The sequence below is a fragment of the Dermacentor andersoni genome, chromosome 6, assembly GCF_023375885.2.
Source record: "Dermacentor andersoni chromosome 6, qqDerAnde1_hic_scaffold, whole genome shotgun sequence".
Classification (NCBI taxonomy): Eukaryota; Metazoa; Arthropoda; class Arachnida; order Ixodida; family Ixodidae; genus Dermacentor; species Dermacentor andersoni.
This window is the reverse complement of record NC_092819.1, coordinates 83,075,276-83,147,364: the sequence shown is the minus strand read 5'-3', so window position 1 is coordinate 83,147,364 and position 72,089 is coordinate 83,075,276. Positions and strand designations below refer to the sequence as shown.

General features: G+C 45.3%; 2 protein-coding genes across 2 annotated transcripts; both read right to left on the bottom strand.

Annotated features, from left to right (window-relative positions):
• Positions 1-49,446: 49,446 nt before the first annotated feature.
• Positions 49,447-51,402, bottom strand: LOC140219072 (uncharacterized). The gene has a single exon (XM_072288945.1). The coding sequence runs from the start codon at positions 51,400-51,402 to the stop codon at positions 49,447-49,449; it is 1,956 nt and encodes a 651-aa protein (XP_072145046.1).
• Positions 51,403-51,890: 488 nt separating this feature from the next.
• Positions 51,891-53,525, bottom strand: LOC140219071 (uncharacterized). Its single transcript, XM_072288944.1, has one exon. It carries the CDS (start codon positions 53,523-53,525, stop codon positions 51,891-51,893), a length of 1,635 nt encoding a protein of 544 aa, XP_072145045.1.
• Positions 53,526-72,089: the final 18,564 nt, after the last annotated feature.

Genomic DNA, 72,089 nt, shown 5'->3' with positions numbered 1-72,089 from the left:
GGAGGCTGCGCTCTCGCTGTCGCTGATCAGCAAAAAACATTGAAATTAACCCATAAAGACCAGCGTGACCATATGGTCACGTTAGCCTTCACAGTGGATTTCAATTAATTAAGATTAACAAAGCGGCACCGAAATCGCCTTTGACGTGCCGTTTGACAGATTAGAGTTCCCTTTATGGATACCAAGTGGCAGCAGCTGTCAGTCGTTTTGTGGGAGGCCCTCGCAAAAGCGGGAATAAGTGTTGCTCTGCGAGTAGCGCTGCCATGCATCGCTCCAAGGAGTAAGTGTTTTTTTTTTCAATAATTGTCTAAGCAATAGTCAGATATCCTTACCTCCGTATTGCCCTTTGAATATGTGACCTTCGATGAGCATTTGTGAAAGAATAATGTTTGATTTATCCATGAACGAACGTGTTATCTTTCGCGTTGCCATATGGTCACGCTGGGCCTTTAGGCTACCGAATTTTTTATTTTTTTAACTGCATTCTCATCTCTTGCACGTCTGCTGCCGCGTTCTCGCAGTGGTTATTTTTTATTTTATTGTCTGAGTAGGTTGATGTCCGAAAAAATAGCGAAGAGAGTCGTAGAGGAAGATGACGTCGTGTCAGTGATTTATATCGAGCCGCCAGAGGCTAGCACCTATTCGGATGAAGACTCGGTCAATGAAGGCTCAGGTGGGCTCATTGACAATCTAAGCAGGTGGCAGCTATGAGCCGGCGCTGAAAGGCGGAAAGCCTATCCGCTTCGGGTATAAAGTATGGTGCCTAAATGCCAAGAACAGATGCCTTTCAAACTTCAAAGTCTATCAAGGCAAGCAGGGGAGATTCCGGAACATCTGAAAAATATGAAAAGGACTTCGGAAGAGCAGCGGCGCCACTTCTTCAAATGGTGGAAGAACTCGCAGCAGACACGCACGACCTTCCTTTCTTTTTCTATTTTGATAATTTCTTCACAAGCATGAAGCTACTCAGGCATCTCAAGGCACAGGGCTACGAAGGCACGGGCACAGTGAAGCAGAACCGTGTTCCCAAAGAGTGCCCTATCGCTTGACCAGAATTTATCAAGTGCCAACCTCGCGGGCACGAAGATCCCGTGCTCAGCGACAATGGGATAATTGCTGTCCGCTGGATGGACGATTCTGTAGTAACGATCGTAAGCACCATTCACGGCGTAGAGCCGATGTCATCTGCAGACAGGTACTCTCGTGTTGAGAAGAAGCGAATCAAGGTAACCCGTCCAAACACTGTTGCTCAGTACAAGTTTTATAGGAGGTACGGACCAGATGGATGCAAATGTAGGTGCCTATAGGATTGCAATCCGTGGCAAAAAGTGTTGGTGGCCGATTTTCACTTGACTTTGTAATGTATCTATCAGCAACGTTTGGCCGCTAATTCGTAGCACTGGGCTCAACGTCACGCAGGTGGAATTCCGCAGGCAAATTGTACAAAGCTACCTGATGCGATGGGACAATAAGCCTAGAAGACCTGGTCAACACAGAATCCCAAAGACTGGTGATGTCCTGAATGGTCACGGTATGACCAAGCGGCCCACTTTGTTGCAACAATACCTAATGGCAAGAGGTGGAGGTGTGCATGAGATAATTGCAACAGCGCGGTGCACACACAATGCACAAAATATGACGTCGGCATGTGTATTCCATGATTTAAACCATATCACACTAAATAAGTGCTCGACTATTCGCTATGTATGTTTTTTTGGGATGTTTCATGGCTTGAAATAAATGTATTTAACTTTGCGTATTTTGCTGTAGCGTAAGGGCCCAGTGTGACCATATGGTCACGGGCTATATTTCGAAAACTAATTAGGCATGAGTAATAAATTCTTGCATGTGATTTATTAGTATCAAGGTAAGCTAATATATTAGATTTATTTTGAGATAGCAAGAAAAAAAGGAAACAGGTCCCTAATGGGTTAACTTTCGCGTTATCTGAAATGGCCCGAAAGTCTAGTTACAAACACGTATCGCGTCCAGTTTTGTGAGTCGTTCGGCGATTCTGGCGTCCGTAGGCATGACAGGACGTGTTGGCATAGAAACGAAAGAATTATTGTTAGTGTATTTGTTTGGACGTGTTTAGATACAGGGGTTTAGCACGTGGTACCAGATCGCGCATTCTCTTTTGATTTTTCATTACTTTCAAAGTCCCCGTACTGTAAAACACAGTCTTCAACGGGCGCGCACCACAGTGTTCTGCAAAGGACTTGCGTTCAGCGCATGTACGTTAGGCGCTCAATGATATCCTAAAGCTGCCTGATATTATTTATAGCCTTCACCTACGCACCCGGTAATTATATATTGAGTTTCTCCAGCAACTGTTATCCTGGTGCCTATCGAGAGCACAAGGCATTTTTGGTTTTCTTTCTACTTTATTGAAATGTTTCCTTGGTCCCAGTTTCGGTAACGTGTGTAAAGAGCGTTCCTTTTCTCACTCTGGTTTATTTCATTGTTAACCATTTGTAACACCCATAAACCGTTTATTTCATTGTTAACCGTTTATGTAACACCCATAAACGTGACATCCTATACCATCCTTGAACGCTGATTAGTAAGCACCAAAAGGAAGATTTGGGAAGCAGTCAGTTAAAGCAACCGGTCTGTTTCAAACCTCAGCTCATTAACTCGTTGACAGATACGCATAAAAATATATGCCACAAATGTGAAACCGTTTCGGGCATGTAGGTTTAGGGTGTAGCTTTACAAGTTTAGTCTTTCATTTTTCTCGTGTTTGGTGACATGTGCGGTACGCCCACGAGCTTTTCTTGAAAAGAAATTAGTTTTGTTGCTATTCAGCGTCGCAAAAAGCCATCTCATGTATTGCAAACCAGCGAATAGGCACTCAGTTTATTTCCGAACCCCAAATAATAATGTGAAAAAATGTGTGCTACAGGCGATATATATAGGGGCTCTTGCTCGGGTTCACATTTTTGAAATCTCTCTCGTATCAGTTTTCCTTTCCGATTTTGAAGTGTCGAAGCATACTTCACGTCAAATAATATATATATAACTGATGTGTCAAGCCCCATCAAGACATAAAACGCCCTAAAGTAGAAGTAGATCGACGTGCGGGCCAACATAAAAAACGAAAGGTTTGACAAGATATATGCAAAGGGTTAGTGAAAGCTCAGAAAGCTATGTGAGACGTCGCTCTCCGAAAGCACACCCCAGAAGATGGTCGGGTCATTTTTCATCGCGCATTTTTGATAATGTATATATATATATATATATATATATATATATATATATATATATATATATATATATATATATATATTGCAGAGAGACAGAGAAAGCAATTTCACACACCTACGCCGTAGCTTCTCCATAGTAACACGTTTGGCAGCCGCATCTGAGCCGAATTTTCGAAAACTTTCGTTCGCCGGCACTCTTTGTTGCTGTCCATGTGCCTATGTTAACATTATACTCGTTGTCCAGGTTGACGTCACGTGTGGCGTAGACGCGGCCTCTTGAATACGTGACGTCGCTTTCTTGAGAAGGCATCCAGGCTTCCATACTGCTTTCTGTGCGTCGAAGCTAATCTTTTGTTAGTAGCATTTGTAGTAAGCAAGTGGATACGTCTTGCAAGCTCGCCGGCTACAATTCGTAATTTGCAATATGTGCCGTAAAGCAATAATGAAGAACGTAATTAGTGATTTCTTGTGAAATGTGAATTAGTTGAATATGTGTTTCGATATCTCGTGATATTAATGTCACCCTCTTCGAATAATCCAAATCAAGGACAAGAATTATCCCATCTGACAAATGTGATTCTTTTTTAATTTTATAAAAGTTGAAAGTGATCACCCTGTATGTTTGCATGGATAATAGGAATAAACATCTCAGCTTCGCCATAAAGGCGAATCGATGAATGCGATACCGACACGTTAGAATATCACACAATGTTTAAGACTCGTAGCTGTAGTGTAAGTGTGAATTGAAATAAACATAAGCTCAGTATAAACGACCTGCTTGCTAGGGGTCCTATGTTTGAATACTGCCATCGGACCATTTCATTTATATTGAGCGACTTCACGTCCACTTTTCCGTATCTGATATGCTTCATGCGTCTTTCCTGGGCTTATCCAGGAGGTGGTGAACAGCCACGCCAACGAAATTCCGTTATTTTCAGGTTTGAGCTCTGTTACTGTTTCAAACATTTATATTTAAGACTGAGAATATTTAAAACAAAAGGCATGCACTGTCAGTATTTTGTTTCATGTCATTTGTTTAAGGGCTGCCATTCTCAAAATTCTGAGGATTAATTTTGTGAAGAATTTAAGACCGTGTATCAGCAAGGTTAGTGATAGAATGGGGTGGTAATATAAACTGCGTATCGCGCATGTCGTATAGCATGGAGTGGCATATGGCATACATATATGTAAATATGTACGGAACCTCACGCGAACACCAAAAGCCATGACAACGCTAAAAATCTGGAGGACTCTTGTGCTTCGCCTTTAAGAGTGGAAAGCGATAGCATTCAAAGATCCCCGACTGCTTCTTACGTTTCCTGACAACTGGAGCGTATGCAACCGTAATGTTTACCGGGAAACGCTGGCCGCGAACGCTATGCACGAAGGTGGGCATTCTGGTAGAAACGCGGCCCCTTGCGTGGGGTGCGATGCGATGCGATGGAGTCGAGCGCCAGCTGGAGGTATGCAAGGAACCGGGTGCGCCGCTCCGTGTACCCCGAGACACCCACTCGCCGGCGCGCGCAAATGGCGGACGCCGCGGCTGGTTTGTGAATGGTAGAAACGCTGGAAAAGGAATTTATTTGAGTCTTCGCGTAACAGAATTATGTTTTCTCGTACAGTCAAATTACAATCCGAGAGATATCATGTCTATAGGTTGTGTGTAATGAAAGTTTACAATTTTTCCAGGTATATTAGCTTGAGAAATTCAATTATTTCAGTAATTTCCTGGCGTCACATGGAGGGCCTGGGTATGGGTGGTTCGAAAATATTTTCGCCGGTGCAATGTCCGACGCCGACACCAAATTTTCTGCGACACGGGCTTCTTAACGCTATCGCTTTAAAATTCGCTTGTCGATATAATTGCTATCGCGCAACGTACGGCAATAACACTTAGGCGGGAATGCAAAAGCGTAACATTGTCTTCGGTGAAATGTCTTTTTTTTTCGCACGTTCTTTGTCCGCGTAAACTCTCGCCTGCGTCGTAACTTCGCCTTGGCAAAGCCAAATCTTTCAATGCCCGCGTAATCGCTCGCTCCGCAATAGAAGCCGTTGGTGCGCCTCATTTCAGTAAGTTGCCGCGATGCGCCGTTGCACAGATGGTTCGACTGCTTGCCTCACGCGTGCGTCTGAGCGCGCACCGCTAGCGTTCCGGTGGAGAGACGGCAGACGCTCCGTTCCTGTATCTGTCAGGTTATCACGCGTCTGTCAGTCTTCGTCTGGCTCCCTTCATGAGGCGCCACCGAGATGCTACTCTCCCCCACGACCGTAAAGCAGGCGCGAACGCTAACCGGCGGGGTAAAGGACGAAATGATGGTAGGAGAGGGTGGTGACCGGTTGGACGCCACCACATTTGGCTGGCATTAAAAAAATGAGAGGCGGTGCTAAATCAAAGCGCACGAAGCGTCTCAACGTGTTCGCTTGCCCGCGAGCAGTTCATAACTCGAAGGACCGCTCATCACCGTTCAATTGGACTATAATGCTTTTAAGCATGAAATGCTTTTAGCTTCCAGATCAGTTATCAGGGCACTGAAGCGAGGGCATCCACCCAAGTTAGGAGAACAAAAATTGGAGGACGCTTAAGCTTCGCCTTCAAGAGTGGAACGCGATAGCGTTATCGCACTCCGTTCGCACAACCCACTCATTCGCTCGGCATGCTCTTGAGTCACACAAAGACACGCGGTGAGCGCCGAGCAACGCAGTGTTCGGCGCAGCAATGAAACGTGCACCTGAGCAAGCGGAACGAACCAAAGAACTCGGTGTCTCAGAGGGAGAAACGATCTACGCGAGCCAAACGTCGTGATCGGCAGGGACAGCCGGGCCGCGACGCGCCATGAAGGCGGAGGCCTCGATGGGATCATCCTCTATCTCGCTTGGGAGCACTACGCAGACGCATGACTCCTCGCCAGCAGCACGGTACACATCGCAGGGCACGTCTTCCCACCAGACGCGCTACCGTGCAGTGATCACGTCAGAGGCGTCCCGCATCGGATGCAGCACCTAGGAATCACGCTGAGCGGAAAGAGGAGCCGCGTCGCCTAAACACAAGGGTTTGAGTGACGCACGCTGGAAGTTGGAAGGGGAGAGAGCGAGAAAACTTATTAAACGCAAGGGTATTGGGGCATCCTCGCACCGGTCCCCGCACGGCCCCAACGCAGTCAAACGAGACGAAGGGGAGACGCGGGCGTGTGGCGCGCCATCTGTCGGGGCAGCGCCGTACATTTCGAGGAGGGAATCTTCCGTGTTTACCGCAAGATGGCTCTGCGTGTGCGCCACGCGCAGAAGAAATGTAGCCGAAACGAACTTCGCTACCCGTTTAACTGCGACTTCTGTAATTTACATGCTCATAATTACCGATATACACCGCAGTATAACATTCTACGGCACGTTTCTAAGGCAACACCGCATTCACTAGAGGCGCTTTTGTCCTGTTTGGACCATCGAACTCATGGCTGAGCGGTAGCGTCTCCATATCACACTCTGGATACCCTGGTTTGATTCCCACCCTGCCCAACTTGCAAGCTGTTTTTATTTGTGAATTGCCTTCCGCCATTTTCACTCACGGCCAACGCCACCTACGACACCGGCTTTTCTGCGACACGAGCTCCTTAACGCCGTCACGTTAAAATCAGATCATCTGGGAAACCAGACAAGACCGCATTACGTAAGCTAGTTACTTCTGTAACAAGTTACAAAAATATTGCTTTCGAGTTCTTCCTAATGTTTGTTCACAATATCACTCAAGCTGTAACTTCTAGTACGGTGAAGTTATATGTGTCATTTCCGATAGGGACGTTCAAAATGCAGATGCAGGGCACTGTGCACTTGATTGTCACCTTTTGGCGCTGAGTGCACTTTTCAACGCCAGTGGTCCGAGAGTTCCGCGGTGCGTCCAGCGCGCCGGCAGCGTCCGTCAGCATCCAAGCCGGCAGCGTCCGGCGAGCCGAGAATTGCTGTTTGAGACGAGACTTGCAATGAGGTTCTGTATGTAACAGGAAACCGTTGCGTCCACATGAACCAGTGCACAATGTGGCGTGGTGTGGTGTGGTGTGGTGTGGTGGGGTGTGCCGTTGCGAACATGCACTACAACCATTTTAAGATTGTGGCTAGTACCATCTCCAACCAATCGGCTAAAAGATGTAAGCATTTGACGCTTAAGTCTTCTCTCGATTACAGGAAAGTCAGGATTTTTTTTTACTTTACACACTCATTTTATACACTCAAGACGTGGCTGCTCCATCACTTGTGCAGTTACGCATGCACTAGGCACATCTTTATTCAAGAACTGTGAAGTCGGTCTGCCGTCACGTAAGCGTGCTTGTTTCGAGAACCACGGAGACTCGGGCTTAATTCCTACTCAGACAGAAAAATTACCAAATTTTCTCTTTAATGCCAATAATTTACTTCGTTTACATGAACCTCCCTGAGAAATTTTACGTCAATGCGAGTATATTGTGAGGCGATATTGCAATTTGCGCCATCGGCCATTTTTGGTACCATCTTTCGGTCACGCCGACTCCACCGACGGATTTTCGCGTAATGGTGCATATAATGCTTTCACATTAATAACACTAAAGTATTGAGATTAGCCCGCAGGCGAAGCATTGAAAACAATAGCAATGTTTGGTGTCGCGCCTAACGCGTCTCATAGCACTTTCGTGAGGAGGAGCATACAAGCTGCGCTGCACTAATTGCCCTTCGATCGGCGGGCGAGGTGAGATCTAAGGAGGGCCGTGGGCGCGTTTGTTAGCTTCCAAAGAAAGGATTACATCAATTATCGCGCGGCATTTTTCTGTCCGTTTCACTGCGACCGGTGTGTGGACCACCAATATGGATATGCCCGCTCAGCAGGAACACTCACGTGTGTGCGCGCCCAGCGCTCATGCCAGCAGCCGAAGCCAGAATGGTGCCTGCCATGGCTGCGGTAGTGCCGACTGAGTGGAGCGTGACATTGCGTCCGCTTGGCTTCGTCGCTTTAGCAGCCAAATGAATTTTGCGCGTCTCTGGAAGCCTTCCAAACATACACCCGTGGACAGAGCACACGTCATTCATAAGTGGGACAGCACGACAGCACTGTCGCCTGAAGCACAAGTGCACCTCAATCGTATGTATAATTGCAATCCTCACAAAAGAAATGATAATTTAATGTAGCAACAACATGAAATCATAATTGCACGTTTAAAAATTGCTTCAAAATGTTTCGGATTTTGCTAGCAATAATAGAAATGTTCTTCACGTCAATATTATGCACGTTTATATACTTACTGCGGAAATCCTTCCCTTTTGTACGTAACATATGCAAATGAATGGGACTGCATACATGACGATTTCATAATATTGCGGCGGCTTGCGCTGTTGATGCGAAAACCAAGACCCCATGCGTCCGATGCCGGCAAGTTACCGATCACCTAACGATTTTTTCTTTCGGGGCCTATTGCAAATCAAGGGCCAATGGCAAGGTGCAATCGATAGTCTGGCAAGATGGCAGTTGCTGAATGTTATAGGCCTAGCAATGATAGCTGCAGTAAACAGTCATATGTCTTCAAGATCACTAACCACAAGTTTAGTTATTTCGTCTCTTGTTATAGGTCCATGTGCGGTAAAGACATCGAGGAAACACCAGGGACATCCGGGTGCCGACCAATGGCCTTACTGTATTGACATCAGAGCAGGGTTGGCAGCTGCGTGGGTAGGCTTGCTAACGCTGCCCTTGTCATAGGTCAACATACCGTTTTTCTTATCTCTGTGCTAACTGTTTCAGTATGGCCTCCGGACTGCGCTAATATATTGCTGAAGTTATCAGTTTCGGTGTTATAACCACTCTAATTATGTGAACAGCGAAATTGCTATCATGATGAAAAACAAGAATGACTTAGGAGGAGCTAAAACTTGCATATTGTTGAATTTCACTAAAATACTGAGCAAGAAAACTTGGTAGAGCATTAAGAAAGCGAGAAAAGTTTAGCAGCAAATGTGCTCAAGGTTTACTGGAGTAACACATGATATAGGTCTAGAATTGAGGAAGGACGTAACATCTACAAAGTTGTCAAAGAGTTTGTAATCGTGCTTTCGAAGAAATGAAAAGAGTAACTTGAGTCGCTTGAATGAGAGCTCGCATCAGTTGAAACTCAATGTCGCGAATGCCAGAAATAGAATGAAGATGCCCAGCAATGAACTAAATGACGTCAAGAAAGAAGGTAACATTAAATGTGCGGGAGGCAAGACACTGTTGAATTGGAGGAGGAAGTAGCCAACACTGAATAAACCAACCACGGCACTTAGCTGAACGTACTATATCAGGAAATGGCAACACAGCACCAAATATTCACGCGAGGTTTGCAAAGAAGCCTCCCGCACCAGCTGCCCCCTCTAAAAAAGGCGGCCGAAAATTTTCATTTTTGAGCGAAGGGCGAAGCATTGAAAGCGACAGAGCAAGGTTCAGCTTGGCGGTGAAGCTTTTCGGATGGTGTTAAACCACACAAGGAAGTGACACCATGTCATGACGTAGCACGCGGCGTAGGGTTCCATAAAAGTGCTAGAGGAAACTGTGGCTCTAGTGCCTACCGGAGCTGCAAGCCGGGTGGTTCAGCCAGTACGGGAGTGATGTCTGAACTGCCTACACTCCCGTGCATGTATTTGCCTAAACTTCGTCCTTCTACCTATACACGGCTCTGTGACGTTGCAAACTGATTCTTTTTGATTTTGAAAAAGTACTGCGGCATAAATAGTTAAATAAATGTTCCTAAAATTGTCCAACGCCTGCATTAGAACATAAGACCTCTAGCACAGACACCCAATATTGGAACCAATATGCCACAGACGCATGGACAAGCGGTACCGCTCATTTAGCAGCGAATATGCATTTCTCCAGAGTGTTATTGCCTTCCACTTTTAAGACAGAAGTGCACATTCCTTTGAAATTCAGGACAATCAAGGCAGATAAAGCGTAGTGAACAAAGTCGCAAGAACCGCGGAAGCTACAAGCATGAACATAAAGCAGATTCATCTGCTAACCATCATTCCTACGGTGGCTGAACGATTGCAGTGCCAGCGTTGCCTCTAGCAACTATTGAAGAAAACCCTATGACAAGCGAGGCAACTGCTGCTTCGAATCAAAAAGAGTGAGACGAAAATGATAAACCAAAGTCAGGGAGGTTAACAAGGCTGAGCCCGAGCAGTCCTGGATTGAATGTTTTCGCACAAATCGTTCACAACGCACTGTCATCGATAACCTCAAGTCGTCAAGTAGTCCAGTCTTGTCAGGTGTACCACAGGGCTCTGTGCTCGGGACTCTTTTGTTTCTCATTTTTATAAATGGCGTCCCTAACAGCATTCTTTCATGAATCCGTTTATTCGCTGATGACTGCGTCCTGTATCGGCGCATATCCTCCCGTAATGACCAACTAATACTTCAGGAAGACCTAAGCAAAATAGCAAATTGGTGCTCTCGTTGGCTCTGGCTCATGTCCCTCAACGTTTCCAAGTGCAAGTACATGTGTGTAACTCGCAAGCGGGCAATCACTAACCATCAATACTCTCTTAATTCCACAGCCCTCACTCAAGTTGACTCTTACCGTTATCTAGGCGTTACTATCACTAATCAGCTTACGTGGCCTGCACACATTAGTCAACTTATAAACGACTGTTCTAAATCATTTGGCCTATTCAAAGGATCGATTTTTCTGTCTCCTGTTCCCGTACGCAAGCTCGCCTATGAAACGTTCATTCGGACAAAACTTGAGTATGCCTCAGCAATTTGGAACCCTCACCACACTTACCTTATTAACTCGCTCGAAGCAGTGCAGAATCACGCAGCATGTTTTATCGCTTCAAGCTATGAATGGCATGCAAGTATAAGCGGCATTAAATCATCCCTCAGCATCCCTAGTCTAACACTTCGTAGGACGATTTCACAACTTGCCCTTTTCCACAAACTCTATAATAATTTCCTACATATCAGGAGCACTCTTCTACCTCCACCCAACCGCTCTTCTAAGCGTCTTTTTAACAACCTGAGGCTGCAACGTCCTCATGCTTCCTCTAATGCATTCAACAAGTCTTTTTTACCTAGTGCTATTGAATTGTGGAACGTGCTATCCAACAGTATAGTAAATGAAAGTGATCCAGATAAGTTTAGGCACCTATTCTCCTGTTTTTAAACCCTTAACCTACCACTACTACCCTGTTACTCTAATGTCTAACCTTTTTAGTGCTGTTATACTGCCGGTTGTGTTGCCATTTCTACTCCCGGTTCGTACATTACTTTGTTTTATTTTTATTTGTTGTTGCCAATCGTCTACTAGCATCAAAATCAAATTATGGGGTTTTACGTGCCAAACCCACTTTCTGATTATGAGGCACGCCGTAGTGGAGGTCACCGGAAATTTCGACCACCTGGGGTTCTTTAACTTGCACCTAAATCTAAGTACACAGGTGTTTTCGCATTTCGCCCCCATCGAAATGCGGCCGCCGTGGCCGGGATTCGATCCCGCGACCTCGTGCGCAGCAGCCTAACACCATAGCCACTGAGCAACCACGGCGGGTAATCTACTAGCATGTATACTAAGTTTTGTTTCCCGTTGTACAAATAAGTTAACCATTGTATAATAATGGCCATAGTGTTTATTGATGCTTTTGCCCCCCCCCCCCCCCCTGATGTAATACCCTGAAAGGGGTCCTCAAGGGACAGTAAATGACGATGATACCCTGCATTGAGAGAGGAGGAAAGGAGGGAGAAAGATGAAGTGGCCCTGGCGGCTTCGAAGTGCCTCGCGTTGAGAAGTTGTCCACAATGTAGGGGGGTGGCTAATAATAATACGTATTTGCTACAAGCTATTCAGAAGTACAGAACTGTGTTACATGCCTTTGTGCGAACCAAGAACAAATATATCGCAAGTGAGCAGCACACCCTCAAGTTATTCGGCCGGACAAAAAAATGAAGCAGTGGCAGCCCTTTAGAACTTCACAAAGTCCGGAACATGACACGGCGCTACTTCAATGTGCTAGTCAAATAAAAAACAGAGAGCGAAACCCACAGATCCTGGTTTAATTGATAAGCGGGAAGTTTGGACATTTGGTATACATGTCTAGCCCTAGCTGCTTCAAGTACAAGCGCCGCATTCGCTGCTCAGGCTGTTTCGACAAAGTGTCACGGGCTCAGAAAGCGTTTACATTTCCTCTTAAGCTGTGGCTAAAAGCTTCTTGTCGTCCACATGTCGAGAGTTATTGTACAAAGTTGTTGAAAGCCGCACATTAAAAGAAAAGCACATCTGGCACGAAGTAAAGTTTTCGAAAGTGGTTAGGGTTGCTGCACGAGCGGTACAGAATGGCTATTATTGTTTACGGTGACTGCTTCCAGAAAATGTTGCAGCATTCAAAACGAGTAGCCTGTCGATATGTATACAATAGTTTTACCTCTTGAAATGTGCCTGCACCAGTTTCTGACGTTTTGTGGCGTACGCTGTGAAACTTTTCTTCCTGCAGTACCGTGAAGGTTGTGCATGCTATACTTGAAGTTGAAAAGCTGGTAACGTCCGTATAAGCGTTATATGGCAGCCTCAAATAAATATTTTTCTAAATGCACCATAACAGCAGAAGACGTTCTTCGCAGGCAAGAAAACAACAACAAAAAAAAGGAACCTGAGATATAGTTCGCCTATTTTCTCTTTGTTGTCTGCACCAGTACGACACAAAGCTATGAGGTATCTTGACACTTTATAGAACAGTCTGAAGGCTGAACTAAAGCGGTATTGAACAATATGAAGGCGGCACTAAAACGGCGAGGACTTGGCGACCCATTGCACCAAATGTTGCGCCCACCGCTGTTTTTAGTAATATCCTCTTTACTCTGCTCTTGCAAGTTCTGTGAAAAATTGACGGTGCCACGACGAAGACGAGTAGAAATCGGCGCCAGCGACGCCAAGTGATTACGATTATGAAGTTGGACCCGCCGTCTCAGAAAACGGACAATTGTAAAAGGGGTGAGCTGCCACAAAGAACAGAGATTGAAGGCGCCAGCCTTTCATCTTACTACGAGATTTTCTTGTCGATTTGCAAGATAATGGGAAATCGCCGCATGCTTCCCACGTTTTTGAAAGCTCCTCCTGTTTTGTGAATTGTGCTGGTTCACTATTCGGGCGATTGCTTGAAGGTACACAGCTGTTGGTGTCTTTGCAATTTCCCTGCGGGATGAATGCCTTGCTTCCAACCCTGAAATGCGTTTCCACGGCTGTTATATGGCATGGTGCCAGATAGGGGCGGCGAATGGCTGCCGATTGTTCTTTCGGCGATTAATCGTGTAGCCCCGCCGGAAGAAGCCACATCCACAGCCACGATCAATAGGCGAGGCATGTTCGGAAGCTTCTTAAAAAGGACGTTAGCTAACCACAGCTTATTATGGAAAGTTTGGCGGGGAGTTAAACACATGTTCTTAGGAACAAAATGCTGAGCAAGGAAGGGAAATAAACAGCTTTGCAATTGAGCATCCCTTGTGTAACAACGAAGCGCACCTTTAATCAAACTCGCCTATAACTAAATTCAGTTGATGCGAAGAACGAAGCTAATAGATCGTCATACTTTCTATAAAGGTACCATGATCAGTTTACTTTACACATGGGCTATCAGATATCGACGCATTTGTTGTTAAGGCTCTTCTTTCCGTTATTACTAACTTTAAAGCGGAAAAAAAATTATGGGGTTTTACGTGCCAAAATCACTTTCTGATTATCAGGCACGCCGTAGTGGTGACTCCGGAAATTTGGACCACCTGGGGTTCTCTAACGTGCGCCTAAGTTTAAGTACATGGGTGTTTTGGCATTTCGCCCCCATCGAAATGCGGTCGCCGTGGTCGGAATTTGATCCCGTGACGTCGTGCTTAGCAGCCCAACACCGTAGCCACTAAGCAACCACTGCGGGTTCTTTAAGCGAAGCTGTTAGCCTTTAGTTGGTCGGGATTTTTTGCGTCCTCAAGAAAAAAAGCTTCAGCGACTGCAGCGATAAGCGAAGGAGGAGGAAGAGAAAAGCAGAAGGTAGGGAGGTTAACCAGAGTAACGTCCGGTTGGCTACCCTACACAGGGGGAATGGGAAAGGGTAAAACAAGGATGACAGGAAGAGAGAGAGGAGAAAAGGAAAGAAGGAAATTATGGGTGAGTTCGCTGATGCGTGTGGTATAATAGAAATTGCACTAATAGTCACAGATGTTCGCACGAGCCCGTCGTCCTCAAGAAGCACAAAGGCGGCTTCACCATTTTATGGGCCGACGAGCTATGGGGGCGGTGTTCCAGCAGCACCTGCACAGAAAGCGGCTGATTGTCCAGTTTTTGGAGAGTGTTGTCAAGTTCTTGTCTTTCCGAGGCATATCCTGGACAGTGGCACAGCAGGTGGCCGATATTTTCTTCGGTGCCGCCAACCTCGCATGCTGCAGCGTTAAGTGCATGCATACCTTGCTATCACGCATACAACATACAACACAACATTTGTTTCATTATTGACTATACAACATACAGCACAACATTTGTTTCATTATTGAACGAGCAGAAAACAAGCATTCAAGCAACATTATTGATGATAATGTGCTCCCAATAACAATGCAAAGCAAGGTAGCGCTCCCCGCATACGTTTACAATGCCGCGCGAGCAGCCGCGTCGTCGGAAGCTCACGCTATGGGTAGGCAACGGTTTGGATAGGTAACGGATAGTTAGGACTTCCGAGGAGCAGCGTGAACACGAGGGGCGGCAGAGGCAAAAGAAACAGCAATACGACCTGCGATGGCCTAATGCCAAAGCTACTATTACTAACATTACTCAAAAGCAATAAAGCATTGCATTCTCCCATCAGCAGTTGCAGTGGTGGTTTGGAATAGCTTCGCTGGACATCCACTTTGGCAGGGCCGGGATGGCTAGCCCACTTTCTTAACTGCCGCGCGCATAGGGGCTTCACTAAACTCTCTGAAGTATACCGTTGTAAGTTTGCACTTTGTATGACAAGTGTTGTGTTCCATAAGTATCTTCTTGTCTATTTATTTTTCAGAGAAGCTGCGCGTGCATAGCGTGCATAACGACACAGTCTGTAGGTATCTGGCCCATGTCGCGGTCTTTCCCCCTCTTTATACTTTCAAAAAATACCTTGATTGGACGGTGGAATGTCCTTGCTTAGACAAGTTGTTTTTTTTCTCGAGAAGCCTTAGCCCTTAACCCTTTTTGATTCTTCAAAAGCCTTGAACTTTAACCGCATTTGGTTAGCACTAAGCGTTCGTACCGCAGCCATCACCAAACAGGAAACCCGTATGAGAGGTTAAAGTTAAGCGCTCTTAACGTTTTAATGTTTCACTTTGGTGTGCCCGGCTGCGCCGAGGTGAGTTCAACGAAGCGTCCCAGAAGAGTCGTGCAAATTAATTCCCACTCCTCGACTTGTGTTAACTGCGCACAAAAGCCTCAGAACACGTGTACTTGCATCTAAGCGCAGGAGATGTACCGGCAGCGCCTGCGAGCGAAACCTGGAGAGATTTGTTCATACGCTGCAGCTGCAGAGAAGCAAAGCAGTAAAATGATTGTTTTGCTGCCTCCTAGAAGGCCACCCATGTTTCTCCTCCTTCTTGCTTTTCTCGTGTCGTCCCGGTCGCTGTAATCTGCGAACCGATGGCTTCTGTCACGCGTCGTCCCCGTCCCGACGGCGTAAATCTCTTCCTGGTTCTTGGCATTTCCTTGGGGTGCCATAGCTGTTAGTGCTAGTTTTGTCTGCGACGCGAAAGTGCTGCGTCGCCGGGGCAAATTGCTTCCGCAAGAGCGTCTGCACTGAGCGGTGCACCGAAGCCTGTTACCAAACACAAAGCACTGTTTCTCTTTCTTGCTTCCTTTTTTCACGCACTGAGCAAATCTGCCTGCGCAAGCACACTGCGCTCAGCTTCTCTCCGGTACTAGACACGAAGAACGTCTTGCCCCAACTAAACGCCGTTCTATCTTCATAGTCCTCGCAGCAGGTGCTCATGCTCTCTCTCGGCCCAGATCCTCTTGGCCGGTCCTGTCGGGATCGCGTTCACTGAGTGGTGCTTCATATTGCTTCGTCCGGACCTCTGCAAACAAGTCCTAAACATGGGAACTAGAGTTACCACTTTAATTTGTTTGATCGTTCCGCTGAATGGAACGAATAAGAATTCTGGTTGTTTTCACGTTTATTGGCAATTTTCCCTGCTCTAGGGAGGTTTAGTAAGGGTTATTTATAAGGCAACATATAAAGGAAAGCAAGAAGGTGGACGTAAGAGAAAGCTACTGCTCCTCATTGCGTGAAATGAGGCGTTTGATATGTTTGAGACGTCGGGGATGCAGGAGTGAAATGGTGTCAGTTCCCAAAGGACCCGGATCATCAAGGAGTGATGCCAACTTGTTCTTTATATTGAGACAAAAAAAGAGATTTTTCTCCTGCAGCTAGGGAAGACTATATTATGATAAGGGTGTAAGGGCTAGGAAAAAGAAGAGAATTATCGGTGAAAAAAACTTTTCAGTCTTGTTTTGTTCCATGGGTAATAAAAGCGGGCAAGAAATAAAAGACCTAAATTTGCCCAGCAATTCAAGCGCACTGAGGTAAATTACGTAATATTTGTGTCAGTTTTTCTTTTTATGCAAAAAATCCACACCACACATTATATCATAGAGTTTTGTAAATTTCTTGGTGCCAGATGACACGGCGCATATGCATTGTTTTTCGGTCTGAGAGGCAGCCTACACTTACCTCACTTGCCGCCGAGGCCAGGATTCGGCAAATTGGGGCGGGATAACTTCATGGGCAAGAACCGCTCTGGCAATGATCTCACTCACTGTGACCGAGAATATCTGGCCTAAATATACATGGCAGGATCTTTTCGTAGCCACTTCATCGACATGTAGGTCAGCATACAGAACAAGCATTTTCCGTGTCTTCATCGAGAACGAAGATGCGCGTATGCTCGGAGATGTCTCAAACGTGAGCAGAGAGACTGCCAATTCTGTGCGGATTGCTTCGGTAGTTACGCTGCGCCCGATGCATCATAGCAAGCCCATAGCCTTGTAATTTCATCTCAGTTATTGCCGTGGCGACACAAAAATATGTGTACCCCTTCCCCCTCTCCCTATAATCTGTCTTACATTCAGAAATAACACCGGGCAGTACTAAGAAAAGCTTGATGGTCACTTAAGCATCCTTACGTGATTTGAACACGAAAGCACGAGTACCTCATGATCAGTGCTACTTGTGCACCCCTTGGAACGTAGACTGGGGGAACGACGACACGTGCTTATGCTCACGTGTCTGTCGCTCCCCAGTTTTCGTTCCAAGTGGCGCGCAAATAGCATTGATCAGGAATTGTAACCAACTAGCCCAAACCAGTATACTGCCATGAGGACTTGTCTAAGTTACCACCTTAAATTAAACCTATAGTAAACGGAAACTGAGACATCCACCGAATTGTAGCATTTGCTACAAAGGAAACCCATACGCATTCTTTGAAAGAAATGCCTCGTAGTTGAAGAAAAATTTGTCCTGATCAGGGAATCGAACCCGGGACCACCGCCTTTCCAAGGCAGTTGCTCTACCATTTGAACTAACCACGGGGTTAGCAGATGGTAGGGCGAAGTCGAACCTATCACCCACTAGAAGCAAACTCGAAGCAACTCGAGTTGTTGATAGGTATGACTTCGCCCTACGATCTGTTAGCCACCTCGTTAGCTCAGATGGTACAGCGGCTGCCCAGGAAGGGCAGGGGTCCCCGGTTAGTGTCCCGGAGCTGGACAAATTTTCCTTCAACTACGACGATTTTCTTTCGAGGAACCCGTATCTCTTTTCTTCGTGGCAATTGCTATGATTAGGCGGATGTCTCATTTGCTCTTTCCTAACTACTATTCTCCACCTTGCGAGTTTCGACAGAACTGTTATGTTAAATTAAGCCTCGACCTCAATTCACCTTGCATTTATTTGTGTCAACCTTAATCTACCTTAATCCAATTTAATTCACCTGAATCAAATTTTAGGAATGGGCCAGGTTAGTTTTTTGGGTGTGGGATACGGCGTAGATTCGACGCCATGGCAATTCACTGTGGTATTTCACAGTGCGAGCAGCCGCAGGTACCGCGCCCGGAACATGACGTCATCACTTGGTCACGTGGTCTTTCGTATCATTGGATGAAAAGGCCGGACGCCGAATATGTCGCCTTACGGGGAATATAACGCTTTCTTATTAAAAAACGAATTTGCTTCGTTTTCAGTCTATGGTATTAAGGAAAGTGCCCATAAAAGTTCCTAGGTACTGAGAAAGTTTCTCAATTTCTCTCGATCCGCGTAAACCTCTGTCAGTTGTCTAGAGAACCATCCACAGACTTCGAACAGCTCCTCAAGAGCGTCGTCCATTTAAATCGTTAGCCCTCCATCAAGGACGCCGAGAAGTCGACGTAGCCGAAGATTACTGCGCAAGGATCACGGGTCCGGCGTTCACCTATTCACCTTGCTCACCTATCCTATTATTGTGCCCCTTTGCTCCCGAGATCCTCGTATGGACGCTCCTTTCTCCATCGAAGAACGGGAGGCCGCACTTGCTGGGTGCAGACAATCTTCGTCACCAGGACCCGATGATATCACATACTCTCCGCTTGCAAACCTTGGTCAAGAGGACAGAGAAGCACTTTTTGGCCTATGCAACGCATCATGGCGTGACAGCCTCGTCTCTACCACGTGGAAATCCAGTCGCCTTGTTCCACTCCTCAAGCCTGGCAAGTCTCCACTGTACTTCTCATCCTACCGTCCGATAGCACTGGCAGCTTACACGGCTAGAATGGTACTTTGAATTTTACAACGTCTATCCTGAAGTAATGGCTGGCTTTCGACGCGGACGCTCGTCAACAGATAGCGTTATTGACCTTGTAACATATGTACACCACCAGAAACACCTGAAGCGAATCACTGCGGCTTTATTCCTTGATGTTAAAGGTGCGTACGACAATGTCCATCAGCATACGATTCTGGACGCCTTAGAAGCTGTAGGAATTGGTGGACACGCATTTTGTTGGATACGCAGCTATTTCAATGGAAGATATTTCTTTACTTTGAGCGATGGCGGACCAACGCCGTCTAACTATGCGATTCGTGGTGTACCGCAAGGTGGAGTACTCAGCCCGGCCCTATTGAACCAGGTGCTCGTTGGTCTCGTCGACTGTTTACTGCAAACCGTTCAGCTCTTCATATATGAAGACGACATTTGCATATGGGCTTCAGGAGTGACACGTGTACAAGTACGCGCACGACTTCAGAACGCTTCAGCGGCCGTGTCAACATACCTAAGAAGGCAAGGCCTGGAGCTTTCCATTCAGAAATGTGCACTTGTTGCTTTTACTCGCAAAGCCATGTCCCCGTATGCTTTGCGGATTAATGACCAAACTGTATGATACAGACGAACGCACCGCGTTCTTAGCGCCATCACTGATAGGGACTTGTCTTGGAGCCCTCACGTCTCGTGCATGACAAAGCGTTTGGCCGCCATTGTGGAACTTCTTGCATTTCTCGGCGGGAGTTCTGGGGTGCAACAGTACCCCAGAATGTTGCAACTGCAACACCTCAATGTTGCAACTGTATAAAGCACTGTTTTTGGGCTACCTGCGGTACAGCTTACTTGTACTAAGAAATACTTGCACTATAAATATCCGCAAACTCCAGAGTGTGCAAGCACAAGCGCTCAGAACTTGTCTCGGTTTCCCAAAAACTACATCATCGATTGCGACATTGGCCATTGCCAGAGACGCTCCTTTGACAGGCTACATCGATACAGATGTCCTGAGAGCACACATCCGACACCTGACTCGAATTCCCTTCCACCATCTTGATTGCCTGCCAGCAAAAAGGCCACATTCAACTTTTGCCAAAAATATTGTGAGACATCAGTCCTACTTGTCATCATAATTTACGCCTGCTACACGACTATCCAACCCGTTGTGGTGTCTGGACCGGCCGCAAGTGCAGTTGACAATTCCAGGCATCAGAAACAAAGCTGGAGCGCCGTTGTAAGCTTTGAAACAAGCAACTTTGGAAGACTTTCGCAAAGTACACAGATTCCGACAACATGTCTACACAGATGATACGGTGAAACTCAACAGCTCTGCTGCTGCAGTCTTCATCGCCGCCAAATCTGAAGAAATCAAAGTAAAAACTTCATGTGTGACCACATCGACGGGTGCAGAACTCGCGGCATTCCGTGTTGCATTTGATTTCACTAAGCAGGAACCACCGCAACAATGGACTGTCTTTAGTGGCTCCAAGGCAGCCCTTGAGTGCATACAAAGCCCTATGCGCCACGGACCCAATGAACAACTGGCCTCAGAAATTCGACACATATATCATCACAGCCACGGCAAGGGACAGACCATAATCTTTCAATGGCTTCCAGGTCATTGCAACATCAGTGGGAACGATCACGCCGATGAAGCCACCCGATCTGCTACTGAAAGTGGTCAGCCAGTAATCATTCCGCTTTCGCCAACAGACGCTGCGGCTGTGCTGCGATTGATATTGCGTGATTGTACTTTGCCCCTGTGGGACTCGAACTTTTTCACCATGTGTCGTTTGCGTTCGTTGTCTCCGGAGATACGGATGCACCTCTCGCCTGGATTACCACGACGTGAACAGACTATGGTGTACCGTCTGCGGCTAGACGTTGCCTTTACGAACTCGTATGCTTTCCTTATTGGAATGGCCAACAGCCCCACGTGCGACACATGCAACAGCGAAGAGACGCTCACACACATTATCTGTGTCTGCCCGCGATATAATGCCCAGAGACAAGTGATATGCAGAGTACTGCACCAGTTGGACAATCATCCACTATCAGAACTGAAAGCTTTAGGTGAGTGCGCTGAAAGAACATCCGCGTTAAAGGCCTTACTCACATTATTAAGGTTCCTGCCGTCTACGGGGCTTAACGATAAACTTCAATAACGCCGCCCCTTACCGCTCTATAGTGTACGCGCTTTGTTAGTGCTCATCTCGCTTTCTCTCTATCCCCTCCTTCCACTCTCTCTCTTCTTATCCCCCTTAACTCATCCTCCCGTGCAGGGTAGCCAACCGGAACTACCTCTGGTTAACCTCCCTGCCTTTCTCTGTACTCTCTCTCTCTTTCTCAATTTCTGCGCCAGCCTTTGTGTAGTGATCTAGTAGGCAGATGGCTGTTGCTTGCCAAATTAGGCTTCACGCACCCATGAAGCTAAATTGTATTGACGATGCTTCAAACCAATAATTTGTTTTATTAAAGATATGAAGGAGACTCTCAAGATGTATATTAGGCTGTAATAGTATATAATTTTTCAGTAACGACACAGCGGATATTTTTTTTATCAAAGGAGACTTGGTCAGGCAGGTAGAAAATAAATAAAGAAAGTTGGGTAAGAATCTGGCATTAAACTGCGAGGATCCAAACTCAGCACCCGCATATTGACAGTCGAAGGCTGTTTCAGTTTTTTATCGTTTGTGGTAAGTGTATCGATCGTAACACGGTAAGCGACTAAAGCACTAGCCAACAAATGACATATCGATGGTCTCAAATAACTACGTCTACAGCTTGCAACAAAGAAAACTACAAGCATTTTCGTACCTCATAGACTGGCAAAGCCAGGTCACTGGTCAAGAGCTGGGAACAGTCCAGTTGAAACTCTGTTAGGTCATACGTGTTCTTCAAATAAAAATCATTTGAATTAGGTAAAATTTTAAAGAAAAGATTGGTTCAGCATTGCAGTCCAACATTTTCGCCTTCCATAAACAAAGCAATCTAATTAGATAACATAAAATATCATGTACTCCTAATGTGATGCAATAAAATATCTAACGGTATTCTGCTTCAAAATCTTCTCTTTTCAGCATCCTTTGTAGCATGTCTCAAACGGCGTCATGATTTTACAACTAATAAAGCACCTCTAAGTTTCCTATTTTAGCCACGTATGATCACCCTCCCTCGTTTAGTCCCCAAACAAGACCTAGTAAACCAACTAGGCGTCTTATAACGCATGAATATAGGGAGAAAACTGTTAATCAATAGGTATTTCCCAAACACACACTTTCTACACCTATAAACTCCAAACTTTCAGTGCAGTTCGCTTATAAAATGGCCCCAACGCTCTCCAAGTATGACATTGGTGTCATCTTTGATTTATTCAAGGAAGCAGGGAAGCTTCGTAAGTGCTTCAAATGATGCTTCAGAACAGGCAGAAAGCACTGGTGTTGCAATATTCAATTAGCCACTGCATGACCCAAGCAATTTGAAGTTCCCCATAAAATTGCCAATATTATTATTGCGATATTATGTAAATGCAAGCTCTTTGAAAATTAGTTCTCACGGCACATCATCATAACACGTATATTTATTTTTCAGTCGCTTATATTTGCATTAGCAACTTCCTATTAAACTGTGTGATGTTTGGCAAGTCTTTGCAGAACTGTGGTTCCTAATACACTTCTTTATGCAATTTTCTCCCACTTACGGCGCGCGAAACATTGAATATGCCTCCATAAAGCTTGTATGAAGTTGAATATTGCCTTATATACATTAATCGTGACTTGCGTGATACTCATTTTCGTCAGGCAAGTTAAGCTTACGCATTAATGCAATAGCGTTAAGGGCCATTGTTAGAAAAAATCCGGTGTTGATGGTGGCATCGGCTGAGTTGTACGGAAGCTCAAAAGTTCCGTATATATATATGTATATGTATATGCCGCGCTTTGCTATATAACATGCAGTATATGCGGATTATATTGCCACATCATTCTCTCACTAAAGTTGCTTATACGTTGTCTTACATTCTTGACAAAGTTATTCCTTGCAAATTTAAGAATGACCGCCCAGAAACAAATGTCATGGAACGAAACGCTGACAACGCATGCTTTTTCATCTTAAATCGTCTCAGACTAGAATACTAAGGCGAAAGCCTTAGGAGGAGGAGGAAAGAGAAAAGTAGAACGCAGGGAGGTTAACCAGAATAACGTCCGGTTGGCTACTCTACACCGGGGGAATGGGAAAGGGAAAAACAAAGATCACAGGGAGAGAGAGGAGGGAAGGAAAGAAGGAAATTGCGGCGAGTTCGCTGACGTATGTGGTCTTACAAAAATTGCATTAAGTCACAGATGGTCGCACAAACCCGTCGTCCTTAAGAAACACAAAAGCGCCTTCACCGTTTTATGGGCCGACGGGCGATGGGGGCGGTGTTCCAGCAGCACTTGCACAGAAAGCGGCCGATTGTCCAGTTTTTGGAAAGCTTTGACAAGTTCTTGTCTCTCTGGGGCATATCTTGGACAGTGGCACAGCAGGTGGTCGATGTTTTCTTCGGTGCCATAGACCTCGCATGCTCCACTGTCACTCTCTCCAATTAATGTAGAGTATGCCTTTGTGAAGGCCACTCCTAACCAAAGGCGGCAGAGAAGCGCAGCTTCACGTCGAAGAAGTCCGAGTGGAGGTCGGAGTTGCAGGGAGGGGTTTAGTCGATGCAGTCGCGTAATTTGTAAGTTTGGCGAGTTCCACTCGGTTACTGTGAGACTGCGTGCCAGGTGTCGAAGCTACCTTGCAGCGTCAGTCCTCGAAAGCGGAATTGGAACGCTGTGCTCTTCTTGATGTGCTGTGCGGGCAGCGTTATCGGCAGAATCATTGCGACTGATGCCACAGTGACCAGGTACCCATTGAAAAACGACCTCGTGACCTTTTTGTTGGACATCATGGTAAAGTTTCACGACTTCGTATGTCAATCGGTCATGACATCCGTGTCGGAGAACTGACTGTGTGCACTGTAATGCCGGTTTTGAATCACAGAACACAGCCCATTTTGTGGGTCTTTCAGAATCAATGAATTCCAGTGCTCGACGCAGGGCCGTTAGTTCTGCCGCCGTTGAGGTCGTGACATGCGATGTCTTGAACCGCAGTGTAATTCCTCGCGTTGGTATAACCACGACACCAGAAGAACTGCACGACGTAGTCTTAAGTGGCTCATACCCCCAATAGCCTTGAAACAAGCGGGTTGTCTGGTCCTATGGTACAAAAACTACCACCATCAGCAATGGCTCATGCCCCTCTAAGCAAGCAAAAAATTTAATGGTTCATGCCTCTTGTAGTGTAGAGGCTTCAAGCTCTCAATAAAGGGAAACGTACAGTGCATATATTAATTGGAACCATGCATACAACGTACACAAACGCGGCGTCTAGACGAGTGGTACAAAACAACACGTGACTTTGTCAAAGGCTCGTACGCCCGTAAGCAATGGCTTATACCTCCGCAAGCCAGCAAACGATGCAATGGCTCATCCCCTACAAGTCTACAAGCACTCTGGAAAGTAAAGCGAGCAGTGCATACAATCATTGGAATCACCCATACAACACACAACGAACAGCATACGTTTCACTCCCCTGATCGGAGGATGCACCGTAAAGTCGAAGCGAAACGTCGTTGGCGTGAGTCTTACCCCGCTATACGAGCGCGCGAAACCGCAGCTAAGCGTCGAAAACAAATCGAAGAAGCCGAACTGCGAAAGCAGCAATACGACGATGCGAGACGGTGAATTACCAAGCATGATGCAGGCTTTCGCCTTCACGTGCTATATACAGGAGTGACATCATCATCAACATCGTTAACGTTTGCAAAACAAATAGCACTGTAGCGTGTTGCAAGAACATTGGTTCCCAATACTGCTAAACCACACTACACAGGGAACTTGTGGGAAGTTGTATATTTTTCTCGGATAACTATACGGAGATATTCAACGTATAACGATATGTAAGAGCAGCCAGCTGTAATATATATTGTAGGATCCTTCAGAATGTGTCTGCCATTAAGAAAGTTGTACAAGAAAGAGCTGACATTTTAGAAAAGTGAACTTATATTACTGTAATGCGTCTGGAACAAAAGTAAGGATAAGTATTAAAAACTTATAGACCAGGTAACCGAACAGTGGTTAATTCACGGAAATTTCAGCACAGTGACCGACCATTCGACCACGCCATTCGTTTCCCTGCGCACTTTATTTATTATTTTTATTGAACTTTCGCCTAATCGCCACAGTGACTCATGGACCGTGGCATTCTGAAGCCAAGTACATGGGTGTGCGTTAGACCCTCGACGGCGTCAGCCACATTCATATGTACGAAAACACTTATGGAAATACTTTGCACTCTTAAAGAAGACGTACAAATAGGTACCAGTAACCAGTTACTCAGTTACTAGTTAAAGAAGTACTAGTTACTTACAAAAAGCTAGTACCTGCGTATCACGACATTCACTAACATCTTAGTAAGTCCGGTGTAATGGCGCAGGTAGTAGCATTTCTTACCCAGCTAAATGGAAATAAAATAAGGAGAATGGCAATGCTACGCAGTTCATTCACTCTTTAGCCCCATCATTTGATGGTTATTTAATGATCATGCTTGCCAGGAAAATTATGCGTCGGGTGAATGCATTGCACAAAAACGAAGAAGCCACGAAAGCGAACAAAACGCGCGCAATTCATTGACCCAGATACTTCAGAGCACGTTTTTTAGGACGAATTTATGTGTTCATGTAGCCACTGTTTTGGGAGCCTAGGTTTTACCTGTGAGCCCCCTATTGCATTAAATGAACAAAGTTGTGAAAAAAAGGTTGTATAGTGCACATCCTGCAGACATGTGACCCACTATAAGTAACAAATACGTGGTAAACAATCCAACTGAATGAAACAAACAGCCGTCCATAGAAATGTCGCACTAAGACCCCCACTACACAGCATATTAAATCACGGGCTAGACAAAGGCAACAAGTCTTGCTTTGTAGATGCAGCACTTGCTAAGTTTACCAAATAATGAAGTATTCACTAAAACTAGTGATTCCTGGTAAAATTGTCATCTGCGGCGGTTTCAATATTCTCAGTATATGTTTTAAGAGTATGGGTATGCGTTAGTCAATCACCACTTGGCAAAATAATTGTGCAGAACCGCTACGGCGTATTTATGATACCAGGAGTGCTTCTAGGGGACGTTAAACACAAGGTTTATTTGTACAGTTATATATACCCTGGCTACACGAGGGTAGTTTGGGTAGAAAGTTCCATTTTTATTTTTTACCGGTGCCCAAAAGCTAAGTATTTCTACCAAAACTACATTTTTTTAATTAGCCCAGAAAGCAGTTTGAGCGCTTTTTCACTACCTGAAGGCAACAGACTTGAGTGCCCGACTACAGACATCCTACACGTAAGTTTTCTCTCTCTCTCTTTCACTCCCCACTCCCCTCCCCACGTGTAGGGTAGCAAACTGGACTCAGTTTGGTTAACCTCCCTGCCTTGCCTTCTTCCCTTCTCTCTCTCTCTAGCAGAAGTGTAGCAAGGAAACTGCTTTTTTACACCGAAGTTTCGATGCGTGTACGTAGCAGACAACTAACGCTCAGCCGAGGGTTGCAGAATAGCGGCACCATTTTGTCTGCGACCATAGGTGCTGCATGCTCCTGCACATTCAGGGCATTTTCTTTAGCTGCACCAAATTTTTTAAATTAGGAAGATATAGATCACGGTAAGGTTATGTTTACCATTCAAGTGTACGGATGGTAGCCTTTAGAAACAGAGCAATTGCCACACTTACGTGGCTAATTAGCGAAATTACAGTAATTAACATTCAAATTATCAAAATCCGAGCGGATGGAGGAACAAGCATGCCAAGCCGCTTGTTAACTGCTGTACGGGGGTTGTGTTCGGGATCCCGTTGACCTGTGCGATGGCTTACATAGGCCCGACTGGGCGCTGCATTAATGACCAGGAAGGGGATCATTTGAGGGCTATTAAGGGAGGTGGGCCAAATTTGGCTGATCATTGCACCAACTGCACAGCGTGTGAAAGGCGACTGAGTGACATAAGATTCCTAGGCAAAGGTCGCGATAGGACTGCATGTGAATTATCGGAAGCCTTTTATATCAGGAAAAGGGCAGATAAAATGTGTGAGCGATACGTCTGTGAAGCTCTTCAGGGCAGAAATCGAGTTTCTTGAACGTGTGTTGTAGATTTAATGATTTGGTTACCTTGTCACTAGGTTTTTACCTTGTTGGTCTGTTCCAAACTTTTCTATTCCAGTTCTGCAATCAGCCTACCGCGATTGGTCAAAAACTATTTTGGACCACCCCCACTTCACCTGTCTGTTACACGACGTCACGAAAACCGCAATAGCTCCCCATCTGATATGACGTGTACACACCGATTATGCATAATTGGACCGAACAAAAAGATAGTTATTTCTGATGCGACGCCTTTTTGCCATTAGCCCTCAGCTATTGGTCAAAAGTTTCCGAGCTGCACCCACTTCAGCTGCCTTCACGCGACGTCACAAAACCGCAAAAGCTTACCGCGTCAAAGTAACGTTTTCGAGAACTTTCGGCACGTTTACGAGCTCGTTCTGCCAACTCTTCTTTGCTGAGGATCCGTTTTAGCGTCATAAGCTTCCGTTGCATGCCGCCGCGATTGTCGACGAGCCACCGCAAGCTAAGTAAGAGAAACCGGACCAATCGCTGACGCCGGCACCGCCTTCTTAGTTCGGTTATCGATATTCAGTGTAGCGGTTCGGCCCCATCGAATCCCTCTCCACTTGAGCATACTCCTCGCCTCTTGTGAACCAATTATATAAGGCAAGCCGCTTAGTGTGGGCAAAGTTATTCATTTTTCAAGCAAACAAAAGTGACCTCCTATGAACGAGGAGAACATTTGATTGGTTTGTTCAGACAACCCTGTAAGTGAGCGCCCGATGCTTGCGCTGGCGGTTAGGCAAATTTGACGTCAGGAAATTGGAATAAAAACATATTGGAATAGTTTTACGGTATACGGCCCTTGCTGTGCGCTAATTTTCCGTCGACTCTGTATATGGCGGCGACAGCGAAGGTTTCCAGTGGGGACGGCCGCGAAGTACTGGCTCCGTGAGCACAATAAAGCCATAACCGCTAAGCCTCAGCATGGCGTGTCTCAAGCTGAGGAGTCAGTGATAACGCCCTTAGCATATGAAAGGCGCTCTCCCGTTCTTCGAATATGCGAGTTTTGTTTCTGGGTGAGTTACGAGTAGAAACGAAGACTGGAAACGAACACCGCACTATGCACGGTCTGAAGAAAAATGGCAAAGCTACTGCGTGGGGAGTGTGCACCGTTTTTCAATGGAATTAGTTTAGATTTCGCGGACGTTAGCCTTACAGCGCGGTGCTGAGAGGACGAGGCAGCATGGAATTTAACATGCGGCGCCTTTAGGAATGCAGTTTCGTCGAAATGAAGTTTCTTCAGAAAGACCCCATAGAAAACCGCTTCCATAAATCTTGACCATAAATTATAGCGCACGGTGCCTAGCGGTAGCAGAGTTTTTTGATATTCTGACGCATTAAACGTGGCCGATGCGCTTCATGTGTAAACACTGCGTGATGAAGAGGCGCAGACGGGGAACTTTTCCTCGGGAAAGTGAGCCAGGAGAATTTGAAGGAGCGCGTTGGGAAGGTATTGTTTGAACGAAAAATTCCAAGTGAAGTTGGGTTAGTACAGTTTTGAGCAATGATCTCAACGAACGGCTGCGTATTTGACCACACATGACGCCACCATACGTTAGCGCATTTTCTTTTGTTTTTCAAGGTGCCGACTGTATTTTGTTTCACAGTAGTTCCGTGCCTTCAAGTGGCGCTACAACGCACTTGCTTAAAGCAGGTGATGAAAAGAAACTTCAAATTTGAAGCGTTGGAAACAGTCTCAACTACAAGGTGTTTTAGTTAACTCGTGCCAAGACTGAAAATTCCTGCCTGTTTTACAGACTGAAACTAACTTAGTGTTGTTACGCGAGGAAGGATTAAGAACTCGAGACTATTTGCAAAGTATGTTTACAAAGGATAACTGCAGCGCTGGCCAGTTGAGCCGACAACTCCAGAGCCAGAGAGCGTTCGTCGGCTTCGTCGGGGTGCCCACGTGCGTCGTCCACGAGAAACACGCAATATGCATGTATCAGTATTCTTCACTACTTTCTTTAGCAATTCAGGGTATTCTTTACTTTGACTGTAGATCAATGATTACGATATTTAATACATATAACCTTTTTCTTCAATACAATATTCTTTGTGTGGACAGTCATTTTCAATGCAGATTATTATATATGTTCAGATTTTCTCTGCCAAGTGTCACTGAACATCGTAAGGCACTCTATAAAATCAGACGTATACATCAATGTATTTCTACAAGGCAAACAAGCAATCGTTATTTCCACGAGTATGAAGAAACTACAGTGTACGCAGTCTACAATATTGGTTGCCTCACGGCGGTAAACAAGTATGATGCCTTCTATGATGTTTGCGATCTGTCTCCCGCTTACTTTATGCTATATTTTAATAAAAGTTTAAAATAAAACTACTTTATAATGCGTAATTTGTTTGCATTTTTCTTGCAGTATACTTTGCTGTAGATCTTCTATTCTACAATATTTCATATTACTTCTTGTGTGCTTTCGAAATATTATTTCGCCATTGCCTGATGACATTGTGTCTACCTGCTGTACTTCTATTTAAAAAATGCTTGTATTTGTTTTCTGTGCACCAGATGACCTTAAGCCAAATTTCTGAAGCCTTCTTGCGTGGGGTACCTTTCCTAATTGACTGGGACGAACAAAGGATTTGTTCATTCAGTTAGCCAACTACTAAACTATTCCTTCACAAGCAACAACATCAATCAAGAAGTTGTGCAAAACCTATTGAGAGATATCGCAATGATTTCTTTCGATGATGATAACTGCTTTGGCTTTAATTCTTCCAGGCTGCAAGGATAGCGTGTGACATTTGTAAAAAGTACCACCTGAATAGGTACTTGCGCACATTCTTTGAGCACCACGAATAACCACGAATGATCGATGCTGCACAGAGACCAAAAGCGTTAACAAGCCGCAAGCAAAGGCAACGCGTGAAGACCTAACTCTTCGCCTCCGATATGTCGCGATCCTCAGCCGAAACCTCCTCGCCTTCCACGCCGTCTGTGAAAAGCATAAGCGCTGACAGATATTTAAAAATCACAGGCCCACGCGGCACACGAAGCAGAGTCCCACCGTAAGCTGGAGCACCGGCTCGATAGGACCTCCGTTTTCGGCACCATGCACTACAGAGACTTCGCAGCGAAGTCTGTTCGCGTCGTTTTCAAGAGAACGATCAGAACTGCCGGCCCGACGTCGACGGCGAGCTGCGGCTTGTGATGCGCATTGTCCTGCTCCCTGCACAGTGGTATGCTGGGCCCGATGTTGCTAGGTTGAAACCAGTAGCTTAGTTCTACCATTGCCTTCCGCAGCAGCGGTTCGTACCATGTGAGGAGGCGACAGAACGTGTACCGAAGAATGCGGACAGGTGTTTGGAACTACGTGGCGCTGATGCCACGTCTCTTGGCCAATGGCACGCTACATTGCTGTTGTCGATGATGATAATAACGACGGGTGGGGACAAATACTCACCAAGGCTGCTTGAGCTAACCAGGTCCATCTACAGGCACCATTCAACTGGTACATGCCGCTGCTGCATGTCGGCAATACAGCTGGTGGAATATAACGGAACTGCAATGCGACGTTTGTGCTTATCGACTCTACGTGGCTCGCATGTCACATCGCGGGTCAAGTAACATGATACGATGCTGATAATGATGATGATTTGATGGCGTTCCCTCTCAAACGGGACTCTGACAAGCAGTCACCTAGCCTGTTTGAATTATTCGATTATGCCATACATGTTTTTCATTACAATAATACTTATACATCTCCATAACCTTCATTTCCTTAAAATCTTCTCAGTGTAACTTCCAACGCACATGCTGGAATCCACGCGAAGCGAAGTTTACTGAAACGGCTAAATAAATTGTTTACAACTAAAGGCGACACCTAGAATTTGTGACGACAGGTGTATGCAGAGAAAAGTACGAAACGTATCAAGTAACATTTATGAATTCACTACCCCTTGTTTCACAGTAGGACATACCACTTCTGGGCGATATGTCAAGAACGGCCACACCACCAGTAGTAGCGCATACGTAATGGCTAAATCAAAGAATGTAATGTTAATAAAGAGTCTTGATATATAATGATCCATATTTATAACAGATCGATGTGTCTTAGAGATATCCGTGAGTCGAGATTACATCTTGATGCTTTATGAAGGAATCGTTTGTAGTTGGACATGCTCATGCTGTAGAAGTGGCGAAAAAGAAGTGACAAATATTGCGTTGGCAAGTCAGAGAAAGTACTGTAAACTAATGAAGGCGTCGAATATAATTTGTCATTCAATTAACAAATCGGTGTGCTTTGTATGCCTGTGAGCGGTCATTAGATGTTGAGGTTTAATGTAGGAAGTGTTTGTTTTGTTTACGTAGAACAGAACTGGACATGCAGAGTCAGCAAATATGGTTTTTAATGAGCCACTTCGTGGGCGCCTTCATATATCCTTTGTATCCACAAACACAAATACATTTCCTGGGACATCGACCACCCCAACTGCATTCAGCAGCCGTGCAGCCCTGCCAAACATGGGAAAGTAGGCAAAGAAATGTTTGCTTTAAAGATAGTGTGACCATGGCCACATCCGTCGCTGGTGATATGATCCGTTCGCGCACTAGTGCAGTTCTTGAAATGCACCGCCCCCCCCCCCCCCCCCCCCAGTGATGGTTTATAGTCTTCCTGTGCTACCTCCTGCATGCAGACGTTTTACTTACTCTGTTCTTATTCCCTGTTCTGATTCCTTGTTTTCCTTATTGCATTTGTAGAGTACCAAACCATGATGGCCTTTCTTCTGCTTGCTTTCTCTTTCCCTGTCTCCTTGGACCGATCTTCAAGAAATAACTCGCAGATGGGACGTCCCTGAGCCTGATGGTCGTTTCCGTAACAAGACACGTACGACTCAAAACGCAGCTCCTGTGCGGATACCTGCATTAATATAAAGAGAGAGGAGGTAGGCACAGAAGCTAATATTGTTGCACGAAAACTGTATATCTACTGACAAATATTGTGTATACTTTCAGCTGAATCGACAGGAAATCTCCGAAGTGTTATTTATTTGCTTAGTGAACGCACATTCTTTCCAACAGTTGCCTTAAGGCTTTATGAATGCCTTATTTAACACACTATGTCGATTTTTCTGTGTGGTGTTTTAGCAGCAGATTCGCGAACACATGAACTACATATAAACTGTACATCACTTCTGTTATAACAAATTCATCTTCAACAATTTGAATGCAAATTGTGCTGATTTATCTCATGTACGCTACTGTACTGGATGTTCACTGAAGGCTATGCAAATTTTTAAAGGTCTATAATTGCGACATGTACTTCGTTCCACAAGCATATACGCCGTAGTCATTGTGAACCTAAAATAACTATAGCTAGCGCTGTTATAAACTGTAAATATTGCATTCTATATACATATATCTGGTGTACAAAATTCAATTTCGGAATCCAAGCCACTGAAAGTTTGTAGCACTTGGCAGCGGTGCTGATTTTACTACATCAAATTGGTATTGTGTGGGTTCCCAAACTGTTGTTTAAATTAGTGTTTACTGTGTGAGTCATTCACAAACACTTGGTCACTGTGGCACACTACAATGTGCAATATCAGTGCATTCAGGGCACCTTTCTTAGGCATGCTATCCAACTGGAGGTAGTCTCTAGCTAATTGCTAATGAATACATCTGGAATACTCAACAGCTGAAATTCTATAAACAAAGTTCGTGCGAGACTACACGTGTAGACGTAACACTCAAGTTTAATATCCTTAACCTCAGGCATGGTGCACGCGTATACAAAAGGTAACATGTGCGAAACTGAAATGTTACTTGTAAATTGCTAGTAATTAAAGAAACATGCACTTCTAATAAACAGCACATCGCCTAAAATGTTACTTCTATTTTATGTAAGCGTGAGAATGCGCCCTTCTGTCATACGTCACCGTGTTTAGAGTGCACAGTGTGAACAACATTACTGCAGGTGATTGCCAACCACAATATCCCGTAACTGAATAATGCTGCTCACAGAGCCAGGATGAATTTTTAAAGCGAAGCTTTCTTTGCCTCTTTCTTCGAGTTTCTCGCAGCTGCTGCGGTCTTGCGCGCCGCTAACGCCGGCCACGTCGGGACGTGGTTGAGACGCAGGCCACTAATGCTGGCCGCGTCAGGACATGGTTGAGACGTGGCCATGTCACAAAAACATATAGGGCAAGCGCTGTCGGTGTTTTGTTTCATGACATTTGTTTATGAGGTCTCATTCCTAAAATTCCGCGGAATTTTTATCGCGTGTCAGTCATTGTTTTTTGGTATGGGGAAGTACAACAGCAGCGAACATTAATAGACTATACAAACTACAGAAGAAAGCGATTGGGCACATTGCTAATGTTTACTACTATGCGCACACGGGTGAATTATTTAAGCGGTTTAACATTATCCCAATTCATCAGCTTTACGAGTATTATCTAGCAATAAGATAAAAAATCCCTACTCAATAGCAATCGAGCTTTTTTGGATATTTTTCAACTTGAACCATACACTATCCCATACCCTACTCGTCACCAACAGCACTGGATCATTCCATTGTGCAGAACACACTTTGATCGACAAATGCTTCGCTTCACTGTTCCTTTTTTATTAAACACATTAATTAACAAAAACATAATAATTGAAGAATGTGGCATACGTGTTATTAGGGAAGCCCTTTTATCATGAAATCAACGCAATATTATTTATCACTAACTGAACTTTCAGTGTATATTGGAATTTGTCTTCATGTATTATACTGTATAATTTCACCGTAAAGGAATCTGTATATCTATATTTTCAGTTCCTAATGAATCTATGTGTATCACGACTTGTAAATATAAACCCCTTCTTGCTATGAACGAATTTTGTTCGTCTGTCCTCAATGCATTCCATGTATCAGGGAGGCTCGGGTTCCCCTCAAGTGACTGATGTCACTTTTATCCCGAGCCTGCCCTCATCCTTGAGATGAAAATAAACTGATTTGATTTGATTTGAATACCATTGTAAAGAATGTAAGAGAAGGCGTGAGCCACGTGGAGAGCCTGCGTGGTTGTCCTTCAGAATGATTATTCGCCAAGCGAGGCCCGGTGCCGACACCGGGTTTTCTGGGGCACAGGGCGCTTAACGCGTTAAGATATGAAAGACGACTGGAGAAGCTCGTGTCAACATTTACGCCACGTCCCACGGGCACGATGCCCTCTGGACGCCACAATTAAGCATGACCCTTCCCCTCCCCCCTCCCCCAAACAAAAGCAGTGCACGACTTGCCACGCTTGTCTCCGTGCTGACCCGCAACAGCAATGACCGTAGGGGGAAGAGGTGGGGATAATTTTAGAGAAGGAGCAGCAAGACAGAAGGCAGTTTTGTGAGTTACAACGCTACAACCTAGAATGGTGCTGAAGCGTGCACTTAGTGTCGAGGAGGCAGAGGCTCGCATAAAGGGTCGAGTGGAGCAAGAACAACAAGTACCAGTCGAGCAGAAGGTAACATTTCACATCACGTCCAGACTGTTTTATGCCGTCAACATCACCCCCAAATAACGCCAATGAACGCAAACAGCAGACATAGCTTCGCTTACATCGATTCCCACAGCGCGTGGGATCTGCATATATTTTCTTCAACTTTGCAGCTTTCTCTGAGAAACCACATCGTTTTTTGTTGTTGTTGCTTTGCGAAACATTGGGGTGCATAACAATTTTCTTCCTTTCGTGAAATTTCCTCTACATTGACGATTTTCACATAATTGATGCGGCAGGGTTGCATTAGTGTGGTAAAAATATTTCATTGAAATACCCTCCGATATATCTAATAGTAATGCATTCATGTAGTGAGAGTATTTCGCTTTCAAGATTGTTACTGCAGTAACAGTACCAGTTAATTAGCTTTTATAGCTGCTATCTCAAAGTGTGCGTATGTCCGTCGTCGTTTTTAAAGCAGTTCTTTTACATAATCGAAAGAACCCTTCATAATTCCGGCAGCAGTGCACGAAGCCATTGGGCGACTAAAAGTACATCTGCAATCCCTTGCAGGTGAGCACGAGGAAATTGAACGAGTGTCCCTTGGCGGGAAACTACAGCCAAACTGCTCTTCGTCGACGCATGGCCTCTAGTGCTGCGACAAGTGGCGCCTCGTCACAGCTCACTTGATTGCCAGAACGAAATAACCCGGATTCGGCACACAAGGCTGTCAGCTGATCATCGGCTGACTTTACGAGCGCTGGAATTCTGGCCTCCTGTGCAGTTCGGCAGCAGTGCATAAAGTGATTGGGCGACTAAAAGTAGATCTGCAATCCCATACAGGTAAGCAAGAAGTATTCCCGTGCTACTTTCCATGCTTTCTTACACTCTTGCCGGACAACTGATTTTATTGTTCAATATGTTGACTAAAGTTTCTTATCATGAGTAACGGTGATAAGAAAGATATATCGACACTAATGTCTCATCTTAGCAAGAAATACGTGCTCAGAAAAGATCGATGAACGCAAGCTTAAAATTCTGCAGCGATACGTGTGATGACGTGAAGAAAATAGGAACCGATATCAAGGCAATTAGAGCCGAAATCAAAACACTAGTTTCGCAGAATGAAAAACTGAAGACCGAAAATCAATGGCTTGAAAACAAAATAAATCAAAGCATTTTAGCAACACCAAAGGAAAAACAATCTTGAAATAAAAGGTGCACCAGAGGAGCTTGACCCAACTGTTTTGGTAAAAAAACTGGCCGACGATTATGTTTCTTGGTAATGCGATCTTTGAGCTCAGCTGGTGTCTTACTTCAACAACAGGCATCCGCGTACAGAACACGCAGTGCCGAACGGAGGCGGTTCTGCGTTTCGGATTGGGCAGCACACACCGCGATCCGCCGCTAGAGAGCCGGCGCTCCAGCGATGTGCCATCGCGCCATGTTATCGTCGGTCACCGCCGCGGAGAAGGGCGGAAATTAGCTATTATTATCTAACCTTTCTTCAGAGGTGGAATGAGGAAACGGGTGGAGAACAGGAGTATAGAGTAGAGGTCACACACTCGTTCACTCACAGACAGGCCTCAATGTGGGCGCACAAGGTTGAGGTGGGAAGCAGACGTAAGGGGACGAAACGCTATAACTGTCTTTCGAGTCACCGCAACGGCACTGCGCCAGGTAAAAGGAGGTATACAGCAAGAGTGGAGGCGGGAGAAGGATAGCCAGGCGCAAGCACTGCCAGAGGAGACAAATGCCACTGAGGAATGTGCCCCGCAAACAGGGAAGCGAGAGACACGGCTGAGAGCCGTACAGCCACGCGACGCGGAGACGGAGGAGTGGAGAGCGGTGCATCATGCGCAAGTCGGCAAGGAGCGCCCGCTGCCGGCACCGCGGCAGAGCCGCGACAGCGGGAGCAGGGACGGCGAGGACGGAGTGCACGGTAGCGGTGAAAGTCATCGCAACGGTACGGCGTGGAGGAAGGGGGCGAGAGGATATACGAGAACACGTGATCTGGCTTTGGAGGACAAGGCAAGACGATGCTCGCACCGAGCGCGGGAGATGGCGCCAGGAGCGCCCGCAACTAGAGCAGCGCGCTGACCTCGGCTACGGAGCTGGTTACGGCGAGGCACAACGGCGAGGCGGACGGCGACGCGAAACGCGGGAACGGGCGCCAAAGAGCTGTGCTCTAAAAAGATAGGTGAGCTCGTAGGAAAGCCAATCTTTGATACTGATCTCGAAATCCGCCATACGGTATCCACGGCAAAAAAAAATATGAACAGCACATTGTTGTCCACTTCCTTTCGCACACAAAACTTAATATGCTGCTCGCGAAAGCAAAGAAACAGAAGATGGCTTCGAATGACTTCGGTCACACGGACACGGAGAGGTCCATCTACGTTAACAAGCACCTGCCACGACAGAATAAGCAACTCTTTGTGGCAACCATCGCACAAAATGTCGGCAAAATGTAACTATGTGTGGACGAGTGAAGGAAAGATCCTGCACGCAAAGATGAAACTTCTGATGTAATCCGGATAACCAGCGCTGCTGACTTAGATATCATATCAAGTGAAAAAAGCGAGAAAAACGAGAAGTAGGAGGAGGAGGAAAAACGAGAAGAAAATTTTCTTTTTCTTATCAGTGGAGGAAACAGCACCAGTGAGTATTGATGCTTCTTTTAGATCTCGTTTTAGCATACTACATCAATATATAAGGACTATTAAGAATAAGAAGGAAGAGCTATATTTATTTTTGAGTTCTCTTCACGCAGACCTTGATGCAATATTGCTTAAAGAAGCGTGGTTGTGTAATACTGAGATGTCCCTCGAGTTCAACAATTATTCTGCAGCACGAATGGATCGCGCCGGAAGAGGGAGAGGGTTAGCTATATACCTGAAACATCAATATTCCTTTCAAATACTTGATGATCTTTCTACGTGTAATGGTGGCATTGAATGCCTAGCAATAGAAATGAATTCGTTTCTGCTTGCTGTAGTATGCAGACCTCCAACTGGATAAAAGCGCCATTTACTAAGCCATTCGGAACAAGTTCTGGATTGTTTTAATGACATAAGAAACATATTTCATCATGGGCGACGTGGACATTAATATGATGGGTGAAGATTTATGTGCGCTTGATCTGAAAAACCTTATAGCATCCTGCGGATTGGAAAATGCTATCCTAGAGCCCTACCCGTGTTACTCACAATAGTTCCGCATCTATCGACGTCTGTATAAAAGCCTAAACAAATACTACTACAATGCCGGCATATTGGGCTCAGGCCTTAGTGACCACCTACCTATTTATATTAGCACACAAAGCTTGTTCCTTAAAGGTAAACGTCGAACCCTCTCCCAATATAGAAATAATAATGACAAATCACTACTTAAGTTTAGCGAATTATTTCAATGAGCTGACTGCTCACGTGTGTGTGCGCAAGAAAATCTAGATAAAGGAACATTTTTCTAGAGATCTTCGTTGGATGCTACAACAGTTCAAAATAAGAAAGGTTGAGAACAAAAAATCATGGATAAATAGCGATTTCTTGGAAAGAATATAGATGAAAAACGCGGTTATTTGCAAATGTCTTGCTAGCAGGGATATTACAATACTGCGAGAGTTCAAGCGATTCCGAAACGGGTTCAACAGCGATACTAGAAAAGCAAGAATAGCCTATCATATAGACATGTTTTCCCGCATAAAGTCGAACCCTGCAAAAATATGGAATAAAGTTAATTCTCTTACTGGAAAAAACGTACCATGCAATAAACCTAAACAAGTAAAAGTTAACGATGTTATTCTAAAGGGTAGGGAGGTTGATAATGCAATTAATCGGTACTTTGTGAATGTGGCTGTTGGTAATGAGAATTCAGTACAATATGAAATAGAAGTAGGTAACCAGCTCAATTGTCTAGTCTTACACGAAGTATCACCAGAAGAGGTCTACAGATACTTAAATGAAATAAGGATCAACGTTTCAAGTGGGTATGATGACGTAAAGGTGGCACCAGTTAAGACTGTCGCATATATACTTAGACCAAGGTTATTAGCATATCTTATAAACGCCTCATTTCTAGAGGTATCATAAGAAGCCAACACTGGCACCAAGGACAACAGAGGAGAAATTACTTGTGCTTATAAAATGAAATTAAGAAACGATAAATGAATGGATGCTGAATGAATGAATGCTGATGTGGGGAACAACTAAAACCATTTATGATAGCTTAATAATCTTGCAAAAGCGCGTGCTTCGTATCTTAGAAAGATATAAGGATCGTGCCAAGGACCTAGTCGCAAAACCACTTTTTCTTAAACATGCAATCCTATCTGTTAAAAAAGTATATAATCTAAACTTGATGCAACACCTACATAAACACAAATTACAGGATGCCTTCCGAAGCACTGTATCCACAAAATGAGGATTCAGAAGTTCTCGCCGGAAAACCAGAATATACGCACAAACTATGGCAAACAGGCCATTGAATATAAAATAGTGCAGTTATTAAACTTCCATGAATTGAATATTGACCCTACATTACAGACTAAGCAACTCAAACACGATTATCAATCATTCATTCTCGCTATTAACCTTATAGTCGATCCATAAATATTGTCAAATTATGTTTGTATATTTCTAGTTGCATTTTCTTGCGAAAAATTCCATTCCAGTGTATGCTTTTTGATGTGTAATTTATGGAGAGCGTCCTGAATGCACGTGTATTAAAATGCTCATGCGATCACATGAAAACAAAGAGCACCTGATGAAATGTATATTATATGGTGTTGCAGACTGTTATAAGTGTTATAAGTTTGTTTTTGTTTGTTTCATAATTTATCACAGCATGAGCGTTTGGAGCTATTGAAGTATATTGTTCGTATCCGATGTTGGATACAAGATGGAGAACATGTGACCGCAAAACTCTTGAATGTCTACCATGCTTATTCTTCAAAGAAATTTTTGCATCTGACAGGCCATCGCACTACAAGTCCAAATGCGGCTAAGTGCACAATTTTGCTGACTCTAAACTCGCAATTTCTTCCTTCGCGAGGACGCTAGAATATTTGTTAATGCCATCCGCTGGTGTCCATCGGTCAGTTGATTCTACTCCGCAGGATATTTCATAGCTTTGCCCAAGTACCAAAGTAAGTACCAAGTACACCTGTGTCGTCATATTGTTACGGGGAGATTATGTTTAAAAACAGTAGTAATATTGCACACCGCTGTATCCAATGCTAAGGTCGGAAGAAGCACAGCTTGGCCGCCAAAAGGCTGTCGTCATCTTCGCCGATACATAAAATACCCGTCCCGCAACCTCCAGCGGCAAAAGCATTATTCCGTTGCACCTTAGGGTGAAGAGCGAGCAGTCGTGTAGTGCGCTTTGAAACGTGAAGCACAAACAATTTCAGCCGCTGATTCAGCAGATGACGATCCGAGAGCCAGAAACGACATCTCATTTGTCACCTCGGCAGCTTGACGCAAGAAACGGCATGGGATGCGATAGTGCGAGAGGAGCTTCTCAGAGAGTTCCGCACAACGAAAAGGTGTCCGGTGCAAGACGAGGGATCAAAATCTTAAGTGTAGTTCAAAATGTCCGCGCTCGTGACTGGCCCTTTGAGCAATTGGAGACATGGACCGACCATTGCGGGCAATTGTCCAGGAAATGTCAGCATGGGCAAGGCATGTGTACATAGCCTAACTCGAAGTCGCGTCAGAAGGGAGCAACTTGTTGAGCGAGAGGAGTGAATCCCGGCCAAACAAAAGGTAAAATGGAGGGTAGCTGGCAGTGTCATATTGTGAAGAAACACATGCTAACGTAATATAAGGTGATGCGGTGTACCAGTCTTGGTGTTCGTCATAGACGTACGGGGAAGCCATGTCTCTACTTCCATTCATTGGGGATGATACGCTGTCATGCATTTGGGGCGAGTCGACCACAAGTGCAGAAGTTCGTCCTAAAATTTCGAAAGAAGGCACCACCTGCGATATGCTATAAGCTCGCGAGGGACGTCATGATGTAGAATTACGTCGTGGAGAAGAAAGTCTGCGACGTCGATGGCACAGCTGGTGGCGATAGCCAATGTGATTTGCGTACCGCGGGACGTAATCTGTGGCAACGACACCCCATCATTACTAGAAGTCAACGTGGAAAAAGGTACCGGGAGATCTCGTGGAAAGCGGGAAATAGCTTCGTAGGGACAGCAACGGGCAGAAGGCGATCAGGTGGGGGGCAATGCAGGCTTTTTGCGGCGTTTGGTTCGCAGAGCTAGCAACACGCAACAAAGCGTCGGACGGATCGATATAAGCCTTACCAGGAAAAACCTTTGTCGTACGGTGAAAAGTACGAGAGACACCTAAGTGCCGGGCAATTGGGACGTCGTGAATTCCTGCCACGGCGGAAGAGCGGAAATGTTGTGGAACAACACTATTTCTTGGTAAGTGAGTTCCGTGCTTTACCCCACTCTTTAACATGCCTTTTGTTAAACCGCCTTGGTTACCCAAGGGTAAAACATTTATTCGGTGAACGCAATTTAGCATTTATTTATTTATTTATTTATTTATTTAAAATACCCCCAGTGCTTATTGGCGCGGAGAAGAGGAGTGAGTGAGTTCCGTTATACAAAACTTGATATAGCGGCTTGGCAAGTTTCGTGGTCAGGATTGTTGACTATGGAGGCAGAAAGGTGGTTTTATTCGACGGCTCTCGTCGGCACAAATGAAATAAAATAAAGGTTCGTACGGCAGCTCGGTACGTGCACATTCAACTGGTGGTCCACGCGCGAGGAGGTGAACGAAGCCGGGATGAACAGGCCTTGTTTCAGCTAAGGGCTTGTGAAATATACCTTATAGAAAGAACATAGGGAGGTGATTCGCCTTTTTAACTGACAATTCTGACAGGCGGAGTTGAACTTCCGCGCCAGAAACAATTACACAGCTGAAATTATTCAGTGTGTGCAGGGCGATACTGAATACTTTCGAGTACATATGGTAGGTACGTGGATACCAGAATAATGAGGCATACTCCATTATAAATCGTACGAATGATTTATATACTGTTAGCGTAAGGGAAACAGGAGCATGAGAAAAGATGCGAAAATGCATGAAAAAATGCATGAGAACGTATCTGCCATGACAGATTATTTGCTATGCGAATGCCTAAGTAATATAGGAAGTGAAGGGAGAGAATATGAAATTGTTAATTTTTGTAAGGAAACGGCCTAGCAGTGTTTTAACTCAATATGGATCATCGTTTTACATTCCCTAACGTTTATTTCATTAACCAAAGATTGCACCGGGATGACATACTATCAAGTTATGCCTGCAGTAAGAAATAATTTTCAGGGTTACCTCGCGATGGATGACAATCATCGGTGATCAGACGAATGGTAAAAGAAAGAATATTACGAAGATCGATAACATAAATGGGAAATAATAAGGGAATGAGGACGGAGGCATGCTGTGTACATTAGATTGCAGGGCAAGAGTTGTTAACACAGACGTACTGGGAAATATTTCAGAGAAAGTAATGAGTCTAGTTTCATATGTACGTTGGGCTCAATGCTGAATTTGCTTAACTTCAAGAGCAGGCGGTAGCATACAGTGTCAAAGGCTTTAGAGTATCTAAAGAGATGCAGTCTATGAAAAAAGTCCCAAGGATGGAAAACAAGTCATTAGTGAACGTGAGTATTTGTGTTTTGCGGAAAAATGTTTTCTGAAACCGTGCTCGTGTTTACGAAAGAAATTATTTGATTGGAGACATTCTGCCAGACGGGAATAGATAACATGTTCAAACATCTTGCTGAGAATACTTGTCAGTGTAATGATTCAGTAGTTGTTGGGAGAAGCATCGTCGCCTCCTTTAGGAACAGGCACCACCTTCCCCATCTTCCAATCGTTCGGCAGAGCATCATACTGTATAGACTATTCAAAACATTAGGCAAGATGATGTGAGAATAAGTTGCAATGCATTTCAAAATTTTACCTGATAATGCTATAGGGACTGGGCGACCATATGGTGACACTGTAGTGGCGGTGGAGAAAAGAGTAGCGTGAAGTGTAAATCAGGAAAATAACTTTTATTGGGCGAACCGGCGCGCACAAAAAACCAAGCACAACGATAGCGGTGAACACAGTCGGCAATCGTTGAAAATATTTCTGGGAGTCAAGCATGTCGGGTTTCATACATGACTCGTCGGAGGTTCCTGGGTAATCATTGGTGCCCGCGTGCCTTCCAGAAACTACTGCAGAATTTGTGCCGCCCGTACAATCTTATTCTAAAAGGTCAGGTGAGAACATGCGCTACAAAAAGGATCAACGATAACATTCGAATACGTTTCAAACCATGCAGGTGCGTCTTGCGAGGAGCGATAACTTTCAACTGTTATCGGGTGAAATACAGTCTCCGAGAAAATGATAACTAAGTACACGTTTCAATATTTCAAAACTCCCTCTGCTTCTGTTGAAGCATAGAAGGGAGTGTGATAGAGAAAAACCTACCCTTAACCGATTCGAGCTCACGGTTGTATTCAGAAACGTAGTTGTGATAAACTGCCCAACGTTCCGCTTGATTTCATCATAACACGCCGCTGTAAATATGCTTTTGTTGCACAAGCGACTGAGGAACGGTGGGAGCGAGGGAGGACAGTACGCAGAACAAATTTTACGCAAGGCACAAATTTTATTACGAATGGCTTTGTTTGGCTACTTTACCCATTTTGAATCTATCTATCTATCTATCTATCTATCTATCTATCTATCTATCTATCTATCTATCTATCTATCTATCTATCTATCTATCTATCTATCTATCTATCTATCTATCTATCTATCTATCTATCTATCTTGCCTCCGACGCCAATCCAGTGGTCCTGTCTGCTAGGGTTAATAGGAATGTGCCCCTGGTCGTGATGCCGTCGTGGTCGTTCCGTTGTCGTCATTACAGATTCGGGATCTCAATATCGTCATGCCGTCGTCGTGACGCGTTCTACCTTGATCCAGTGACCCAAGTTTTCTAATAGCTTGGTTCACTAGGTATGGGCTCGTGGGCGCAATGCCATCGTGGTCGTTGCATCGTCCTCATTGCAGATTTGTCATCAGACTCTCGTTATGCCGTCATCGTCGTCAGACAGTCGTCATGAATTCGTTGTCACACCACCATCGTATTGCCGTCGTCGTCGTTCAATTGTCATTCCAGCTTCGTAATCGCGCTCTCGCCATGCTGTCGTCGTCGCGCTTACTATTCCAATCCAGTGGCCCAAGTTATCTAGTAGCTTTGGCCACTAGGTATGCGTCCAGGGTCGTGAAGCCGTCATGGTCGTCGCACCGTCGTCATTCCAGCTTTCTCACACGACTCTCGTCATGCCATCGTCATCACGCCATCGTCGTCACACAGTTTTCGTCATGCCATCGTGGTCACGCGCTCGTTCTATCACTGTCATCGCTTCGGTAATGTCATCCCATTATCAATATTCTGCCTCCGTCATTCCATCGACGTAAATATTTCTTAGCCAATGTATCTTAATCATACTGTCGTCAGTCAAACGTAATTATGCCGCCCTTCTCATACCGTCATCGTCAGACAGTCGCGATCACGTTTCCGTTGTGAGACCTTCGTCGTTATTTGTGGTTGTGCCATCGTCGTCACTTCAGCTTTTTCATTCGACTCTTGTGATGCCGTCGTCATCACGCCATCCTCGCCATAAAGTTCTATGATACAGTCACCGTCAATGCATTGTAATCACACACTCGTCTTAATGTCATTGTCTGTATGCCTTTGCATTTACATTGCCGTCTAGAGTCGCCGTCGCACATTCGTTGTCATGGCATCGCCGAGATGCCATCGCTGTCGTTCTATCTTCGTCATTCTAGCTTTCACATCCAATTCTCCTCCAGCCGTCATCGCGATCCATCATCGTCAAACATCCCTCGTAAGGTTGTCGTCAGGCCATCGTTATCACGCGTTCGTTTCATGTACGTGATCACTTCAATATTATCATCCCACTGTCGTCATGTCGCCACCGTTGTAATACCACCTTTGTCAATTCTTCGACGTCATTTCTTGTTCGTCATTCTATCATAATCATGACGTCGTCAGTCAACTGTGATTATGCCGCCGTTGTCATGTAATCGTCGTAATCACGTAGTCAGACAGACGCTATCATGCATCCGATGTCGCATCGCCGTCGTCATGTAGTGCTCGTTCCATCGTTGTCACTCCTGCTTCATCTGCACGTCGTAATATCATCGTCATCCCGCTGTCGTCGTGCTGTCGTGGTAGTTGCACCGTCGTCAGTCTGGCTTCTTCATCGAGTTTTCTTTATACCGTCGTCGTCAGGCCATCGTCATCATGCAGACATCGTCATGTTATTGTCTGCATGTCTTCTTTGTCAGGTTGTCGTCGCACGTCATAACTTAACATGGACATCTCATTGCCGTCGTGCCATCGTCTTTATAGCAGCTTAATCGTCCCTTGCATATCAGTTTTTCTTGATTACATCATCACTGTGGTGGCGGCAGGCAGTCTTCATGCTACCATGTTCATAGGCGACCTTGGCCAGCGGGTGTCATTGCAGAGTGGGACGATGTCTGAGCATGTGGCATACAGCGGAAGCAACTAAAATCTCAGACTTACCACTACACGTGTTAAATGATCGTGACTTCCAATATGGTATGTCGCTATATTGCTCATTTGCTACTCGCATTACCGTGGACAGTCACCGGGAGATGAGCTATGCCATAATTTTTTCGATAGGCGATATAGTATTTTGGTTTTAAACAGAGCCCAGTTCGTTTCTACACAGCGATGTAAAAAGTAACTTATGTAAGATTCACAGAATGAGTGTAGGTCAGCATTAACGGCGGCATGAGCTGCATTCACGTAGTCCCTTATATATTTGCTGTGCGGTAGTCCTCGTTAAAATGGGAAGTTATAGCGAAATGAAGGATGAAACGGTCGGTACACCCACGTAAGCTATTCGAAGTAGAACACGCATCTGGCGTAGTTGTGAGAATCAAATATAACACATTAGATGAAAAGGAAGTCAGTCGCGTAGGTTCTTTTACTAACCAAGCAAAATTGAAGTAACACATAGTAACGAAATCTGTGGTGTCGGACACATGGGAAGAAACAGTGAATTTAGTGATGTTTCATGGATACATTAGGAAAATTAAGATCTCCCAGGACTAAAATAACAGAATTTCGGAACCTAACAAAAACGTTGTTCAGGGTGTCGTGCAGAGAATCGCAATGCATAGAAGACTGATGAGAGCTGTACCATCGACAAATAAACAGATCTTTGTGTATAGCCGAGGCAGACGCATGTGCATAACAGCTATAACGGGAAATTGATAGGAATAACCTGGGAGAAAATATTTCGTTGATAAAGCGATGAATATACGTACCACCGGCTGTTCTTTCATTGCGACCAGGTCTTCATTATTTAAAATTACTCACAAAGTGAAGACTTTGGCTGTCATCATTGCTAGCAGCAAGGTTTTCGTCAATACGACAACTTCTTAAAGCACAGATATCAACAATGGAAGATAAGCCAGCGCGCTTGTTGACCACGCATCTAATATTAGTGAAGACAAACGATATGTTATCAGCAGCCGCGTGACTCCTCTTTATCGAGGCTTGCTATATATTTTGCGACTTTTCAGGAACTAATCTGCGAACACTTGCTTTGGTACTTGAGCAACATCGCATATGCTGTCGGTCGGAGCGCAGTAGATAAAACATTTTTTTTATGAACAACCTACCGTATCTCAAACAGAACTGCTGAGCGCTTGCATTTCCGTAATCGATGAGCTGCTTCCTTGAGGGGGGGTGGCCTTACAAAAGTCGTCTCCAACAGTGATTTTCAACCTTTGAGTTTCGCTTTCTTTGAAAGACTAGCCTCGTTCTTTTTTTTTAACTGGGAGAATTTCACTATTATGGGCGACATTGTTTAAACATGCACGCTGCATGCTTATAGGCTCGCGATATAGTGTCATGCAAAATTTATGTGCCTAAAGAGTTTGACAAAAGCGCACTACTGTTTTGTCCTACTTGAAATCAGTATTCGCTTGCCGAGTCAGTTAAACCGTAGAAGGCCAGATTGTCCCTTCGAGAGCGATCTCCAAATTCATCTGCCGGGCTTCTCAGCTTGGCACTCTCGTCTCGGACTGCGTCATATAGAATTTGCCGCGGACGGGTATACTGCAACATTGGTCCCAGTTATCTACGGTTTCTTCGACAGCAGAAAGCATTGTGTTAATTTTGATGCAGTTTGTTCCAGTACTTCTTGGTTCTTTTTAACGTCATCAAGCATTATCCTGAGCTCGTCATGGCGGGAGTCGACGTGTGCAGTTATAGCTTTGCCATATTCTTGTTTAGATAATCCGGGTCAGGATTTTCTACGTCAGCGCACGTGAATAATAGTTTGGGTACTTTGAAACAGTCACATATAATTAAACAGAGAATAGCGGGACACGGGAAGTGCAGCAGAAATACATTGTTCGATTTCTTGCAATGATAGGAAAGAGCGCCACCAACGAGCACCAGATAAAAGAAATTGTTAACAAGTGGTCTCGTTTCTGCCGTTTCACTATGCCCAGGGGAAACGTCGACGCGTTGCTGGCTTCTGAAATACTGCGCAAGTTATGACGACATCGTTGACAGTGATAGTTGCGTCAGCTGAGGATTACCTTCCGCAATGAAAGCCTCCAGTGCAGAGCATATATGGCAGTGGCACTCAAACACTGCGCGGCTGTGGCCACGTCAGACCACGGTGAGGCCTTTCGAGTCACTGTAAGTTCTTCCGAAAATGTCGCCGCGCAGTATGAAACGAGCGGTAACACCGATGACCCTGGGCCATCTTCTTTGACAGGTAAGGGTGATTCAAGTGCAGCCATCAGCACGAGGTAAGGGAACGGGTTAACTGGTGGCTTAATATCTGCCACTCCACCATACCGACTCACAAGGAGCGCGTTCATGGTGTCAGTCAGCTTGCTAACGGCAATTTTATGGTGTTCAGATGGCCACTGGAAAATTACATGCCTTTAAACGCTCTTCGACATCGCCTACGCAAATCATAAGCCTAAAAGATGCGAATGAGTGATCACGCAATTTATTTAATAACCTCTCTTAGAGTCGTCTGTATCGGTGTCCAGCTGTGTTCTGGGCCTTGATGTCGAGTCCATTTGCATGGACCCATTGAGGTGTATTTATAGACCACCGCCAGTTACCATAGTATAGGGCATGTCTCTTCCAATGGAGATGACCAGACCTCCTAGTCGAAGTTAAAGAAGCGTAGGATGCTTGTGAGGGTTGAATAGAGGGCACTGATGCATTCCCAGTAAAGATGTGATTTGATTCTAGTCAAAAGTATCCACTATCTAATGCATCAGGTCATTTCAACCATCGTATCATTTTTGTTGCTTCTGAGTGCTCATTCTGGGGAGGGCACATTGTACTCGGACATAAACAACTTAAAACACAATATTAATTTGAAATGAGAGTTAGCACCTGGCAACAGAATATTATTCAAGGCCTGATCATGTTTAAATACGTCAGCTTTGTTTACACGCTACCATGCATTTTTTCGAACTCACAGTATTTACTGCGTAATAAAGTGGGAGTATCGCTATCTAACGCATTAAATTGCGTAGTAATTCTTCTGTGCCCATTCGTCAACAACGACTGCAGCCACTTATCGACCTCGTCAAATATTTTGGTAACCTTGTTATGAGCATTTAAAAAATTTCTTCTTGTAAACACTTTCTGCAAGCCCTCTCTCACTAACACAAATCCTACTGGATTCGCTGTCCATAACAACATCATTTTACTCCCGACACAAACCCACATGATCTAATTACGGGAAATGTACTGCATACTTTTCAGCATGATTACTTTGAATGCACCTCCTTTTAGCTAATAAATGGCCTCATTTGTTACATGGCTATAAACAAGCATTAGTGTCTTTTTTGTTCTTATTCTTCTGTATGATGAGTTATGTTCGGTTTGAGTTTGCCTCATTTATGCTTTCGAATGTCGTCATAACTTTATGTACTTTTATGAGTTTCCTAATCACTGAAATAATTCTGATTTAGCTTGTAATTTTTTTCCACACACTACACACACTTTCAATGCTAATCTTGACTCAAAGTGTATGTGTGTATGTGTGTGTGTGCTGCTTTTAAAGTTTACTGCACCATCATTTTACCCATGTAGTGGAATAAGAGACGGAGAACTTTGAACTTATGGAAAAACGACAGACGTCCTTTCGCTTCGAGCGCATCAAGAAGACTGCTTTATTTTTCACTAGAGGGTATGGGAAATGGGAGAGAGTAGTGAGAAGGAGAAAGTCACAATACACCATGCCACACAAGCATTCTTGCACCACGCACGCACCAAAGCCATCGCCACAGGCCGGGCTGCCAGGGTCATGAGCCTCCGGGACATGAACGCTTGAGTGCAGTGGAGCCGTGCGGGGGCCCAAGGACCTGCGTGTCCGCAACTCCCCTGTGTGCAATAAAGTTGTCACCACCACCTCCACACTTGGAAGGCACCACCGCACCGCCGCTCGCCGTTTGTATACAACGCGCCCGCCAGTAAGGCACGTAGTTTGAGGGGTATCAAATGTCCGGCGCCTCTGAGAAGTTCTCCTTGCCACTTCGTCGGCGGCCCGCAGCGCGGGGGTTTATCTGGTGTCTGGCGCCGCTGGGAAGGGGGACTTTTTGGCTCCAGAATGGAGGAAATACAACAACCTCCCCCGGATGAGCGAACTATTATTGAGCTCATTGCTCCACAATCTCCAAGGGATACAGCAGCTGTATCGGTCGCTTCACCTCAGTTCCCCCACTTAATACCAGTTTGCAGGACCGCACCCTGCCGTCTCTACCCTTAAATGTTTCCTTAATTCTGGCGGTCTTCCACATGTGGTGTTTCAAACGGTCTTCCTTCAGGAGCACCAATGCGCCTTTCTTCAGATCACTCGATGTCGTTGGTCGGCACATATGTGCCGATCTGAGCTCCAATAAGTACTCTTTCCGCCACCGTCTCCAGAAACCATCGGCCATGGCAGTCCGGTACTTCCAGCGTCGTGAGAGATGCATTCCACCGCCAGGAATTTTGTCCGGCAGCAGGTGTGGAGGAAGAGTCGTCAACCTTCTTCCGACAAGGAAATGAGCCGGTGACAGCGGTTCTGGTTCTTGAGCATCATCATATATGAAAGTCAGAGGGCGTGAGTTGATCACGGCCTCCACCTCATAAAGAACGGTGGTCAGTTCTTCGAAACTCAAGCTGCTCCGACCTAACACCTTTCGCAATGCTACTTTCACAGATCGCACCATCCGCTCCCAGAATCCACCCCACCAAGCTGCCCGTTCAACAATAAACTTCCATCTGATTTGGTTTCCGGCGAAGTATGACTGCAATTCCTCGACCTGTAACAGCATGAACATTGCCTTTAGATCCCTGGCTGCACGCTTGAATGTGAGCGCGTTGTCCGAATACACCGTCGAGCAAATTCCACGGCGTGCCACAAAGCGTTTAAAGGCCAACAGGAAGGCTGTAGCCGACAGGTCGCTGACAAGCTCAAGGTGGACGGCACGTGTCATAGCACAGGTGAAAATAGCGATGTAGCATTTTTTGCTGTCGCGTGACTGTTGACAAATCAAGGGCCCTGCAAAATCGATGCCAACGATGTCGAACGGGTTTCCCTTTGTCACTCTGTCAGCTGGAAGTGGTGCTACTGGTTCCGTAGCTGGAGGGCAACTTTGCTTGTGACAGACGAGGCACTGCTTGATAATTTTCTTTACGGCCTGACGTCCTCGGATAATCCAATACGATTCTCGTAGCTGTGCTAGAGTATCGCGTACGCCCGCGTGCAGCATTCTCAAATGTTCCTTCCGTATGAGAAGTGATGTGAGGGGGTGACTGCCAGGGAGAACGATGGGATGCTTAGTCTCTTCGTTGTTATCACTGAATTGCAAGCGTCCACCCACTCGCATGAGGCCCTCTTTGTCGAAGTACGGGTTGAAAGGCAAAACAGGAGAGCTCTTGTGCAGCGGTCTTTGATTCTTCAGGTTTGAAATGTCGTCGCTGAACGCATCTCGTTGAGCCTTAGCCAACCAGTATCTTTCGGCGCTGATTACTTCTTCAGCTCGTAATGGGCCGATCGTCCTTCCTTCTTTGTTGTGGCAGTTGTCGACAAAGCGGCGGACCCACGCGGTTACTCGCACGACTCTGCTGAATGAACTATAATTCTCAACATTGAAAATTGCCATGGATGACGATGATACTATGGGCATCACCGTCACCTTTCGCTCTTCCATTTGGCACTCCCTAACATTCGAGCTCGGCTCACTTATCACTGGCCAACACGTGTCATCCTCCTGAAGCCATCGGGGTCCTTTCCACCACAGTTCGCTTTCCCGCAGGGCCGATGGGAGAATGCCGCGGGTGATTAGGTCAGCGGGGTTGTCTGAGCCTGGGCAGTGTCTCCAATCCCTGGGATCTGTCAGCGCTTGTAACTCTGAGACTCGATTTGCCACGAAGGGCTTCCATCTGCCAGCGTTTCCCTTGATCCAGTACATAGCTACTGTAGAGTCAGTCCAGAGGATGGTAGCAACGTTCTTCAGATCCAAGGCCTTGGTAACGTAGTGGCATAGTCGCGCGCCAACAAGGGCTCCCATCAGCTCCAATCGGGGCAGCGAGAGGCGTTTCAAAGGGGCCACTCTTGATTTAGCCATGACCAAGCTGACATTTGTTAGTCCGAACGGAGACTTGGTCACGATATATGCGACAGCACCATAGGCCTTCGGGCTTGCGTCACAGAAAACATGCACCACTTTCTCCGTATCATCGTTTCTAAAGTCTGCCGCTATCAGTCTTGGAATACAGACTCCTTCAATGCATGGAAGCTCCCTACACCAGCAGTCCCACTCAGGCTGCAATGTCTCAGGCAAGGGATCGTCCCAACCAATTCCCAACTCCCACAACTTCTGGAACATTACCTTTCCGCATAATGTTGTGGGAGCAATAAATCCAAAAGGGTCGAAAATTCTTGCCGAGACCTGCAGCACAAATCTCTTGTTGTCGGCTCTTGCGGAGAGGAAGTCGATGAGTGAAGTTAGGTTGTATTCAAAGTGGTCAGTCTGAGCATTCCAACCTACTCCCAATACCTTTGTAGCTGCAGCATGTCCAGCATCAGCGTTCGTTCTCTCCACATTGCCATTCTCTAAGAAGTTGACGAGATCGCGGTCGTTCGACATCCACTTGTGTAGCCGCATCCCTGCTTGAGACAATATATCTTTGGATTCCTGGCACAAGACTTTACCCTACCCTTGTCAAGGCTGTCAACCCCAGTTACAAGGTCGTCCACGTAAAGATGCTTGCGCAGAATACCTGCAGTTTCAGCATACCGTTCCGGCAGGCCTTCAAGATGATGTTGCAACGTTGCAGCCAAGAGAAATGGGCTCGACGTGACACCGAACGGCACGCGAGTCATGCGATAGGTCACCACAGCTGGAAGCTCTTCCCCTTTCTTTGGCGTCATAGCGTACCAGAGAAACTGCACAGCGTTCCGATCGCCCTCTGATAGTGATATTTGGAGAAAGGCCTTTTGAATATCCGCAACGATGGCAATGTTGTAAGTACGGAAATTGATCAGCAGATCAATGAGCTCTGGGTTTAGGTTTCGGCCACTATCCAAAACATTGTTCAGTGAGAGGCGATTTTTGGCACTAGATGATGCATCAAATACGACCCTCAGTTTTGTCGTCTGACTTTCGTGACGAACAACTGCTTGATGTGGCATATAGTACACCGGACCTTCCGACGTGCCGTAATCCCTGCTGGCTGGCTCTGCATAGCCCTTTTCTATGTAGTCTCTTATGCAGGCGTCGTATTCCTTAATCAACGAATCTCCTTCCAAGAGGCGCTTTGTCTGTGCTTTAAGACGCCTTGCTGCGCACTCGTAGTTGTCGCCAAACTCGTAAACCATCGAATTCCAAGGGAACGACACCTTATAGCGGCCATTCTCAAAGATGACGGTTTCTTTATAGTGCTGAAGGACTGCGTCCTCATGACGAATTGGCTCATGTTCCTTGATACCGATGTGCTCGAGCTCCCAGAAAGACTTCAGCTGTGCTGATATTTCCTTGTCAATTTGTTCACTCACTCCTATCCGCATCACGCCAGCAGCCGAGGAGCAGACTCCTGTTGACTTCCTTGTGCCGACCTGGCCCTGGACTGTCCATCCGAATACAGTCTCCACTGCCATCAATTTGGAGCTGAGACGCTTAGTGGATCCCGTGACAATTTCCCAGTAATGATCAGCGCCAATCAAAAGGTCAATATTTTCGCTTTCGTCGCCCCGCGAGGCGTCTGCGACTTGGAAGTGAAATTTTGAAAGTTGAAGTAGAACAGAATTTGATGGAGCAGCCATGATATCTGCACAGATGCAAGGAACCTCCAGCGCTTCCACTCGCACCCCTTTTCCGTCGTACTGGCTTCTGAGCCACAGCTCCACTCGACGCGTTCTTGTGCGTGTGGTGGCTGATGTCTCACCAAAGGCAAATATTTTAAGTTCCTCTTCTCTCAGCACTTTTAACTGCAGCTTTTCGGATAGCTTGCGATGAATGAAGGTTCGCTGGCTGCCACCGTCCAGGAGAAGCCTGACAAGCGTACGTTCATGTGGACCCTCTGTCCAAGCTCGCGCTGTCTGTAGGAGAAACTGCTGCTCTCCATTGCACATCAAGTCATCTCCCGTGCCTAATGAGGACTTCAACACCATGGCTTGCTCAATCACCGGTGACGAAGATGCATCCCTTTCATCAGTGTTGCGGTGTCTCCTAAAGTCAGGGTCGCACATTGTCGTTATATGTCTGCCCTTGCAATGCGCACACCTGAGCCACTTAGCTTTACGGCATTCTCTTGCCTCGTGCCCTTTTGTTGTACACCGGAAACATCGATTGTCACGCTTCAGCACCTCTCTCTTATCCGCCACAGACATCTTTGCGTTGCAGTTGCCGGTCTCATGGCCGTTCGAATTACAAAATAGACATGCTGTGCTGTCCTTGATCGTGGTGTGCAGTGCCGCTGCAGTAGGCATGTACGCCGCTTTAGTGTTGCTGTTGCGCCTTTCCTTTACCAATTCGGCACTGTTGTCTCTCGGAGCTTCGGCCCGCTGTATGATCTCCCGCGTCGCAACCTCATTTCTCAAAAAACGCAGGAACTCCTCCAGCTCACTTCCCTCGTTCGTAGCCTCGTATTTTCTTTGGTATTCCAGACGAAGGTCGGCAGGCACCGCTTTCTTTATTACGGTCAGTAACAAAGTTCCATAAGTGCCAACACTCACGCCTAAAGAAGTGAGGCTGCGTACACCTGTCTCTACTTCGTCGACGAGGCTGCGCAGTTGACCGAGATTCCGTGAGTCACGCACTGGCTTGATGTTAAGCAGCCGTGAGATGTGGTCTTCTATAATAACTTCCTTTCTGCCGAACCTCTCCTTCAATAGCGAGAGAGCGACATCGTAGTTGCCTTCCGACAAGTCAAGTCCTGCTACCGCTGCCGCCGCCTTTCCTGTCAAGTAGCTGTTGAGGTACTTGAATTTGTCTACGTTTGAGAGATTCTGGTTAGCGTTGATAGTTGACTCAAACTGACTCCAGAACCCTTGCCACTCTCGAAGCTCTCCGTTGAATTTGTTGATTTCGAGCTTTGGCAGCTTTACGGTGGGGCGTATTTGCGAATCGTTAGCGCTAGATTCTCTTTGATCTCAGGAGTTTAGTGTGCGATCTGATGAAACATTTGTGCTGCTAAAGTCGCGTAGCATGCGTTGTACCTTTGTTTTCGCCACGATGATCTTTTCTCTGTACATTTCGGAGCATGCAATTTCCTCTTCGAAAGCTTCATCTTCTACGCCTTTTTCTACCTCCCGATCTAGCTCTTTCAGTGAGTCTTCTTTAAGAGTGAGAAGATTTAGCTTTTCTTCCAGCTCACCGATTGATGCGCTGTCGTCCATGGTGGATACTTCATTGATCAGCTTTGTTGTAGATGATCGCGCCACGGCCCTTTTTCGCTTGATTCTGTCGATGTCCATCCTTTGACGTCCCTATTCCCGGGTTTCGGCACCAAAAAATGTAGTGGAATAAGAGACGGAGAACTTTGAACTTATGGAAAAACGACAGACGTCCTTTCGCTTCGAGCGCATCAAGAAGACTGCTTTATTTTTCACTAGAGGGTATGGGAAATGGGAGAGAGTAGTGAGAAGGAGAAAGTCACAATACACCATGCCACACAAGCATTCTTGCACCACGCACGCACCAAAGCCATCGCCACAGGCCGGGCTGCCAGGGTCATGAGCCTCTGGGACATGAACGCTTGAGTGCAGTGGAGCCGTGCGGGGGCCCAAGGACCTGCGTGTCCGCAACTCCCCTGTGTGCAATAAAGTTGTCACCACCACCTCCACACTTGGAAGGCACCACCGCACCGCCGCTCGCCATTTGTATACAACGCGCCCGCCAGTAAGGCACGTAGTTTGAGGGGTATCAAATGTCCGGCGCCTCTGAGAAGTTCTCCTTGCCACTTCGTCGGCGGCCCGCAGCGCGGGGGTTTATCTGGTGTCTGGCGCCGCTGGGAAGGGGGACTTTTTGGCTCCAGAATGGAGGAAATACAACAACCCACAGGAGGTCGCCCTAATGTTGCGACCCACTAGCATTGCGCTTTTCCAGTTGGTCTCCCTACCCACTGATCTGCCTGACAAATACTGTGCAACCGCAATGCTACTTTGTTTGGGCAGCCTGATTATAACTACCGTTTTCAGCTGGCACTTGTAAAATTCATTCGTTCTTAAGTTCGTTGATTATTCGGTTATGTCTTCAAATGCCATGTGAATTAAAACATAGATTATATGGCAGTGTGGCTCGCGCGCTACTCCTTTCATTGAGTAAACGAATGTGACATTTTATCTATAGGGCCATCACAAAAGAATGAGAAGGTGATCGTTATTGGCGTCAAGGGGAACAAATAAACAGGGAGGAAGGCACTGTCAATGATGAGGTCAAAAGCTACCATGTCATTAACAAGAAGCAAACGCTTGGAGGGAACATACAGGCTGAGCAAGCAATTTAGCCTACACGACAATAAAGGAGGCACGCAAAATACAAGGTGGGCACGTTATTTTGCTCACAACAGTTTTGTTCTTCCTTCTTTTTTTTTTTGAAAACCGAACGTTAGTAAAGGGAGAAGGAGTAAAACATAGGGATCACGCAAAATAAGTCCACAGCCAGGCAAAAGGCTAACACCCGTAAAATTATCTATTAGCCCGCACGAACCCATCTCCATCTATCGGTAATTTCGGTTAGGGTTGCTCTCGAGCTATCAGCAAAGTAACCAGATGGAGTACACGCACTGGGACAATCTGGAGAAGTTGTTGTTTCGCGTTGGTTTTGCCATTCCAACGCAGCCGAGAGCAAATGCTTTAATTCAGCTCTCTCTCTCTCTCTCTTTCTCTCTCAGTTTTATAATTGCTAGTCACCTTTCGAGCCTAGCTACAGCGAGGCAGATAGCCCCAGCGGGAACAGAACGCAGTGCTTGCTGTTCCCACGCGCTCAATGGGAAATGCGCACAGCCAGCTGCCCCTCAACAAAATGAGTTTGCGTGGCGGAACTCAAACACGCTGGGCTTAGTAATGTGAAAGCCTGGGTGAGCTGGTTCAGGGCTTCGTTAGTTCTTGCAGACAAAAAGTACTTCCGTCTTCCTCCGCTGGTGTAGTTTAACGTCGAGAGCCTGTGGATGGCAGGCTTCATTTTGCAGCGAGCCATTTCATCCTCGTGAGCAATTCCCTGCAGTTCTTTTCAAAACGAACCACGCAGGGCACCGTTCGCCTGCTCTTGTTATTAAAGCGAAGCGTTCGAACCCTCTCGGACTTCGGTGATCGTGGGTGTTTGTGCTGGCTGCCACTGCTGATGTGTTTTCCGAATAGTTCACACGTAGGACAGCACATATTGAATTCGAAAATGCAAGGTGTCCCAGATATCATGCACACTGCTTTAGAAAAAAAAAAAACGGATTTTTTCTACACGATTAAGACCGACTGCATATATATCAATGTCCGGTTCAGAAACCATCAGTACATTTTTGTTTCTAGTAGTAAAAGAGGCTGTCAAATTTAATTAGCTACAATTTCTTTATTGTTGCTCGAATTTCCGAGATGTCAATGGAGGCGTTGCAGACTAGTAAGGAACGTCGTAATGAAATGCTTCAGCAAGGTGCAAATGAGCTGTTTATTCGTATATATTTCTCGCGAAGAGAGAAACCCTGCACGATATGAAGAAATAATATTTTGATTTCACGCCCGCATCGATGACATAGCGCCACGATCAAAGAGTCTCGGTGCAAAATCCATCTGTTTATCTCTTACTGGGCAGAGCAATGACGATAATAGTGTGCGTGCCATTTCCAAGACGCGCCTACAGCTCCGGGGGATTGTTATGTACCAACATCTAGCATGGCGCTCTTTGGCCACACCTGGCCATTGCGCCATTAAACATCACATATTCATTCATGTACCAACATGACTGAAGAAGGCTACCTTTATCCGCGAGCCGGAGATGAAATGCTTGCTTTTACACTTTTTGACACTCCGTTGCGGTCAAGTGCGTAGTCACAAGATACCTTTTGCCAGGGTCCTTCAATAGTATTGAGAAAGAAAGCATGGAATGACCCTGATTTTACGATGGACGTCTTCCGTTCTACCTGAAGACGAGTTAGTCACGTGATTTTGCGGCACAGTCGGGAGTGTTTTGTTTTTCAAAGAACACGGCGCACGCGCGCGCGCATGTGCTGACAGCTTCGCGTGTCACTGGTGTTCTTGTTCATATAGTGTGTTTTGTGCGCGTCCACCAAGACGGTTTGCCACGCCGGCTAGTTTTTGCCTGGTTCGATGCGTAAACTGCGCGAAAGAAGGCATTAGAATGAACTTTTTTTTTTGTTTTCCAAGCGGTGAGATTCGTTTCTTAAGACATGTGAGAAAAGTAGGCGCTGGCAATACGCCTCAACAAATGTCAGGCGTCAGACGCCGACAGAATCTGGGTAGTGCACAAGCGCTTCTTTCCAAAACCTGAACGAAGCTGCTGCTGTTTTGGCAGTGTCCTGTTACTATCATGCTGGATGATATTAATTTGGAGCGCGGGAACAGGAAGCAACCGCCAGGACAAATGCGGTCATGTTCGCGTTTACGAGATGAAAACAGTACATGACACGTAGACAGCTCTATACTTGGCGTATTGTACCTGATTAGTGTGAACTGCGTGAAAACAGGTTTACTACTGTCGTCGAACAAGCATTTAAACCTTTTGCCGTATCGCTTTCGAGCGAGCGCTTTCGATCGCGGTCGATCTAGATCCGGATAGAGTGCTGCTAAAGGGGCATTTCAGGTCGCAATTTTACTCAGTCCAGATCCGTTGAATCGTGATTGAGCTTCTTCATACCGATCGCAGATCTCGAGCTTCTCGGTCGCGATGGTATAGGCTAGTCGTGTCCGACCTCAATGCTCAGTGAGCTCAGCCAAATGTCCCCGCAACTACCTCTGTGGCAAATCTGTACAGCTTAAGCGAGCGGTACATTTTAATTGCTCCCTTGGTGTACGGTCCAGACTTGTTGACGAGGATAACATATCTGTGGCCCAATCCCACGTTCGGCTAAATCTTCGGATCACTTTACCAGCAGTCTATCAAGATAAAATGAGGGATTCCGTCAGCAAACTCACGTACTCAGAAAAATTAATCGAAGCAGATGCCATGGTACCGAGATAAATGTTTCGCCCGCAAGCTCTTTGCTCACCTCTCGCACATCGCTTTGCGCTTGGTCCGTGGCATCAGGCTGTTTACAAAAGGAAGAGGTCGATTCGCTGGCTTTCTCACAGCGCCAGAGAAAGTAAACCGCGACGTGTATCTCCCTAAACGTATCTCCTTTTGATGTCCCCTATGATTATATGCAAGTTACTAGTTGATGTAATAGCGATTAGAAAAACAAGAAGAAAGCCAATCGATTTTAATTAAATAATTCCTTGTCAGGGAGCAAAATACTAACGGCGATTTTACAAGTCAATCCGAACAACATGCGCTTGGAGTTACTCCCATTAAATTATGCGTATTTTTTAAGTATTCCTCATAGCTAGGACAACCTGTGTATTTTCATAGCTATCTGCGCTATCCTATAGTGATACGTTATGGCACAACATCGTTCGCCGCAATATTCTCTCATGTATATCCATTGTTTCTGTGGCTTCCCTTTAGATTATAATGGCACGTATGCAATATGCAGTAGTGTGCATTATAGATATCTGAGCAATGAATTGTTGCTGTCTGACTTGAGCATGCGTACCTGCGAGATTTAAACTTTCTTTTTTTGCATTGCCAAACAAAAGATCCCAACTGCTGCCAACAAAACTTATTTTAGTCCAACCTTCCTAAGCATCCAGCCACAGATCATATATCTACAGGTTAGTCCCGGCTGAAAACACCATGGCAGAATCGCAGTACGACACAATAACCAGTAAACTTCAAATGAATACAATAGGTCCCCTGAGCCACAATTTGCAACTTTTTATAGGTTACAATCTAAAGCTTACAAGACATTTGTTGTTGCACTAACCTCTAAAATAGACGCTTCGACACATGTAACCTGTAGCCACGACGTGAATTATAAAAGAACGCACATAGATCAAGTTATTTGAGCAGCCGAGAAACCTTTATGCTATAGGTCACTTGCAACTGTATGTCAACTCAAAGGTTACTGTGCTAAGAGTATGCAGATGTGCTGGTGATTGGCTCTGTTTTCTACGGAATTACCCTATGAATCAAGCAGCGGCACCTAAATATCCTTGCTGCAATAGATATACTCCTTAAAGCATGGCATTTACTTATTAAAGCAATGATTTCAATGCGTTCATTCGCAGAGCTTGGCGTGTCAGCTCAGTCGCTTTTTCGTCGAGTAAAGCGGGTCAATGACGCATGTGGTTTGAACCACGGTCGCACGGGTCAAGGGTGGGGGGGGGGGGGGGGGGGCAGTGGGTCTTTTCGCCTGTAGCCAGGCAGGCGCGTAATAGGTACGCTGCAAAACGCGATACCAAAATAGCAAGCTTTAGTAGCATTTAGTCCACAGCTTTACGAAAACATTGTTTTGCATTAGTTTCAGCATGCCCGTTGGATATCCGGACTATTGTTTTCCGTATTGAGACAAAGCTCATTCGCTCTTTCGTCGGGTGAGCATTAAACATGTGTAAGCAACGAACACTGCGCCTTCACTACAAGACCATGTTTTTCTAAGAAATCGAGGTACCTAGAAGACATTGAGGAGACAGTCCCGCAAGCGGCGGGCTGCATGCCTGCAGCCTCGCCGCCACCCCTGGTTCAACCCCCGCTTCGCTGACCGCAGGCATCTCCCTCCGCCTCGATTCCCGCGTTTTACGACCCTGGCGGTGTACAGTAGCCTGTGTCGTTGAGAGTAAAGTTGCATTTCAAAGAGAAAGGTTGTGTGTCTGCTTGCTCCCCCAAGTTTGCGAGGCGCCCTTCTTGCGTGGGAGCCGCTTGGGGCGAGTGTACGCGTGAGCCTTACTTTGCGTCGCGTTTTCTGACCCACAGTGGCACATTCGCGGGCCACTCTCGGCCAGAGCTAGTTTTGTAACCATGTGCGCGGTTAGTTAGCTGAGTCCGCGGTAGAGAACCCCCTTTTGTTTACACATGGGAGTATGTCACTTGCGGTTTTCCTTATGTCTCCTCTTGTGCACGATTGAGTTGCGACGCCTGCGAAGCTATGCTGGCGGTGCTCATCAGGCCAGCGTTGCGAGACGCCCTGTAGACACTAGGGTGATGTTTCTGCTCGGCAGCAGAAGTGAGCTCGTCTGCGGGCTCGCTGCTAGCATGCCACCCCTATGTACTCTTACAACACCGTCTGAGGTGCTCGCGTGCAACACTAAACCACGTTATCGCTTTCAGTGCTGTGCCTGTCGCACAAAACTGCCATTTTTATTGCGAAGCAATACTACTTTAGATCGCACTTCAGCCCGTTCCGTGGCGAAGCGGTGGTAGGCACCATTGACCTTTAGCGTGACCTCGCTGCGTGACGTCACACCACGTGACCTAGAGTGACGTCACACCAGATGTGTAAAAACGGGGCCCCATCTCACGTCGTCGCGAGGCGAGGCGGTAGCCACCAACGGCGGCCTAACTCCCGCTCCTCTCACCAGGGGCGCGGCGCGGCGCCCGAGTCATCCTCGCGTGTCGCGACATCAGCAGCGGCCTCCTCGCAGCCGCCGACGTTCGGCGGGTGTCGAGCATCGAGAACGTCGTCATGCGCTACTTGGACCTCTCGTCCTTCAGCTCGATACGGGCGTTCGCCAACGGCGTGCTCAAGTCCGAGATGCCAGTGGACGTGCTGGTGCTTAGATGATTCACTGTAAGCCGTAACACTAGCATAACCCAAGACTACCATCAGCCATACTACCAGCTGATCCGAGAATAACACACTATTGCTTCGCAATCACCAGGCTTAACCAAGCTAAGCCACGGCCGTTTTTTTTTTCTTCCCCTTATATCCTACGTCCTGAGCAGTTATCTCTGGTAAGTTCTCTGTATAGAATATATCGAAATTATTTCAGCTTATTTACTACTTTTGGGAGCGGCTATTTGTGCGCTTTTGTGGATTCATCCTAGTTTTTTTTCTATTACTTGATATTTAGCACATGTATGCACCTCCAACTTAAACTGGCTCCTCATTTTCACATTGAATGGATAGATACTGAAATGGCCGAAAAGAGCTGGCAGTGAACAAAACAGGCATGGGAACAAGAAAGTCAGGCTTTAATTCAGGTGACATAAAGGCACTAACAAAGAGCTAACAGCAGAGATCACATGGAACACGTGTGTAAACGCAAGGTCACCTTGCATAAATGCAGAGTAAAACTCCCAAAGGAGGTCACATTTAAGCCACACCACACTATATGTCCCTCATACACAGACGCACACTATACAGAAAACGAGACGACAGGTCCATAAACGCTCATAAACTCTGGCACAAAAAGGAAATGGTTTTCTCCTTTTCACATGCACAGCATGTTCCACAAACGGATTGCATCTGCTGATCACTAGGGCATTCAATTTTCGGCAGCAGCTACCGCATGCATGCCTATCGGAACGAATTGCCCAAATGTCTGTGTAAGTGGTTATAAGCTCGCGTCAAAGGTATCCAAGTGGTCCAAATTAAACCGAAGAGCCATGGCTATTCTTATAGCACGCGAGTTGAGTCTAAAGGACATAACTTAAGTCCCTTTTCACTTCCACGAACGACTTGCGAGATTCGTTTTTAAGCTGTTCTGTTATGAAAAGGTTGTTCTTAAAAGGTAAATGTAGAGATTGCCTCGGCTGCACCATTTCCTTAAGTTACACAGCTAAAAACAAAGAAAGGAACATTCAAACTGCAAAGGCGTTTATTAGTCGCCGGCGTTTGGGACCGAACGTTAGAGCAGGGCACGGACACTCAGCACGAGTGACATTCACGATCAAAAGCACTGAAGAGGACGACCCACTATACGTTCCAATCCTTTTCTACAAAACAAAGGAAGAAAACACTACGTGGTTCTCGGATGATTCGTTTTCCTTAGGCTCGTTCCAAGCGTGCAAGCAGTAGGCGATCGCCCGAGGAAATTCTGTTGCTGATGAAATTGCAATGTATTCAAGAAAGCGTCCATCTTGATGTAAAAGGTTTCTTGATTGCTTTGTTACAATTATGACGACTGCTTTCTTTTTCACGCGCGCCTTCATCCACGTGTTCGTATGTGTCAGTAGCATATTGTGACACCGAGAATTGCGAATGGTCTTCCCATATGCTTCTATGAAGAGTTGATATCTTGGTATATTTGCACAAAACTTTACTAAAGCAGTTAGAAACGTATGAAGCTTGCATGGCTCTTTTGCCACGTGCCGTGGATTGTTAGAGCAAACCTTTGCGGTAAATATCCTTAGTGAATCCGACCACAACCGTCCTGGTGATTCGGTGGATGTACGGTGGGCAGTGGTGACCGCATTTCTACCGGGGCGAAATGCAGAAACGCTCGGGTACTTGGGTTCATGCGCACCTCAAAGAACACCTCGTGGTCGGGTCAATTAGGATCCGTCTACTGCGGTGTCCCTCATAACCCACCGTGTAGTTTTGAGACGGGAAACCCCGGAATCCTTATTTTTGCATCAAAGCCCTCTTGCCGCAACAACCGCATCGGTGTTATAGTTTCTCCGATTCTGGAGTTTAGATCATAAATTTCGTAGTCCTTGTCTATTTCTGTGACTGGCCGCGTTACCCAGATGAAAGCGTACAGGAACTAATACGTTCCCTAGTACTGTATTTGTATAGTGTGTGGAACCACTAATCACCGATAAGAGCACAGGGATTTTATTTGTACGTCCCTTCACTTGATCTACTCCATCGTTTCTAACTCCTTTTCCTCATCTCTTAAGCCGTACGCGAATACTCGCTGATGTCTAAGACCAGCGACGCGCCAGAAGAAGAAACGTTTGCCATAAGTGTATACATTGGCTTTGTGCGCAATTTTGCCGGAATAGACATGAGGCTGACCTAATTATGTTTTTTTTTTCTTTCTCTATGGAATGGGAGTGTTTTAAAGATGCTCACGCCTTTATCGCTATAACTTGCAAGTCATATCACGGTATTACCGCACCAGGTGCTACTTCATGGAAGCGCCTAAATTAGCGCTCAACGGGTGTTGACTGGAACCACTCGTTTACTGCCCTCCCCACAGTTCGCGTAATAACTGCAAACGAGGACGCCGCTCTAATGACGCAATTAACTAGCCTAAACGGTCCACATTTTCGGCAGGGCAGTTACCAGGAGGATACCGACAATGAGGAGAGCTGGTGCAGACAGAGCTAGGGTCATATTTCGCAGCTGTGATCGCTTCTAAACTACACTGTGATTGCGCATTTATTCTATACTAGAAACCCTTGATGCCTGAGATGGTGCTAATAAGCCAAGAACGTATTATACTTGATTAGATGTTGCCTTCACTCCCCTTGCGCAATATTGTAGCTAGTCGCTGCATGTCTCCTTAAGCGCCCTGATTAGCTGACAAACTATGCCAACACTTGGCGTCTGATTGAGCTTTTTGACGTAACTTCTTTACATTTTAGCCTTGTCTTTTGTCTTTACATTTTGGCCGTGACTTATTCCATCAGTTTTGTCCTTTATTCTTATTTTTGTTTTGGCACGATGAAGAACACATTCAGATGCCACGCGGCAAGTGCACGTCAAGGGTACCTAGATGAATACAGTTGTGTTCTCAGATGATGCAATATCCACCCGCATACTTTCCTGAAGGGCACAGTTTGAATAAGGGAAGGCTGAAAACAACCAAAGTTCGATGCTTGCACGCGTAATACGACGAAGTGGAATCGTTCCTCAACTGTGGCAAGTTGTTTTTTCATCTACTTTAATTGCCATTAATTTATCATTTCTTTAATTCAGTTAGTAAATACGAGCACTTTTCCCTATGTTGTTCTTGGTGTGTTTGTTTGTTGGCTTCTTATGATATGACTAATAAAAATCGGGTTTCTCGGTTAAGTCCCTTTGTTTTTGTTCATTGTGTATATATATAAACTGGTTAAGAGGAGGAGTTTGACTCAAAAAATAGGCAGCTATCCGAAAAACTTCGCGAGAGAATCAAAGAAACTAATGCAATTACAAAATCTGATCGATACAGGTCGTTGGATCATGTAGAAAAGCAGAAGAAAGAAGTTATACGTAGGCATAACACACGCAAGAACAAGTAATAAAAATATTGAGGAAACGAAACTCGCACTCACAGACACACGCACATCCACGAACGCACGGACACCCGCGCTCGCATATAACAAAATAAATTATCCGGTATCTCTTTACGAGAAAATTAGTTGAGTTAGCCTATTAATACCAGATGATATTAGGAAGCGGTAACTTGAGTTACTGCATCCTAATACCACACCATCACCATAATACTATCGGTAGCATAAGTTACTGCATCAATGACAGGTGCCTTCAGGAGGGCTTTGTAATTCTCACTCCATTTCGTTCATTCTCATCTCGAACAATACGTTCACAAACAACGGTGCTAATTAGTTTATATTTAATTTTTGCTTTTTGTATTCCACGCTTTCATTTTGTATATGGACATCTGTTGGCAAAAAGATTATACCCATTCGATTTCATTCGCCTTCTTAGTAGAATTAAGATGGCCGGTCTGCGGGGTTTTGATGCAGTTAACACATGGTAACCTCTTTTCCTCTGGTGGTGATAGTTTGTGCGGGATTCTAATTGCCGTAGTTTTAGAACCGTGAGTCTTGTCACTCTTGTCGATGCGTCAATCAGCCAGCGCTCCAGTCTAATAGTAAGCGAGCTTCATAGATGTAATTACACATGAAGAAAGAAATGGGCGAGTTCGCTGATTATTTCTTGCAAGTACTTTTTTAATCACAGAATTTTCATAGAAGCAGTCGAACGCTCTCCAGCCTAACGTCTCGCAGCAATAAGTTTTAAGCCTCATCTTCTAGCTGAGCAAATCAATAAGCCGCGGGAAATGTGGAGCGTACGAAGGTCAGTGTTTGGAAAGGCACAAACAGGCGTCTACGTGACTGCTATAGCGTAGGCTTTTTTTCCCTTTTTTTTTTACTTGACCAACACCATTATTTTCATAATCGATGTCTCGGATCACGTATCCGCTCCGAACAGCGAATCGTTGTCTCTTGCAGTGACATAGAGGCGGAAATTCAGCCAAAACTTCTTCATTAGAACGCGTCTATTGATGCCAACGAGATTGTTGCTTTAAGAACTGAACTCATACCATGATACAAGCCACTTCATTCCTTTTCGCGCCGCAATTCCATTTGCTGCCTTCGTATGGTCTATATTACCAGAGAGAATCTTTCACTGAGCAATTCAGCCTGTGAATGAATGATCTAGTCATTTACTATGGCGGCCGTCAGGATCTAGCAACCAAAATAAAAAAAAAGAACGCAAGCCCTGAGAAAGCAAGATACCGGCGGTGCGCAACAACTTCCCAATCGACCGGAACCAGAGCTTGCATATGCGATTTTCCTGGAGTTTACTTCGATCGCGTTGTTAGCTCCAGTTCGGTCGTTGAGATGGCTTTTCTTGCACGACTGTAGTGTAATTTTTAACATGCCTCTCTTCCGCATTTGCGAATACGCGCAACGACCAAAACGCGATTCAAGGCGACCGCTGTTGAGCTGAGTGCTTCTTTCGAGCGCCAACCTCACTTCCTGTCCCGATTCGCTTGCGGTCGGCCAACTCAGTGAAAGACGTATGCGACGTAATGGCTTTACACCCTTCCGCCCCCTCACCCCCCCCCCCCCCCCCCTACCCGTCTCCCTGATCACTCGACGCCATGGTCTTGCCGGGTAATGCGAGACAAATCTCCGCAGCGGTCCCATCTATCTTCGTCAACGTGTGACGTGGAATTCGCTTCTCAGGAAGGCTTTTGCGGTCATTGTTTCGTCCGCTTTCTCCGGTTGCACGTGTCTTCAAACAAAGTATGGCAAGAAGTAATCCGCGGGAGTGCGCCGCAATTTTACCCAGGTTTTCCGAGCCACGCTGGCGGTCGGCGCAGGCTATTCATCCTGTCTCGCTTCCGTATGTCATTCAACACGCTTTTCTGAGAATGTGGTTGCGTCCTACTCCATCACCGCAGTAAGAATTCTTTTTGAACTCCTTTAGACACTTGGTAAGAAAGAGGTGCTGCTAGACAAAAAAAAAAAGATAATAAATCTGAAAAGAGACTGGAAATAAACACCACTTCAAGATATGTTCCGTTCAATAGGTTCAATGCATATAGCCAATGATGCCACGTTCTCCATGTCTGGTATACTTTCATATAACACACACTAATATGGAGGTTCTCATCATTTGTGTTTTTCGACAAACATTACTTGGAAATAAATTGCGAAAAGATCTCTCATACGATGAATGATACTCTGCATTACCAATATGAATGTTGAGCAAAAGGATAGAAAGTTGGGCGAGTTAGTACGGTAACATACTCTTGGATTTTAGCGCGAAATGACACCCACAGTGACTAGAAGACAGGACGAGCGCTAACTCTCAACTAGATCTAGACAACTAGAGCGCTAACTCTCAACACCGCAGCATTTGAACATGACAAGGTGTAAGGACTATCAGTTAAACATGTCAAGAGGTAGCGAAGCCAAATAAACCAGACAACAAAAGGCACTAGAGATTAACACACGCGCTGAGAAGATATTGAGAATCGCTTTCTAACAGAGATATCGGTCTGTGGCTATCGCAAGTCCCTCCTAACCTTTTCACGTGAAATTCCTCAATCATTTAGCGTAAAGACGGGGAATGCGGGAGATGGAAATTCAAGACGATGAGCAAAACGTGAACAAGGTGAATGCCGGAGCCAGCGTTTCGACAAGTGAACATTTCTTCTTCAAGGCGACGCATGCTTTCCTCGCCACAGTATATATAGGTCGGGTTCTTCTAAAAGGGAGAGGGTGGGAGGCAGGAGGATGCGGAAACGAGGGAAAATGTGTTAGCGAGTCGAATTGAGAGTAAAGGAACGCTGTGTACAAGGTCAAAGCCAGGGCACAAAGTAAGCCAACAGCATTCCCCCGTAATAAAAGCATGTTGTCGCCCTAGGTGCAAAACCTGCAGGCACCTTCAAAGTGACATTAAAATTAAAAGCACTGCAAATAGTTATACACACGAAGTCAAATCTAGCTTCACTTGTACAAGTTCGGATGTGATTTATATGCTTCAATGTTCCTTCTGTAAGAAACAATATATCGGTGAAACAGGACAATCAATGAACGTCAGATTAAACGGACATCGCGCGGACACAGCTAAAAAGCTTCCCAAAGCCGTCGCCGAACATTTCAACCAACCAGGTCATAACTTTGATGAACTTAAACTTTACCTCTTACAGTCAAATTTCCGTTCTGAACGAGAAAGAAAATACAGAGAATCATACCTTATCCATAAGTTCAAGACATTGCAACCAATAGGCATAAACGTTTCAAAGGGAGTTTTAAGAATCTATTCACTATGCTAAACTTCAAGCTATAGGCAACAACACTTAGTTTGATTTCTGGGCGTATCCCCCCTTTCTTTTTTGTTTTGTCAGCCGGCGTGTCAGACGCCCTTGACACACCGGCTAACGCGCGTGCGTTGACAGACCGGGGGGGGGGGGGGGGGGGGGGTGTGCCCTGGCTTTGACTTTGTACACAGCGTTCCTTTACTCTCAATTCGACACGCTAACACATTTTCCCTCGTTTCCGCATCCTCCCGCCTTACACCCTCTCCCTTTTAGAAGAACCCCACCTATATATACTGTGGCGAGGAAAGCATACGTCGCCTTGAAGAAGACAAGTTCACTTGTCGAAACGATGGCTCCTGCATTCACCTTGTTCACGTTTTGCTCAATTATTTAGCGTGTGGTTTGACATTTGCGACTTGGAATGATTTTTGTGTTTTGAAACAAAGGCTTACAACTGCAATTGAAACAACGCGACGCTAGATGGGAAGCATTAGGGTTGTTAAGTGATTGTTTGTGTCATTTTTGACTGATATTGATACACCTGCCACTATGTCCAATATAAGTTTTCCCGCACTTGAGATGTATCTGATAAACTATACCAGTGTTACAAGGCATTAAAGGGGACACATGTCTAACGCCGCAATAATTTTTTCTTCTTTTGCCCCGCTGTTCAAGTTTCCTATTTATCATAGGCCACATCATAGACAATTTGCGGGGGGCCGAGAAAACAGATTGACGTCATATCTATTGGCCAAGTTCCGTGAACCATATGACAAACTATGTACACAGGGAACCCCAGCAAACCTCTTTTTTTTCCTTTTTCTGTTTTTATTGTTTCTTAGCAGCACTTTTTACCCATTTCGAAAGGTTTTCACGGGTTAGTGATAACAAATGAACAAGATAACCAGCCATCTAGAGTCTACATATATAGTGGGAAAAACTTTGTATACTGTGTGGACATTACTTAGCAATGGCATACTACCTAAGATCGGAGTATGCTATCCCCTGTTTAACAAGTTTGAAATGGCAAGAAGAAAATTCAAGCAGTGCTTTTCTTTCTTGCCCTAGGCGAATAGAACCAACAGACACGTTCCTCTTGGAACGTTATGCACAGATCTAAAAACTGTAATTGGTTGTTCTGGATAAGCTCAAGCGTGAAACCCAAGACCCCCATCACATTCCCTAAAAACTTTTAACATAGCCGTAGCTTTCTCGGTGCAGTTAACGCATGAACAGAACACCAGGTAGTCATCTACGTATCGAAAGGTATGCACAGCTAATTCCTTAAGATTGTTTTGTAGCTTTCTATTGATGCGGCTTCGATAAATATCACTCAAAACTAACGCAAATTTTGAACCACTACAAACTCCTGATTTTCGTACATACATAGAACTACCCTGTTTTACAAAAGTATTCTTTAGCTAAAACTTCTAATGCTCTAAAAAAGATTACAAAGGCACCCCACACTCCTGAGTAAACCGAAACTCATCAGTGTAGAGCGTCAGCGCTTCTTTAACACTGCAGATTATTTCCGTTTGCGGAAGCGAATAAAAAGGTCTTGCGCATCTACTCTGATTGCCGAGCATTTACCTGGATTATGTTTGGTTAGGAAGAGTACCATTTCTTCAGAATGTCTTATGAGGAAGGGGTCTTCATGGCAAACTGAAGATAGCACACTATGCAAAAAAAGGATAAGACAATGTACTGCAACGTTTTTTTTTTTTTTTTTTAGAAATCATTGATCGTAAAGAAACTTCCGCCTTATGTATCTTAGTGCTAAGAATATGTCATGCTGCAGTCCCTTAGATTGTATAACTCTCTGCGCGAGGCGCTCAAGACCAAATTGCTCGAGCAATTCCATTGCTGTTTTCTTAACTTTTTTAAGTTGCTCTTTCCTCAAACAAAACTTTTTTCAATAGCATTTTGTGGGATGAGTGCGTTGATGTGATCGCAAGGACAGCTCCTCAGCAATGTAAGTCAGACAACCTATCTGGTGTGTTGCGTTTTTTCGTCGAGCATCCGCTAATCTTGCTTACTGCAGACAAAGAAGGTTTCTTTGTTGTTGTTCCTGAGGGATTGTGCGCCCAAAGAGCTGAAAATACTATAGACGAAAATTTTGTTTCGAAAAAGACGAACTTCAAGAAGTTAAGAAAACCTCAATTGCTTGAGCAATTTGGTCTTGAGCGCCTCGCATCTGGAGTAAAAAAATTTAAAGGACATATTGACATCTTGACATATTTTTTAGCGCTAACACACATAAGCCGGAAGTTCCTCTTCGAGCCATTATTTCTGAAAAAAAAAAGGAACGTGGAAGTACAGTGTCTCAACCTTTTTTGCATAATGTGCTATATTCGGTTTATCTTGAAGACCCGTCCCTGATAAGACATTCTGAAGAAATTGTAGTCTTCCTAACCGAAAATAATCCAGGGTAATGCTCGGAAATCATTGTAGATGTGCAAGACCTTTTTATTTGCTTCCGCAAGCGGAACTAATGTTGTATTGTCAAAGAAGTGGTGACGCTTTACAATGATAAATTCTGGTTTACTCAGGGCTGTTAGATGCCTTGGGAACCTTTTTTAGAGCTTTTGTTGCTTTGCCTAGAAAATACTTTTGTCAAATGGGGTAGTTCTATGTATGTAAAAAATGAGGAGTTTTTATTGGCTCAGAAGTGGCGCCAGTTTTGAGTGGTAATAGAAAGCTACAAAACAATCTTAAGGAATTGGCTGTGCATACCTTTCGATACGTAGATGGTGTTTTCTTCATGTGATAGCTACACCAAGAAAGTTACGTACATTTAAAAGTGTTTAGGGAATGTGTTGGGGATCTTGGTTTCACGCTTGAGCTTATCCAGAACAACCAATTACAGTTTTTAGATCTGTGCATAACGCTCCAAGAGGAACATGTCTGTTGGTTCTATTCACCTAGGGCAAGAAAAGCACTGCTTGAATTTTCTTCCTGCCATTCCAAACTTGTGAAACAGGGGATAGCATACTCAGATCTTATAGGTATGCCAAGCTAAGCCATGTCCACACAGTATACAAAGTTTTTCACAACATATAGATAGGCTCGAGAAAGCTGGTTATCCTGTTAATGTGTTATCACTAACCTGCGAAAATCTTCTGAAATGGGTAAGAAGTGCTGCTAAGAAATAAGAAAAACAGAAAAAGGAAAAAAAATTTGCGGTGGTGCCCTATGCACATAGGTTGCCACGCGGTTTACGGAACGTGGCCAATAGAGATGACGTAAATACAGTTTTCTAGCGCCCCCGCGAATTGTATATGATTTACCTTATGATAAATAGGAAACTTGGACAGGGGGGCAAAAGAAGCAAAAATTATCGCGGCGTTAGGCATGTGTCCCCTTTATTACCTTGTAACACTCGTATAGTTTATCAGATCCCAATCAAGTGCGGGAAAACTTATATTGGACAGAGTGGCAGGTGTATCAATATCAGGCAAAACGAACACAAACAATCACTTAACAACCCGAATGCTTCACATCTTGCGTGACGTTGTTTCAATTGCGGTTGTAAACTTTTGTTTGAAGACATAAAAATCCTTTCAAGACACAAATGCCAAACCACATGGGAAATAATAGATGCATTTCACATTAAAAGACTTGGAGAGACTTGCGTTAGCCACGCAACAATATCTCTATTAGAAAGCGAATTTCAATATGTTCTCAGCACGTGTGTTAATATCAAGTAGTGCCTTTCGTTGTTCAGTCATTTGGCTTCCCTACCTCTTGATATCTTTGCCTGGTAGTCTTTACACCTTGTCATGTTCATATGCTGCGGTATTTGCGAACACTTATGCATGTGCTGATAGTTCCAATAAAGATTTAATTGAGAGTCAGCGCCTGTTCTGTCTGCTTCTTGTCTCTGTGTGTGTCATTTCGCGCTACAATCCAAGAGTATGAATGTTGACGTTCACACAGACGCTTATGCACGCTTTCCGGCAATACCTTTTTATTTGCATGATGGTTCCGTATTTATTTGGGCTTCAAAATTTACATTTGTGTTCAATATGATCTGCAACACTGTGTCTGTGGCCGAAGTGGCCCAAAGTGGGCACAGCGGCACCGACAAACGAAAACAATTGTTGTATAGATGCGAGTATTACGAGCGATGTTTACGTCTGAATTACTTTTTTTTTTATGTTTATGTTTTATGTTTTTATGTTTATGGCACCGCGAGATCAACTTCCGGTTTGGATGCGAGCGCACGTCTTTTCCTGGCGCTCCGTTTCTTTTCGACAGTTACGCGCGCTGTTCGCGTCTCACCATCTTCTGTCGCACATCCTCTTCATCGGTGTCGCT

Bases quoted from the DNA above. Each gene is read 5' to 3' on its own strand.
- LOC140219072 (XM_072288945.1), bottom strand. From the start codon at position 51,402: ATGGCTAAATCAAGAGTGGCCCCTTTGAAACGCCTCTCGCTGCCCCGA.
- LOC140219071 (XM_072288944.1), bottom strand. From the start codon at position 53,525: ATGTGCGACCCTGACTTTAGGAGACACCGCAACACTGATGAAAGGGAT.